At 42.2% G+C, this 71,358-nt stretch overlaps 4 protein-coding genes across 4 annotated transcripts in view; 1 reads left to right on the top strand and 3 right to left on the bottom strand.

The window, feature by feature from the left end:
• The window catches only part of LOC140363371 (chemokine-like protein TAFA-2), a 112,429-nt gene extending 97,577 nt beyond the window's left edge, over positions 1-14,852 (bottom strand). Inside the window, exon 1 of the mRNA XM_072449889.1 lies at positions 14,735-14,852. The gene's annotated coding sequence lies outside the window, so the exon portion shown is untranslated. The remainder of the gene's footprint in view (positions 1-14,734) is intronic.
• An 11,921-nt stretch (positions 14,853-26,773) lies between these two features.
• On the top strand, positions 26,774-38,354 carry LOC140363369 (rho-related GTP-binding protein RhoA-A). The gene is made up of 5 exons (XM_072449887.1): positions 26,774-26,897; positions 34,105-34,260; positions 35,081-35,201; positions 37,068-37,198; positions 37,266-38,354. The coding sequence occupies exons 2-5, from the start codon at positions 34,105-34,107 to the stop codon at positions 37,437-37,439; spliced, it is 582 nt and encodes a 193-aa protein (XP_072305988.1). The 5' UTR covers positions 26,774-26,897; the 3' UTR covers positions 37,440-38,354.
• A 16-nt stretch (positions 38,355-38,370) lies between these two features.
• On the bottom strand, positions 38,371-48,316 carry LOC140363370 (putative helicase mov-10-B.1). Its single transcript, XM_072449888.1, has 23 exons — positions 48,130-48,316; positions 47,519-47,615; positions 47,348-47,373; positions 46,035-46,131; positions 45,837-45,963; positions 43,646-43,862; positions 43,453-43,566; positions 43,159-43,333; positions 42,715-42,845; positions 42,471-42,647; positions 42,268-42,380; positions 41,895-42,091; positions 41,739-41,833; positions 41,564-41,661; positions 41,386-41,484; positions 41,204-41,306; positions 41,014-41,131; positions 39,805-39,963; positions 39,677-39,730; positions 39,517-39,606; positions 39,046-39,134; positions 38,884-38,959; positions 38,371-38,817 (listed from the first exon to the last, which is right to left on the bottom strand). The coding sequence occupies exons 1-22, from the start codon at positions 48,282-48,284 to the stop codon at positions 38,911-38,913; spliced, it is 2,580 nt and encodes an 859-aa protein (XP_072305989.1). The 5' UTR covers positions 48,285-48,316; the 3' UTR covers positions 38,371-38,817; positions 38,884-38,910.
• Positions 48,317-49,648: 1,332 nt separating this feature from the next.
• On the bottom strand, positions 49,649-63,203 carry LOC140363368 (putative helicase mov-10-B.2). Its single transcript, XM_072449885.1, has 23 exons — positions 62,998-63,203; positions 62,809-62,914; positions 62,434-62,621; positions 61,810-61,906; positions 61,588-61,729; positions 59,707-59,956; positions 59,523-59,636; positions 59,276-59,447; positions 59,026-59,168; positions 58,761-58,937; positions 58,488-58,600; positions 57,882-58,078; positions 57,688-57,785; positions 57,525-57,622; positions 57,323-57,421; positions 57,144-57,246; positions 56,921-57,038; positions 51,401-51,592; positions 51,259-51,330; positions 51,065-51,190; positions 50,902-50,990; positions 50,084-50,196; positions 49,649-49,723 (listed from the first exon to the last, which is right to left on the bottom strand). Exons 1-23 carry the CDS (start codon positions 63,129-63,131, stop codon positions 49,662-49,664), a joined length of 3,003 nt encoding a protein of 1,000 aa, XP_072305986.1. The 5' UTR covers positions 63,132-63,203; the 3' UTR covers positions 49,649-49,661.
• Between the last annotated feature and the right edge of the window lie 8,155 nt (positions 63,204-71,358).

Below are 71,358 nucleotides of genomic sequence, written 5' to 3'. Positions count from 1 at the left end.
CGTTTTCATTCTGTAGCTGTGCTCATGTGGACAGCAGTTTCTTCAAATCACAAATGCATTAACGCATGCTCGAAGGCAGGTGATTTTGAATCAAGATTGAATAACTTAAATAGGTTTAATCAATTCATATTTTATTTCTTAGAGCTATCGCACATTATATTATGAAAAGAGATCTCTATGACTCAACACTATTAGTGAGCCCAATGAAAGGTTTTGATTCGCACAGCTCTCATCCGACTCCAGAAATCAAAACACAGACTGAAGCAGACGAAGGGCATGAGACACCAAAGACGCCGAGAGGCACCTCGTCATGAAGACAGAGAGCCAGTGGTGGTTTGTAGGTGGGGGGACGTTGGAAAGCTTTTGTTCTCTCAATACGCCAGCTAAGTGAGGCAGCACTTGGCAGCCGGTTCAAAGCAACAAACTCTGAATCAATCTTTTATGGCTTGTCCAAACAGACTGCTCCAGAGGCATACACAGGAATACAAGCATCCAAGTACTACAGTACAATCACGTATAAAGCGCTAGACAATCCCAGCACTTTGTTGCATGGCTGTGTTGTGTCTCTTCAATAGCTCTTTGTGCTTGTTAAAGGCTTGAAACTGGAGCAGGTCTGGCATGATCCCTAAAGTGTGTGGATGGCCAATGTGTTTCTTTAATGAGCTCAGTTTACACACTCCGTTAATTGGCTGGCACAGAGAAGTTCGGTCCTCTCTTTCTCCCCTCTCTCTCCCGCTAACGCACACATCTCCATTTCAGCATGCTTATTTATTCATGTATTAGTTAGTTTGTTCCACTAGGTTCACTCGCGGGCTGACCGTAGTAATTGCCACTATATTCTCTGCATTGATTTTCACTCCAAGTGCAGCAACACCAAGGGCCCACGCACATACAAAAAGTCACAGCTGAAAAAGCCCACCTTTTAAATGCCCGTGCAAAGGCAAAGTCACGGAAAATTCTGTTGTGTTGTGTCATTAAAAGTTATCTTCTAAAGGCATAATGTTGTGTTCAATTGTGGGGTTTAGGAAAATAAGACTTGTGGGACGTGTTAATGTGGGCCACTTTTGGTTGTACTTAAGTCTTACATTCTGCAAGTTTAAGATGATATTTAGATGTTTTTACGAAAATTGGGCAGGTATAACACTGTTAAAATGTCGATATGTGTAATACAGTGAATTAACAGGCCACACTAACTTAAATGACACAAATCAATAACTGCAGAGTTTGTATTTAGATCTTGATCAGTGTTGGTATCAGTTTAATTCATCAGATAAATGGAAAATGTATGTAAAATATCTCACAAAACTGCAGAAATATCAAATTATATAATCTTCGAATGTCAACAACTAACTTTTTTCCTTTACAATTTTAATCAGCTCTTTTTCATATATCAAATGATAAAACTGATATTCAAATGTTCAATAAATATCAATATTTTTTACAATATAATCCATTTCAATACATTAACCACCACTAACATCCATGCAAAAATCCAATTACCAATGTTGTAAATGTTTGCATGTTATTTTACAAAACAGTAAAATGTAATTTCTCTGTAAAAATCACATCTGCTGTGTTTGCTGCTCAGAGCTTGTTTTTGGTGAGCAATCAGAGCAACGGGAAAAGATTTGTATTTCATCATCCAGAATCCGTGTGCGCGGGCATGCTTCCTGCTGACACGCCGCTGCCGCCGCTGCCGCTGTAGTCCAATGTGATGAAGCCACGCTAAACGTGATTACAGACAGGAATGTGGGTACATGTGTGTGGTTATGTGGGCCAGCAGGACATGAGCTCTGCTGGGAGAGATAAGACTCCAAATCTGTCCTCTCCTCTTCACTCAGAGCTCACAGGCCCAAACCTGCATCCTCCACTCACCTCCAACTCATAGCTTCTCCCAAAGTCCACGGTAACAGCAATAGCGGCTGCGGAAAGTGGAAGTGGGGTGAACAACAAATGCATTAGCAGCTCTGTCCATCGCGGGTTATCATATATTAATGCAGCCAGAATCCATGTTGAAGCTCAAATATGCAACGGCAGGAACACCCACGCTGACGGACAGGGAGACAGTGTTGAACCAGGCTCCATCAAATATTTAGACAGGATGCTTTAAAGTAGAGACTGAATTCGGTTTGGACACAGAAAGAGATTCGGAGTAGAAAGTATTGTGACGTGATTGTGTGTATCATTTGTTTATTTGGTCGGGAAAGTGTTAATGATCATAAGTGTTGTGATCATACATGATAAATATACTGTAAACACACCGGAGTATAGACATGGGCCAAGCTGCATCCGTTGTCCCGCATTCACTGTCACAAACGCACTCTCTTTCGTACAGCTGCATTATGTGGACACTGGAGACAAGCTGAGTGAGGTGTCTTGCTTAAGGACACAACAACAGCGCCACTCTGGCACCCGGCATTCCAGTGTTTTCACAGGCCCATCCCCGCTTCTGTATTTATTTATTCAGAATCTCTGGAAACGTGACAAATGATTCATCTTAGAGGTGAAGTGCATTTTAATTAATTAAATACATTTAAATAATTGCAATTGTGATTAGGTCATATTAGAATAATTGGATTCTGTTCACTTTTAAATGCGACCAGGAGAATTGACATAAAGACTGAAATATGAACTATGTTTTCCAGAACATGTTTGTACATTTTTAAACCACAGGGTTGGCAGTTTTAATGCAGTACAAGACAATATATTTGCTGTTTAAGGGGAACATTAGAGCAATCCAAAAATTGTAGCCTTTGCGATTTGCAAATTGTATCTTTTCACATTCAGATTTTGATTTGATCGCAATTAATCTGGCAGCCCTAATAAATATTAGTATGTTCTGCATCAAGGTCACTGTTTAGATCCTGTAGAATATAGTATATGGCAAAAGTACTACAGCACTTCAAAGGAGCATAATTTTATACATTTCATAAACTGTAGGGAAAAAATGGGTACGTAGTAAACTTTGGGTTAACAGAGCCTGTGCCTAAAACCAATTTAAGTTCTAGTTTAAATGAACTTCAATAACACAAATGCAGTTAATAAGATTCTGTACCATGTCCCAGTGGGTCCCTCCCTGCATTTATCCCTGAACAAGACTGTCTCAGCTCTGAATTCATGTCTGTTTTAGCTTCACAAATCCACAATTACATTGAGAACACATCACGGTTTCACCTTCCTATGTTCCCGTCTCAGGTCTCTGATTTTTATTTTCTCTTTTGGTAACTTGATTTTTTGTCGTGACCTGCTGTCCTTCTCACTCATTGTAGCCCTGAAAAAAACAACTCCATGTCAGATGGATTTTCTCTACAGCGTGGCCTCTACACCTCCAGAGGTGAGAGAGACACATCAGCGTCTCTGGGCTGAGGAGACCAGCTCTGAATGAATGTGTCCTCACTGCAACATGCTGCTGTTTGCTGCAGACCGGGGTCAAAGGGCAGCTAGAGCTCTGACTGTGTGGACACATGGAGGAAGACAATTATGAAGCAGAGTTTACATAAATGTGCCTTTGGAAACATTCAAAATTTCCACTCATTTGTGTAAAGTAACTAGATACTTTGTACTAACTAATCATACATCTGTAAATAAGCATTTACAAATATCTACAATATAAGTCTATTGTAACGCAAAAGCAAATTTAGCCACAAAACCATTTAATGTTGCCAAAATTGCTTCAGCACTATTCCTTACGGAATACCACACAAACAGATGACATGGGACAGGAATTCCCAAAGAGGGGTCCATGGGCCTTCAAGGGCCTCATTAGATCTGTCAGATTTCTGTGAGGATTGCGTGTTTAGATCAGAACTAACCCCAGCTCTGTCTGACACTAATACACCTGTGTGTGACTTACTGCAGTCTCACCTGTGTCTGAACACAAAACATCTATTCCCCTGTTCCTACTCCACTCCTGAGGACAAATCCTCTGGACGATAAATGGATTTGCTCCTCTTTTTTGTCAATGCCACCAAAGGACAGAATAATGAGGGGGATTTACCAATCTATTGTTGTATCATTCCTCTTATTGTCATGGCCTTTTCCTTTTGGAAATAAATTTGGACTGATTTTCAGTAATTAACATATTTATTTGTTTTAATAAGATGCCTTTCCTATAGGTCCTCTGCATTTATTACTAAGCAGCCTAAGCTGTAAATAAGACTGTTATTTTTAAAAACAAATTCTCTTTTTTTTTAATTATTATTATACGTCTGTGCCTAATCTGTTTCTGCACATAATCTGTGTTGCAACACTGACATTTCCCCACTGTGGGACAAATAAAGGTTATCTTATGCTATCTTATCTAATCATTTTGTGACAAGAATATATTTTGTATATATATATACCCACTTCAAAAATAGACTAACTTGCAACAGTAGATTATTGTGAGTATATTCTCACTCAGCCAAAGTAATCCAGCTCCAAGATGTCACAGGCCAGTGCCCATACATGCACCATCCCAAAGATCCCAAAGCCTAGATTAACGATGTGGGTTGTGACAGGAAGCCTTTAATGACAAAGAAATGTGACGTAAATACCAGTACAGTCCACTATGAAGGGAGTGATGAGGGCTTACACTATGAAGCATCTCATTTGCTGCGGCAACCACAGAAAAAAGATTAAAAAAGAAAGATGGAAAAGATCAAAGATAAAAAAAACATTCTTATTCAACTAGCTTTTGTCAAAACTCTTCACTTTTACAACATTTTTTTGGTTTCTTCTCACAAAAACACTACAATAAATTTTGCGCATATTGAGCAGGGATAATTGACAATCCCGCTGGTTGTGACCTGCTCGCCCACAGCTCCGTGCATAACAAATGAGTCTCCTCTTTGTGGCCACTTGCTCGCAGCTGCAACCCGGGAGAAGACACAAGGCCAACTCTGCCTCCATCAGCACGCGCCTGGCGGAATGATAATCACCTCAGATCCACTCCATTTGAAAGCAGTCTTTTGGTAATTCGTGGCTTTAAAATTAAAAGTTTTGTGGCTTTCAGGGCCACCTCCACCGAGCGAGAAGAATGTGGTTTATCTGCAGAAGCTTGAGACGTTCTTCTCCTTCACTAATTGTACAAAAACTGACTATGAAATGTTTTCTAAGAACTGACTTTTTATTGTTGGACACGTTTGATACGAATTCTTTGTGATAACAGTTTAGATTGCTTTTGTTCCCTTATTCCATTTGTTGATTTAATCTTGTTTTTGAAGGTTCTGACACATATCTTTGTCTGCTAAGCCTCCAGGGGCTCGCTGGAGTTCTAAGCAACAAGTCCCAGTAATGAACAACTGTGGGCTGCTGCTGCTGCCAGGAAAATAAAGGACGGTTGTTATCAGTTGGGCAGATGGATTTCAGCAGAAGCGACCTCAGCAGTACTGCAGTTACAGCAAGTGCGAGGTTGCTGTGCGGAACCATGTCAGGCTCGTAGTACTGTAAACTACTCTCTTCAAGTTCTGCATAAAAAACATTTACTTCAGCTCAATTCAAAATAAATCGTATGTCTTGCACAACACCAATAGGATTATTACCACTGAACAGATAAACAAAAACATCTTCTGATGCATTATTTATATGTTTGACTCCTTTACACTTCAGTGCTAGGATCTTAATAGCTTCAGAGTACATGTGTTTTGCTCTGACATGTAACCGAAACATTTAAAAAAAATGTGTCACATTACATTTAGGCTCTGTAGACCCCATGTACATCACGTGGTTCAACACTTTTGCTGGAGGCTTACCACTCACTAATAAGAGAGGCTGTTTAGGAGATGTTAAGGAACTTTTTAGCTTCAGTTGTTGCCATTTTGAAAAGCTGTGCCACCTTTAGACAAAGTCACATGAGGAACTTATTTTCTGAAAATTCATTCAAGAGACACATTGCCGTGTTTAAGTTGATATTGTAGCCTCCTTTTAGAGAAGCTCATTCATTTATAATGTAAGCCAGAATGTTATCAAATTATCACTAACACTTGTTTTGGTACAAAACAACCTGATACATCCCAAAATTATGGGGTAATTCTCCCCCAAGAAAATGTGTAGTAAATCCCAGCATTCTGGTGCTTTATGCTATATTTGGCTGATATTTAGTTACACCTGTTAATTATCACAATATCTTCCCTTCTTTAAAACAACTGAAAGAAGAAGATTATTCTGTTTTGTACAATTTTATTTTAAAGTTATTATCATTAGATGAGTCTTATTCTGTGAGGAATTCGTCTTATGACACTGTCTTTAATGCTCTGTCGCTCTCTGATCTTTTTCACAATACGACTCTTTTAGCAGCCACAATACTGACAGTCATTGATTTGGTAAGGGCCCAATGAAATGTTTGGCTGCTGTTTGTGATACTTGGATGACACAGGGCTGTAACGCGAGCCTGTTTCACTACGGCGCCACGGCTTTGGGCAGATCCAGGATAAAGTCATAACTACACGGCACAATCTGCACATGCGGTTCATAATAAGGACAGAAAGAAAGATGCGTCAGTGGAGCAGCAAACAGCAGCGCTCAAAACACGAGGCATGACACTCCTCTGCTGCAAAAGTATGCGTTGCCCGACTCCAAGCGTGCACACATGGAGGAACATACCCTAAAGCTGGAGTGGGCACAGAGGGGAGAGGCTGGTCGAACGCAGACAGTGTTACTGGCAGAAGCAGCTGTCAACAAACTCTACTCAGCTCAGTCTGCGGTTGGACTGATCGTAGCAGTTCTGATCAGTGAGCGCAGCTGGACATAATCTCTTTTTTTGACCATTTTGCTGCGTATGATAGGTTGTTTCTCAAATTGAGGTACATGTTCCACTTGAGCTCCTTCATGTGGTACTCTAAGTAACTAACAAAGTATTTTGTTTGTTTTATTTTAGTCTTAATTTGGCTAGTTTCTTACTGTTCGTAACTCGTTCATACATCAGAATTTTACTGTGAGGATTCTTTCACTTCTATGATGCCACATGGAGGTATAACAAGATGAAATGTGTTCACACGCCAGATCACGTAATCACACAAAAGCTCAGAAGGTTGGAGTAGCAATGGCTGAGGTAGTACCGAATTTCATGTCGATAGAAGTTTCAAAAGTTGTATTTACCCATATCATCTTGGCTTGGATTGTAAATGTTTTTCATATCTTAATTACCCACAACGCTGAGCTGAAATAACAATTTATGATTATTGTAAACATGTCATAAAAGACGAGCCTGCTGGATTTGTGCTTCCTTGCTTTAGAAGATTACTTCAGCACCACGGACAGCTCCTTCTTGAATATAGTCCCTCTTCTTTATATTGCGTTTAAGCTGCGTGTGTGCCCTGCTTCACCTCCACCGCACTGCATGCATCTGTCCTCTCTGTTGCCTCTCGATGTGCGGGGTAATAGCAGTGTCACAATATTAGTCATATTAGGAGCGGATTAGCGGGCGTCTCATAGGGATGTGGTCCCAGGGAAGAGGCTGCCAGTTTGTGCGTGTTTCTTATATCGATGTCACCCTGTCTCTTACACACAGGGAGCAGAGCCACCCGTGCCTCTTAATGCGATCTGTGGAGAACATGACACATAGGAGCCCCCGAACCTACTATCCCTGCCTACCGCATGCTGTTTTCATCCTGTCTATTGAAGTGCAGGTGTTGGGGAAAAAAAAATATCTCCGGGAAAAACAGCTTTTGGAGGTGACACCTGAGGATTAAGCCCAATACTGCGCAGAGATGGGGGTTTACTAGGGCCCGACCAATATGGATTTTGGGGGGCCGATACAAGGCTATAGGGAAGTTGGAGGTGCCGATAGCCAATATGAATTCTGATTGGGTTTATTAAGGTGACATTTACTTTCATTCTGCCTCTTAACAGTGAAAAGATGTTTGCACAACATTCTTTTTTTACTTAAACTACTGAAGTAAGCTTATGAGCCTAAAGTATAGCCTAATTAATGCATGCACTCCGCAGTAATTAATATGCATACATTCTGACCATTTTATAACTCATTTACATGTCAATGTCAGTCAACATCACCTTACAGTAACCACTGACAGAACAGAGGCAATGTTTACAATGTCGTGATAGGATTTCATGTGCTAAACGCTAACTAAAATGAACAAAAGAAACAAACCATCAAAATTGACACATTTACGCTCACCTCAGATCACAACTCTGCACAGATATGTTTTTTAAATCCAGCGCTGCCTCTGTCAGAGCCGTGAATGGTCAGAGCGCACACAAACAGGAGCGTCACTCTAGAGCTGCATTCAGCTGCACTACAATTCAAATTCAACTAGAAACAGTAAAAAAGAACGAATGAAACAAGATGTGCGATGCGTCGAGCTGGCCCAGTGAACTGCACAGCTGACACCGCGGCGTGAACAACACCAAAGTGGTTCAACTTTTTACAAATGTCTAATGTCATAAACACAACAGAAAGCATCAATAGTTTTTAGCCTATAATGTTTCTAGAGCCTCGATCTGATCTGCAGAAGAGCATTTGTTTTTGTTTGCTGTTGTTACACATTCGAATGGGGGGTATGAGGAACCACTGCTCAGGGCTCCCAAACGGCCCTGAGCTGATTTCACCCAGTGCAGCTAGCGTTCAGGATAGTGAGCAGTAGATTTCTTTCATTTGTGGCTATGCAATGCTGCCGAATCCTACCTGTGTCACCGTTTAAGAAAATTAAATAAATTGCAGGTCGAAGTGAGTAAAGAGCATTAGGTGTGTATCGGTGGTAAAACTGGGGTGCGGTGAAAGTGTCCCAATGAGGATTACTCAAGCATGCATGACTTTAATTACAACTTTGTGTGGGTAAACACGAAGAGGAAACAAACATAATAAGGTAAAAAAGTTCCTAAAAGTTGATTTTGCTTAATAGGGTTTCATTAAAATGGCCAAAAGAAATATAATAGTACAATGCCGCTTTCACAACGTACTTACTTTATGTTATAATTAGCAGAAGGGACTCCAGACAACAATCTTTGCCTAAACCTGGACTCCAATTTAAGGGGTTCAAGGCCGTTGAAAGGTCCACCTCTATTCATTCAAAAATTCAAAACTGAACTTTCATATGTTTTTCTGCAAGAAACTTGACCTGAAATCAACTTAACATTTGTGGCAATATTTGTTATTTTAGTGGTAGAATAATAAAAAAATAGTAAATGATATATGTAACTAATTATGGATAATAACTAGGTACTAATGTGTTTTACTCTGCTAATTATTTACTGTAACATTGTACATGTGGAAAAGGGTTTACAAGGATTATCCCTCTTGTTATAAATAAAGTAATTGCAATATTATCATTTATTGTGACATTTTTCTGTAGCAATATATCATGACAGGTAGAGCTTTGTTGAAAATGTTGCCATTAGCAAATACAAATGCCATTTACTGAACGTTTATGCATGATATCTGAATGTAGAACATTTGCAGCAGAATAAGTGAGCTTTATCTTAATCTCCCCATAACCACACGCACACACTCTTATTGTCTTGGGCCTATGTACATAATGCGTCACAGTGAATACATAATAGCACAATTAGATGTAATTACATGTGCTGTAGGCTTTGCTAACATAATTAGGCAGCCATAAAAGAGCTGCTGGTTACACTTATGAGAACATAATCAAAGTCTGAGAGATAAAAGGGTAAAAACACACAAACAATGGAAAATGGAGTAAGGAAATTCCTGAAGCACAACCAGGATACGGGACAAGAACTAAAACTGGGTTATTGCAGAAAAGTATTGAGAGCAAAAATGTGGGCGGAGCACTTCAACTGAAATATTAACTCCATAAGAGCACCTTTGGCAGATATATTATAACATAAAGGCTTAACAAAAACGAGTATTTTTTAAGTTCTTTAAGAGCCCCTGTGTTGTGCGCGCTCACCTTTATAGCTTCCGTTTTCCTCGGTTTAGGAAACACATTTTGTCAACCTCTAACTGCCAGCACAAGTTACTAAAGTATATTCATTCATTCATTTTCAACCGCTTTTCCCATTAGTGGGTGAATTTGAGCCTTAGAATATCATAGTCAAAATTGTATGATCTGAACATTTGAAATAGATGGCTTTCGTAGATTTTCTTAGAAATTTTGCACGTTTCATTTCATCTTTGCTGTGTGTTTCACCTAATTCAAGTGAGACAATAGGTGATAAATGTTTTATTAGTTTTTTGGTAAGTTTGCCCCATAGAAATAAAAGCTTTCACATGGAAACAACCGAATTGTTGAAAAAAATCTTCCCTTGAAGACGTTCTGTTATTTAGTTTAATCCACTTGCATCCATAGATTTAAATGGGACATTGTAACTTTAAAATTGTTTTCTCCAAATACATTTTCCTTCCATAGGAACCAGTGATGGGAAGATTAACCGATTTGCATTTATACATCGGCGTGCGCATGTGCGATACAATTCACCGATGCAATTCAAGTGATGAAATTACAGTGCATCTTACAGTGCAATATTGTTGTTCATTAAGATTCATCCAAACCTGACGCTGCTAATGCTATCGCTACCGCCCAGAGCAGTTGAAACACAGACTTAAACACTCACGAGGCTCTATACAGCTAAAAACATTATGGTAACACTTTATATTAGGGTACACATATTAACATCTAACTAGATGCTAATTAACATACTAGTAAGTGGTAAATTAGTAGCTTATTGTTGACAGACATAGTGTTTGTTTTGCCTCGTCGTTGTCTTCACTGAGCCATAAAAGTAAAAGATTATGTTCTGTTCACCTGTCGACGCCACAAAATACCAATTAGCCAAAGAAATGCACCTCCATCAAGTCATTGTCTATATAACGCAATGGTAAATAACAGCCTTTCATTCCAAAAGCAACGCAATGTAACAATCCATCTTTGACCCATAGATATACATTTTTCACGCAATTAAACCATTTAAGATGATCTTACAAAGATTCTAAAACAAGCACCGCCCCCATAAAACAGCCCAAATGTGACAGAGACACACAGGACCAGTGCTAATCACTGTTCACAAACAACCGTTCTGATTAGTCCATTACTGTTGTTGACAGGAAACGCTGCAGGAGCCTGGGAGCTTTGTGCTGTTGTATTGACAAACAGCACCGCTCAGCCTTAAGTCATGTGAACCACTTCTGATCGGAATAAAGTGAAGGTCTGCCAACAATAAAGCCACCTACACGTTCATTTATGCAACTGTAGGAAAGACTTGACATTCATACAACCAGAGGACTCTATTGATGACTTAAAACATTTTAGGTAGTAGTATTTTGGACTATTATTATGACTTTGAATGTAATACCGCAATGACATTTATTTTATAGTTCATGTGTTATTTTTTTGATGAATCCACAAAACCCAAAGATCTCGAATAGACACAAAAATGTAATAGTTCAGATTCATTTGACATGGGTTCTTCTATATCAATTAAACACATTTTTCCGCAGTGTTTTACTAAGCACATGGAGTACAGCTTTCATTTCCACAAGATTATACACAGTTTGCACCTTTACTTGCAGTGACAAGTCTAAACACAGTCTTAATATGACATAAACTGACTATGTGTTTGCCTGTTAGCCTCTATAGCCTTGAGTTTGGTATAGTGCAGGTCATTAACAGTGCAAATGAAGAGAAGCGAGTCGACAGGGCCCTGGAGTTACTGATGAGGTGTGATGGATGGATTTCCACTCAAAAACATGGCACCTCATCGCTCAGCTCGGACACAAACACACACTTCTCATTGTACCTTATGTGCTTGATCTTATTCTGTCTCTTATTAATCTTGTACTGCACAACCACTTAGTCTTTTTTTTTCAGAGGCGTTCATTAGACGTAGTATCGCAGTAACATGTGAAACGGCGTTAGCACACATTACAACTCATTATAGGAAGTGCAATGTGCCATGTTCACCTGCTTTTGCCACATTCGCTTCAGGGTAAATTGTTAATATACGTTTCAAGATGTATCACTGAGAAGCAAGCCAATTAAAGCTGAAATAAAAGGGAAGCTAAATGTAAAAAGGAAATCGCAATTGCTTTTAATTGCAACACTACAAATGTTACAACTCCTGTAAATTACGACTGCTAATCGTTTGTGCTTCCACCCATAATTAACCACACGCAGCCGGCAGCAACTTCATCTCTTTGATTGATCATTACTAATGTTGTATTGGACTGAAAGAAAAAAATAAAACCAAAATACATTGAAATTTGTGTTTTTGTGTCATGCTCACACAGGGAAAGGAAAGTGCAAACATTTGTTGAATGATGTATGTAAGTTTTACATCAAATGTTTAATTCACACTGTGACATCTAATTGCTGTGCAGATGGTAGTTTTGTAACCCCCGGCGTTCACATCTCACTGATAACATCATGGTATTTGACTGTAGGATTTATAGCTTGCAGTAATGTTGTGTATCTTTATAACAAACCCCTCTTGTCACAAAAGCACATTGGTATATTGTGCATTTCAAAAGTAATAATCAAAAAGAAAATTAAAAGGTCATTACTTTGGGATTAATGTTCTCCATCATTGAAAAGCAATTGTCATCAAGCAATTCAAATGACCACTACAATATTGTCTATGAAGCTTATCATAAACATTACAAGTGTTGTAATGTGCGAGGGCTTTCATCAGTGTGCTAACAGATACAGTTATTGTTAATCATGGCTAGATAACGTTTGTGAACATTTTTGCACAATCCCAGTAAACTAACTGGCGAGTAAATATGTTTTCAGCCTTACTCTATAAAAACCTAAAGATTGCTCCAGGTATTTTTCTTACACACCAGTTCTTGTGGCGCGCAGAAGCCGAGTAAACACTGGCTTGCCTTCCCCACCTATGTATGACCTATGTAGACTTGTGTAACAGAAGCAGTAATGGAGTTTGTTCAGGCTGTTCCTCTTGCATTCTACCAGGCCTGATGTCGTCGGCTGTCACCACCGCTGTCCCGTTTGGGGAAAGAAGCATCGTGTGCAGGTGTACGTGTATCTTAAGATGAAAACACATACACGGGAAAAAGGAGGCTAGCTAAAAAATATATATATATGTGCTTGGATGGAGAGGGATAAGAACACGGCTGCCAGCGAGGAATGAATTTACGGGGGACGATCTCCCAGAAACAATTTCTTTATCTGAGTTACACACATTCAGAGTGGCTCCTGCTCCCCCCCCCTGAGGCCCCGGCGCACCACGCACTCTGCTGCAAACCGCCAATGAAATCGCCAACACCTTTTATAGGACACCAGATTTTTATTTATTTTTATTTATCCCCAGCAGCTTTCCCTCGTTCTCCTTCACCGTGTGTGTCTGCGACTACACTTCTATACCTCATTTTTTTTTTCATTTTCATCTCGTACAGCTGCAGAGGGAGAAATGCAACACGGCCGATGCGTTTTATTCTATCTTTGTGTTTCCGGCTCACATTATCCATGGGCCAGAGTGGGAAGATGCGGAAGACAAAGCAAAAACAGAGAGCGTTATTAAGAAGATGGTCTATGGAAGCGATGCGATGAATGGATGTGAATTTGGAGCGGCTGATTTTAGGGGAAAGGGTTGCTAGTGCAGGCGTACAGGTTGCTAAGTGACTGTCTTAAGTGTTTTAATAAAGAACATGACTCTGGCTACAACCAAATGAACCTATAGTGCAGCAAGGATGACAAAACAAGTATAAACCCACAATAGTTTACAAAACACTCCATCACACTTAAAACTTGTGGCAGCCAAACAAAGATATGAAAGTTACATTTTCTGACTTTTCATCTCAAGCATCCCATTAAACGTGTCTTATTAGGGTTCCACAACTTGGTAATTTCATAATTCTCTGTCGCATGCATAATTAATGAAACAGTTTCCAACAGTTGGGCACACTTGCTGCTTAATGTGTCAAAGAATGTCGTTTTGAGCTGGAGCATAAACCTCCTCCAGATCAGCCCACTCCTCTCTGCCCCTCATCCTCTCAGTCATGCCCCAGCCTTTGCAGCTTCAGCACAGGAGCGTGACAGAACACAATCACTGCTATAATCCAACACCCTCCAACATCCAACCAGTAGACACTCCTTTAGCGATCTATAGTCACCAACAAGACCTTTGCAGCGGCACAAAAGCCATTATAGAGAGAGCTATTTCTGTTGTGCATACGTCCCAATAAGTTTCCACAAAGGCTGTTAATAATAAGCATGACAGATGAAGCCAAGTGCTGCCCACAAATGTGCACAGAGCATGTTCTCCTTGTTCATTAGTACATGTATTCAGCTCTCCCTGTACACTATATAGACCGCACAATCTGCTGCAACTATTTTAAATGTGATGACAATGACAAGTAGCTGTGCGTCACCGCGATGCGTGTAGAAAGAACTGTGCACAGGATCATTATCACATCCTGCTAGTGGGCTGATCGTGTGAAATCACAACGGGGAGAGAGTGCAGAGATCCCGGGACAAACAGCTTTGTGATTTTGACCGACAGTAGCGCACATAAGCCGCGTGTTGTTGTTTTTTTGTTTTTGTTTTTTGTGGAAGGGAGGAAAAACTGTGTGACATCTATGGCAACCGCGCTCATTCGTCTTTCCCCACTGAATGCAAGTGTTCAAAGTCAAACCACACGTACACATAGTTCGTTTGAGTTGTCAGGGGGAGACAAAATAATAAAAAAAACAACAACCTGTCAGCATAATGTAATCTCTTTGGTGCGTAATGAGATGTTAGGAGCGTCACTGCGCCTTCTTTGCATTGCACATCTGACACCGGGAGAGACCGGAGACGCCGCGGGGGGCACATACCTGTTGGTGCAGTGTGGTGTCGTTCAGCCCAGTCGGTGGAGCTCCCTCGTCATCGCCGCTAAGCTCTCCGGCGCGCAGCACTGCCTGGCATTCCCGTCTCCCAAAAACAAAAAATAAAAAATGTACAACGGCTCTTCTCTCTCGGTTTCCCCCCCCCCCCCCCCAACGCGCGCGCCGCCCGCACTCCGGTTTGTTCTACAGAAGCAGGGAAAAAGTTATTCCATCCCCATCCACCGCGGGTTGTCTTGGACCGCGTATGGATATGATGAACCCCGCGGTGAGATGGGAGCTCCGCGCGCGCGCCGGTTACTCCTAAAGCTCAAAGTTGCGCGTCTCTCCTCCTCCGCCACTCGAGCGCACGGAGCGGAAACTTAAGTTATTGACCCACGGCGAAAAGCGTAAAATATCCGGGGCCCAGACTGATGCGTTTTTAATGTTTGGGTTTCCTGTTTAAAGTGGAGTTCAAGTGGCGGGACCTGGAGGTGTGATGCGGACGGAGAGTCGGGCAGAGTGGAGCGCGCGCCGGTCTGTTCGCCTGATGCGGCTAAACGCGCGTCTCTGAGGTGGAGCAGCGCGCCCTGGCGGTAGGATCGGGATCAGCGCAAGAGGATACACCATTTAAATGATGATACTGTACAGCAGACCTGGGTATTTGGGGCCCCGGCGGCAAGATGTGGCCCTCGGCATGTTTTAATCCGGCCCCAAGAAAGGCCCCAATTTTAGTTCCTTCTATTTTTCATCTGTCTGCACTTGTATCCTTAATAAAGATGACATGAAATGAATTAAATAATAGATTCGATACGCTATGTTTGACAGAAAAGTGATATTTTCTTTGATATTTAATTTTTTTTCACACTAATGATCGCGGGCCGGCTCTCCGCCACTTGCCTGGATTCGAATATGGCCCTCGGAGTAAAATAATTGCTCACCCCTGCTTGTACAGAGAAGAGAAAAAAAGCCCCATTATGTTCTGCACCAGGACAGGACGGGATATCAACGTGTTCTGTCACTTACTCAGAACAAACACGCAATACACAGGTTTCCACACGTGTCAATTGTATTTTAACTTCAAATTCTGTTTAAACCATCAAAATGTGTAGGCTACATTGTATTCAACAGAAACATCAAGATGACTTTATTTTCTTTATTGTCACTGAATGCAAATTACGTGTTCTAAAGTGATCTGCCAGTCGGATAAGAGAAGACACAATGTCATAACTCAACCAATATCCATCTGTCAAAATATCAGTCTGACAAAAACAAAGTGTGAATTTTAAGCAGTAGAAATATGCCATCAGACACTCTGCGCCGGATGTGTCTGCGTAGCCTCTCGTGGGACAGGAGGACAGGAGGAGATAGTCTGAAATGTTTAACACTTGAAGAAGGACAAAACAATACAGACACACACACACACACGCACACACACACACACACGCACACACTCTCTTCCCCTTCCACTGGGCTGTGAAGTTCAAATTAAATTGAACCCACGTTAGCTGTAGCCATTTCCCCACAGACTTCTTCACAAGTAAGAGACGGATGGACACCTTTCTCGACGTGCGTATGTGTCTTCAACTTCCTCACAAGAAAAAAGTCTCTACAAATGATTTGGTTCACAGTAGTTCATTTGAGGAAGCTACCCCACTGGCCCTGTGTCTGTGTGTGTGATGTCAGTGGGCTCGTATCCCCCCTAGTGGCCCAGGTAACAGATGGTCAGCAGAAAGTATTAAGGCCACAGAAGTGAGGCAGTGAGGAAACTTTGTTGTGAAGTCTCTTGCTTAGAGAGAAAGTCAGGCCGGCTGCCGCTGCTGCGCTGTGTGGATAGTGTATTTTTATAAAGCGAGTGTGAGATGTAATCGAGGTGATGATGTATGGTTGCACACATGGCTGACAGGGTAATTGATCCATAGTGGGGGTGTGCGTGGAGACTCGGTGCCAGTCATAGATCATTCTAGCCAGTGAGCTAATCCGTTACGCTGACAAAGAGTTCCCATTACTGAGGTCTCCTCTCAGCCTCCCCGTCCTCTCCTCCTGACACTTTTTTGCCAACTAGCTTGCACTTCCCATTCCTTGTACTTCTAATTCCTCATTGCCCGATCTGTCCACAAACTCTGTGTAATATGCCAATGCTTCATGTTTTTCTGCTTTTTCAGAATCTTTCCAAATGCCATTAATTTTGTAAGTGTGGCATGATTAGAAGATTTTTGGCAAGAGACCTATTTGCTGAGCTTGACATGGTTGACACATTATGTAATTATCTGTTGATGATTACATAATTCAATATGATATGACATAGTATAACTTACTATATATGTATATATGTATTTCTTTAATTCATTGTATTCAATTTGTTTTTTACTCATGAACAAGAACCCAAAATATCTGATCTCCTCCACTTGGGACAAGGATTCCCCACCCACCTGAAGAAGACAAACAACCGTTTTACGGTCAAGAACCATGGACTCCGTGGATGTTGCAGAATCTGCAGTAACAGTCACTACATTGGACTGTTGTGGTGAAGGAGCTGAGTCGAATGGCAAAGCTCTCAATTTACCACTCAATATGTTCCAACTCTTACCTCAGACTGCCTCTGCCTCTGCGACTCAGCCCCAGATTAACTTAACTGTTTAACATATTTTTGTTAACATATTGCATGCATCAAATATTCCATATATATCATATATTTTATCACAATTCTGCATATTTTTCCATCTATTTCTGGTTTTCATGGATAAAACCTCGTAGGATTGGTCCTCTTCCCCATGGCTGGCAGCTCACTCAAACTCTGCATGTGCACGGTTAGATAACAAACAGAGAAACACATGCATGAGCCATCCCAGGGCTGATTGGAAGGCGTCAAAAATCAGTCTAATTCCTGTGGGATCTGTGGCATTTTGCAGACAGCCCACGCGACCTCAGACTGGTGGCCTTCCAGTGCCTCAGCAGATTTGAAATGGTCCAGGCCAAGGCCCCAGTGAATTTCTGTCACAAGAAGATAGAGGGTTCCCCAAGAGAGCAGCTTTGCATGAACGAATGAATGTCCCATTTTTGTAGGGAAATACAGACATTTACACTGCTGTTTGTAAATTACTTTTTGCATGTAGGATAAATGGTACTTCTTTAGTGTCTAGTTGGTCACATACATTTTACTTCTTGAACAATGTTGAAGTAAGAGGTCCTGTTATAATCAAAATTGCCCTCGTTCATATTAGAAAGTATAACAAAAGTTGAGTTTCTCATATTTGAGTAATCAGCTGTATTTATTGCCACATATAGTATATACTGTAGATAATAAGGCGTAGTTTGGTCAAAACATTTTTACAGCGGAAATACTTTCTGAGCACTTGATCTTTCTGCTGAGGATCTGCCACCTACAGCATAAAAGCTATGATAAATATGTTGATGGTTATTGGTTTCAATGGACTAAATGCAGAGTACATAATCTGAAATGGACAGATGAGATGGGAATAAGTGGAGGATCATAAAATAATCCAGGCACATGTGGAGATTGACACGTGGGTCTGTAAATCCTCATAATTATCACTGTAACCATCAGCCAAATGACAGCTGCTCCGACATTTGATATGCAGTCATATTTTTATGGATTAATTTATATTACATACTGATGCTACATGGGACAAAATATACATATATGTGGTCATCAGAGTGCTCGGAGCAGAGCGAGAGCAGATTCCTGGAAACACATCTGACATCTCAGTCCATAAAAGTGCAGGGCAACAGTAGGAACAGCAAATATTATATAATAAGGTCATATTTGGCTCAAAGAAACCTGCATTTTCTGTTTGGCAGACATCATCAGCCAGCATTAGCACATGAAAAACAGCAGCTAGGGTGGACCTGGCTGTGGGCCAATAGCTCTCATAATTCTGTTCACCCTTGATTTACCATGAGATCAAGGGAATACTCTGATAAACTGTGTATCTAACTCTATATCTCTGAATATAATTAAGTCTGCATGGAAATTCAAAAGTTTTCTCCGATTCCAACTGTAAAAAATGCTGAGGAGGCCATTTTGTACTCGAAAAGTTCCTTGCAGGACTTCGAATAACGCAGTACTGTAGATCACTTATCAGAGGCTGTAAGTTGAGTTGAAAGATGGTGCTGCTCTGGGCCAAGAATACTTTATCTGAGGTAGCAGCAGGGTGCGCCCACCCCGCCTCCCTCTCCCTGTCGGTACCACACTTCTTTCATTCACAGATGTAATTGTTCAAACGGACTAAATTCTTCAAAGCTGCGATGAGCATGAAAGCACAGTCTCCACCCTCATTGCTAATTGATGGCCTGGCGTGGATGCAAGAAAGCCCGACGGGGCTGACTTGAGACTCTGATTAGAGTTTAGAGTAGATTACATTTAAATGAGGGACGTCACCGACAGACACACACACTGAACATGAGTCTCCTTTAGTTGGATTCTGCTCTTTAAAAGAAACCAAATCCAAGCACATGTTTAGTCCTGATAAGACTGTACCCAAAATGAATCAGTTCTACCATTCATAAGAGTTAGAAGAGAGACCTCTACACCGAGTTAGAAGAGAGACCTCTACACCGAGTTAGAAGAGAGACCTCTACACCGAGTTAGAAGAGAGACCTCTACACCGAGTTAGAAGAGAGACCTCTACACCGAGTTAGAAGAGAGACCTCTACACCGAGTTAGAAGAGAGACCGAGTTAGAAGAGAGACCTCTACACCGAGTTAGAAGAGAGACCTCTACACCGAGTTAGAAGAGAGACCTCTACACCGAGTTAGAAGAGAGACCTCTACACCGAGTTAGAAGAGAGACCTCTACACCGAGTTGGAAGAGAGACCTCTACACCGAGTTAGAAGAGAGACCTCTACACCGAGTTAGAAGAGAGACCTTTACACCAAGTTAGAAGAGAGACCTCTACACCGAGTTAGAAGAGAGACCTCTACAGCGAGTTAGAAGAGAGACCTCTACACCGAGTTAGAAGAGAGACCTCTACACCAAAGACCCTTCATCAAGCAATGTCGGTAATGAACCAAACATTCCACTGTGGGTAATTTACTTTCATCGTTCCATCGTTACAATAATATTAAATAAGGCTTCATTAACTTACATTTTACAGTAAATAGTTTTCTCTTATATTATATTACAACAGCAATATAATAGTACCTAACCATTAGTAGTTTATCTGAGGTTTTATTTAAAGTGTTTTAATTGACGAATTGACAAAAATAGTAGCCTACGGTGACAGAAGAAAATGTCCTTGTTATAAAATGAATAATGGTTTGAACGATTATGGCAAAAATATTTGTGATTATTATATTTTCTATAATCGAGCAGATGATTGTTTTTGACCGCACCAGAAATTACCTAGTGTGAGGCATTTCCTTCATAATGTTCGTCATTGTGGCACAGAGGAGTCCTCAAATAATGTTGTGTAGTTCTCTATAAATATTTTTCAATCATTTTGGAGAAAAACTATCCTCCTTTTTTCCCACTTTAAAGAAAAACGGAATCTTATGCCATATTTAAGGTTCAGTTAATGGATTAAAATGTATGTTTAGCCTGGATTTTCTATTCCCGTTTTTTTCCAAAATACCATGTCAAAGTGCTCACTATTCACAGGGAAATGCAACTGTTGGAGAAACTGTGGTTGCCAGGAGACACACCATTTCCACGTGCTCTCGGATTGTCCTGTTCTGTACTGAGATTAACTTGTATTTCTATCTCATGTGTTCTTCTCTCTGGTCTTATTTCTTTTCTTGTGTGTGTTTTGAAGCCTACATTTGTCTTACAACATACAAGCAGATTTAATAAAGTGTCATCCTTCAGAAAAGCGCCAATTGTTTTCCTAATCTCAGAACAAAACATGTCCCACATTGTTGTTTAGTTCTAAAAAAAAGTCCTGTCCCTCTTCAGCGGTCCACTCACGCTCCTATAGGTCCAAGGACACGGTGGACAGCTGCTCTCTCTCGCTCGCGCTCTCTGATAAACGCAGCCAGCGCTTGTGTCTTTGTACAGGAAATGAGGAAAAATGTGTCAGCGCGACGTTCACTGCTGCACTCTTCTCCAAATGTCAGGCCTTTATGCCGAGTCCCCGCTTGTCAAGCTCTTCACTAGTGCAGACACAACAAGGATGGCACCCGGGCACCTCTGCTCAAGGCTGCAAAATGAAACAAAACTATTCTTAGACACACAACTGAGACGGTTACACAAGCTTATTCAAATGAACCGGCGTGTGTGCTGGGAAAAGGAGCGCTGTCATTTGAGTCGGAGACATGGGAATGGAAAAGGAAATGGAAAATATTTGGGCAGAACCTAAGAATAAATCTTGATGTTCATGCTTTTACTGTAAATCTGTAAAAAAAATTATAAAAATAAAAATAAAAATAAAAATAAAAATAAAAATAAAAATAAAAATAAAAATACAAATACAAATACAAATACAAATACAAATACAAATACAAATACAAATACAAATACAAATACAAATACAAATACAAATGTACATTAATTAAGAAAGCAAGGAATACTGACAATGTACCTTTTATTTTTATAGGCAATGTGAGTGAATTGTCTTACCCGAAGACACAACATTTTGAGAGCCACAGCCGCCCCACTGTGGCACCAGGTAGTGGTCTCCCCCAAGAACTAACCATGGCCTGCTGATGCTGGATTTTTAATGGTCTCAAGAGTCTCTAAAAGCGCAGTAGGAGGTAGAGCGTTTAACTTCCTAGCTCGTTTAACTTCCTAGCTCCTGTGTTTTGGACTCAGCTCCTGTCTGTATTAAAGAGGCCGACACAGTCTCTTCATTTAAAACCAGGCTTAAAACATTCCTCTTTGAAACAGTTTTGGGTCAGGCCAGTTAACAAACCACCCTCCCACGCAAGAGCAACTATCTTCTGGTTCCTCTTACTTTTCCTATCAAAAATATTCAATATTTCCCTTATACATAGTTCATTGCGGTTCACAAGTTCTCCTACTACTATTTCAGATGTCTGGCTGCTGTTACCGCTCCATTGATGACAAAACAATGGCCCTGGACGCTCCTCACCTCGCGGACGCCCCTCATCTGCCTTGGTGCTCCTCGTCTGTCTGGATGACCTCTCCCTTTATCAGATGAGCTGCTCTCCATCCCATGAGTGTTTCTGGCTCTACAGTCTTTATCTGCAAATGGACATGATCAGTCCTGGACCGTCCACAGCCCGTCCATGGGTGTAGAATCTCTCCTTCACTGTGCTTCTTCTCCAGGTTTTTTCCCATTGGATTTTTTTGTCATTCTTTTCCCTGCCGAGAAGAAAGGTCTGAGGACTGGGGATGCTCTGGTAGAGTTATCCATTTACTTCATTCCTGCGAACATTGGTTAATCTGCTTCTCTATTTGACCAATTGTTCTTATCTTTCTAACTTTTGGTCAGTTTAATAGTTTTGCGGCCCTGCGGGGCCTTTGCTCTTATGGGCTTTACAAAAATGCATTGAATTGCATTGACATTGGATTTGCTGTTGTATATTAATTGAGCAACAAAAAAGTGGAGACAAGACATGTTTGTTCAATGAGATATTGGAGGTATAAGGCTCTCATAACCCAAACCCTTCCATGAAAACATATGAGCCGTAAAAGTGTGGGTTTACCCCGTTTCACTCTGCTGCAGCTTCAAGAACAAGAATCTGCCTCCGCTGCCGCCCGCCCTTTAATCCTCTGACACTTCGGTCTGTCTCCTCACATCCAACACGCTCTTTTGTGTCGGGAAATCTCATAAACAGCTTTGCTTCTTATCACGGTAGGATTAGAAAAGGAAGGATCAATCTGGACAGGAAAAGATGAAAAGCTAACGTTAATTTAATTTTTGTTTTATTTTGTATTTTGCGTCTGAGTATAATTTGGTGTATGGTGATTCATTCCAAGTTTCAGTCATAGATTATATTTCATATTTCACATTCGATTATATGCTTGGTGGACAGTTTCATTTATTAAATTTTTTGTCAAAATAACCGCTATACAAGGCTTAAAATTGGACTAAATCATTGTTGTCTCAAACCAATCTGATTCAAGGGCAATTTTTAATGTCTCTCTTTAAGAGTAGTAGACACAAAAGTCAAGGGATTGAGAGTGTAGGGAACAATAACAGCTTACTCTCTGAAATCCTCCAGACAAAAGTCACCCATCTATGCATGAACTCCTCTGGCTCAGTAGATAAGATGGATTAACACAGACTTTGCATATAATAGAGGCATAAAAGTTTCACTCTCTTGTCGGCCCCTTGTTTCTATGCTAATGCAGTTCTGCACTTACCAGTTTGTTCTAACACAAACTATCTGGGTGTGGAGTCAGATTCATACCGCTCCAAATATCCTTACGCTCTCTCTTGTACACAGATAACCCATTGAGGGACGTGTGTGTGTGTGTGTGTGTGTCTGCCAATGGGACACACTACATTCATTCATTTATCTCCTTTACTCCCTTGTGCTTCTTCCCACCTGCATCTTGTGCTCTCAACTTATCACTTTAACCTCCAAACTCCCCCATGACAACAACGACCGGTGATTAATGGAAATACACACTGTCTGGCTAATGTTTGGGGGGGTCCTACTCACTTTCCTTCTTTTTCCCCGTGGTGCATTTACAAAACACTAGAGGGAGCCAAATATTAAACACTTGGGAAAACCCCTCATAAAATAGCAGCGTTGAAACAGAAGCAGAAACAGGTTTTATTTATATTGCGCTTTTCCACCTTCAAGTCACTCAAAGCGTGGATCACGTGATATGAAGTTGTCTTTTTGTCACCGAAAAAACTGTTGTTGTTGTTGTTGTTGTGGTTGTGATACTTTTAATAATAATTTTAATTATTATTTACTTTGTGTTGTGTTAAATTGCGTTAAATTATTAATAATAATAATAATAAATATAGCCGCAAGCGGCAATGATCGGCCCTCGCCACGCCGCCGCCACGCCGCCGCCACGCCGCAAGAGGAGCCCCAATTGTCCTTTTATTACGCCTACTGCTGAATCTGTGACACTGTCACATCTTCTCCCCTTTGTTTTACCATCAAAAAGCTATTTTATTTTGAATTCTTGGCAAAATGTGCGGCTTTGCCGCACAGACACCGTGACTCTTTGAATGAAAATGTGGATAACTTTTGATGGTCTTGAAGATGAGTCTCACCAAATTTCAGGTTAATAGGGCTGACGCCCTGGGAGGAGTTTGTGAAAGTCTAAAGTGTAAACATGAAAGGTTTCGGTCATCGTTACGGCAACGCCATAACAATTATGACATGAGTCATTGACTTTTTTGATGGGGATGCTAAAATTGAGTTGTGTGTCAAATTTCATATAATTTCGCAAAACTAAACATTTAACCTCCATATAAAATCTGTAGGGGGCGCTGTGGCGCCAAATGAATTTATTTCACTTCAAGTAGGTTTAGGGCAAAGAGTTTAACAACTGATTCTAATTTGACGCAATTCGGACTTTATCTGCGCAAACGGCAGAAATTTTAAATATGGGAGATTTCTGAAATTCTAGCTACAGTTTGCGGCTTCGCCGCTCAGAGACCGTGAGAGGTATCAATGTAATTTGGATAACTTTTGATGTCCCACTCCTCAGTAGCATTTTCACCAAATTTCAGCTTTTTAGGGCCAACGCCCTGGGAGGAGTTCGTAAAAGTACGACGTTTGGAAAAACTCCGAAGTCATGTTTAGCCATTTTTGAAGCAATATGGCCGACATTTGGTTGGGCGGACGGCATTGCCGTAATAATATTTTTTACTTCTCTTGTCACCATCTACCTCTGCGCCAAATTTCATGATTCTACGATCAGATTTTTTTTGGGTCATTTCCCATCTCTCAATGCATTTTTGGTACATTTGGTGGCGCTGACGCGCCAATTTTTTTTATTTTAGAAAAGGGAAATAGCCAGAATGTAGAGAGGCACGATTTTTAGAGGTGTGCAAATTTTTGTGACTTTTCGTCAATGTTCACTGGGTGAAAAATAGGGGGGTTGGTCCCGAGAAGAAGAAAGAAAGAAAGAAAGAAAGAAAGAATAATATTCCGATGCGAAAACAATGTTTCCCATTTTTCAAATATCATAAACTATACATTTTCGGAAAGCGCTCGCGCTTTCCTACCTCATGGTGTGGGTCCCTGGTCACTGACGGGTACTTTCGATAATTTTGAGTGGGCTCCGCCCACTTTGTGTTTTTGGCCCTCTATACAGTAATAATGTTCAATTTTTGCATTACATGCTTATATGCACGGAACATGCAAGAGATGGGGAACGTATTCGTGAGCTACTTAGCGCAAATTAGTGCTTTATATGGGGATGACGACCGCTTCGCGGTCGTCATCTCAATGTAAAGTGCTCGTTTAGTGCGAACTTTTGCACGGGCTTCGCCCGTTTACAACGGTAATGTTCCATTTTCCTACAACTAATTAGTATGCACGGGGCGTGCATGAGTGGAGGAGTGCGTTAGTGAGTGTTTGGAAGTGGGCGAGCGCTTCGCGCTCGATTTCGTGCGCACTATGTGCGCACTTTCGCAGCCGTGCTTCGCACGGCCTTACGAGATTAACAGGCCTCTCGCCAGCTTGTGGCGCTCGGGCCTAATAATCATCATCATCATCATAATCATCATTATTAAGATAAGATAAGATATTCCTTTATTGTTATATAATTATAATAATAGTATATAGTACAATAAGGGGCTCAGAATAAGATGCTATACAGTTAGGCTCTATTATGTCATTTGACAATGTGGCACTGGAGGACAAATTAGACACATTTAAAAAACTGAGATAATCAATATGGGCTTTTGCAAAATAGAATATTGCGATCCCATTACTGAAAATAAATAAATCAAATCAACAATCTCTCCAACTTTACTCACTCTTTTAATTACCGTCTGTGCCTTAAAATATAAATATTATATAATATTATATTATTATATGATATTTCTCAGGAGCAGCAGGAGCAGGTGAAGAGATGACGTAAGTGCACCTTTCTCCATGAAGCGGCTGTTGACGGGTGACTTGTCTTCAGTGCTGCCCTGAGCCTGTTCCTTCCTCTGAATATTGCTTGTGACCTGTGTGGGAGATTGATGTGTAATCCACAACCTGCTTTCGCTTATGATTTTAATAATATAATGGCCCGGAGCTAATTCTGTTGTGAGAGCAAGAAGACGGAATGTTTGTCATTAAAACTACACACAAACCCCACGAACGCCAAAGCCTAATAACATCAAAACTATTTTTACAGGCATATATTTTATCTTTACGAGTCAAAATACAATTGATAAGTAGCACTGTTGGATCACTTCATGTTGGACTGTATGAGGCAGATCAAAGTCCACACAGCTGACTGAAACTACACAGGAAAGTGTCAGTGTGTAATTCTGAAAAATGTCACATGTATATTTAATGACGCTTTATTCCCACAGCACACAAAGCCACATAAGTTGATCTCAAAGCCATGTTTAAACTAAAATAGGCAAAATTATAGGCAAACTCCAAGTATTATTCAGGATATACTGCTATGCTGCATCTCAACATTAAACATGCTTTTAGATCTCATTATGCTACAGATCCATGGCTGCATCTCAGTTAGGCCCTTATAATTTAGGCTTATTTCTAGGTCAAAACTGTCATGTGATGCTCAAATGACATTATGACACCAGTAACACCATATGAAACGTTGTGGCTTTAATTTATCAGCGTGTTTATTTGTATGATATGCATCTCAACCTTTTGCAGTCACTACCTACATAAAAATAAGCTTCCCGCATAAATAAAGGCAAGAAGTGTTATGTTTTATGCTTAGTTAAAGTTACAGAACAGAGGCTCAGATAAAATAGTTTGTTTAGCCAAGGAATAGCTATCTACTTTTACCACTGCATTTGAAAGGTATTACACTTTTAAAAAACAATCCCTCTATCATCTGGGGATCCCCTGGAATAATTTGTCACTGTTATTTATTCAGGCTTATGTATTTTTTAATTTATATTTGTGTATTTTCGTCACCGGTCAATAAACCACGATGTGCGCGATGTGCCGTGTCCGGAGCAGACCGTGAACGCACCGTGGAGGGCGGCTCCCGTGAGTTTCGTCCGCCCTGATTACAGCCGCTTTTCTGTGAAACAAACGGGAGAAAACAGGGAGCTTCTTGGACTTTTGAAAGTACACGTTGTACAAGGTAAGAGGGAACAGATTATATTTCAAGGGTACAGATTATATTTCAAGGGTACAGTTTATATTTCAAGGGTACTGCTTATATTTCAAGACATGTCACGAATACGTCAGATTTCTCAACTGGAAACGACTTTACACGCAACACCACGTCAACCGCGACGATAGTAGTCCACACGAGATGGTTGAGAGTTTGGAAGAGTTAAACACAGTTGATTTACATTTGGCCTACTTTCCGCGAAGTACTTCACTTAAATCCGAGCTAACTTTGGTGTTTTGTGTGCGGTGTTGTGATCTGTTTTGACATTTTGGAACCACAGACTTGCGTGACTCATGCGGACTCGCCGACAACAGACGATCTTCACTCGCCTTCTGCCTTGACCTGTTTGTCCAGTCACTTTACAGACAAGAGACAGTTCTTTTATATTGATCACATTCTCCTTTTGACCGTGAAACATCCAAGAGGTAAATCCACCAATGTTGAGTCTGACCAGTACAAGACAAATCTGCATTTGAACAGTATTTATTTGAGTTGTTCCCATCTGTATTGGCGATTATTGGCCTCTATAGAATGTTGTGACGTCATCTGAAACCCCGCAATAGGAATACATCTGAATTTCCGTGTTTTTTATTGAACTATCGGGACGAGAGGAATGACCGCGTTTACAATATGTTACCACTTTGTTCAACTGTTCCAAATGAATAATAGTTTGTTGGTCTCCAGAGGTGACCTGGGATGTGCCACGCCATCCTCCAGGCCCTTTAGTGCTCTCAGACGGTTCTCACGTGCTTTTCTGGGCTTGGCTCGTTTCCCATTACAACAGACTGATGCTATTTGACTCGTGCCAGACACTAAATGGTTTTCTTCCATGTTCAGAGCTGAGTAATACTCCATGACATTCACTTCAGAAACTTTTACAAGAAATGTTACTTCTTGGAGTCACTTTTTGAGTTCTCTTCCCACTGTGTAAGTCTAAGTGACAAAAGCCTTACTTTGACCTTTTATTTGTGTTTCTTACACTGCTCTGACAGATGTGATTTTAGTTTTTCTCATTCTTGTGTCTATTCTTTTGAAAATACCAGATGTTGTGTATTATTTGATGTTTTGTACTTCAGTTTTCTTACACTTCAGATTATGAACCAGATGTGACATCCAGACACTTACTCGAGTAAGAATAGTTTTGTCAAATACTTTTTGACTCTTGCTTGAGTAATTTCTTGGACAAGTACTCAGTACTTTTACTTGAGTATTACTCTTTTGAAGTAACAGTACTTTTACTTGAGTAAATCTTTTGGCTGTTACACTGGCTTACTGAGAAGCCTGTGCAGCTTCAAGCTGTTTTGTATTAGAGGCTATATTTAAGTCATGTAAAAGTCTTATACAAATGTAATATTTTATCTGTAAAATATGTCTTAACTCGCTAACACAAGTTTAGACTTATGCAAACAGGAAATGCATATTAGTTTAGAAAGTCAGATATATTTTGTGATGCTCCTGTCTGTGAGAGTTGAGATTATTTGCAGTAGTGATGCTCGTCAGGAAACTGCATCTTTATCTATATTTAATGGGAAATCCTTTGCCATTCAAAATATATCCTGACTTGGATTAATTTAGGATGTCAGGTTTTTTGGTATTTGAGCCTATTTTCTTGACACAGTTTTAATAGTTTAATAAAACAAACAGTAATTTGGTCATGTCAATTTTGTTGTATTTAATTAGGCTATTTATTGGGTAGTAACTGTGGCAACTATTGATCATATCTTTATATCAAGTGAAGTAGTTTGTGAAGAAAACTGGGATTACAGAATATGCTTTGGTTGCTTGGTAACTGTTGTAGAATTTGTTGCCAATGTCTAACCGGGAAGTAAAATTATAAACTTCTCCAAATTTGTCAAACAAAAGTAGAGGTAAGAATTTTAGAGACATGTTGAATATAGTGAGTGTGTGTCGCACCTGTGCACTTTACTCACGCTTTGCACAATATGTTCTAAAGTCATGTAAACATAGTACATTTGTAGAGACAAAGTTTGTTCCACATTGCATCCTGGTGCTCTTATAAAATTATGTTTTTCTTGGCCATGGGACCTTCAGTCTGTGGATGAGGAGAGCAGATAATGGACTCAACTCTTACCACATTGAATGGTCGTTCTCTTTTAGATCCCCTTTAGTTTCGTGGAAAACTTGTTATTGTCTTCTATCACTGCAAATTCCCTGGGTAAAAGTCTGGGGAAGCACTTCCTGTTTGTCGTTCCAGGAAGTCCCTATAAGGACACTTTGTGAAGTCTGACATTTTTCCTTGATTACACAAGTAGCAGTACCTTGATCTTGACAAACACTCAGCAGCGAGGTGGCCAAAAGTGTGTGCTTTTGTTCAAATGTTTGTCGGAGGGAAGAAAACTTTAACTTGGAGACAGTTTACTACTGCAGCGAGGCCATTCCTGAAAAACTTGAATCTGCACCCATGTGTTTATACTATTACTATCGAAATATCTTTTTATGTATTTTTTTTTTTTATGTTCGCAAGCATCTGCTGTCATTCCTTGCTCGCTTGAAAAACTGGCCGGGCTATCCTCCAGTGTGTGGGTGACTGACGGCCCGCTGAGCCACTGCTACCACTCTTTTTTTGGATTTGTTCGGAAAGTGACATTCTTTAGTTTGGACACTCAGCAACACAGAACTACCAAAATCAGCTACGTTTTATAATATTTTCCCACAGGCTTTTAAAGTCTGGAGTAAAATCCTGATTAGCTTCTTGCCTAAGCCGCCTCATGACTAATTCATCCTTTTTATTTGGTGAAAGTGTTGTTATATAAATCTTGCTCAAACGCCTCCACACCAGTGTTGAGGATTTGCCGACCCAGTTCTCTGAAACAGGCCAACTCGTCCTTTAACTCGTCCTTTAACTCGTCCTTTAACTCGTCCTTTAACTCGTCCTTTAACTCGTCCTTTAACTCGTCCTGATACCGCAGTTAAAAGTCAGGGAAGAAGAGCAAGATTTCTATGCCAATATTTGTATGTTTTTGTCCTGTGTTTGCTGCTGTAGTGATAATGTGGACCGGTGATGATGTGGACCGGTAGTGATGATGTGGACCGGTGGTGATGGTGTGGACCGGTGGTGATGGTGTGGACCGGTGGTGATGGTGTGGACCGGTGGTGATGGTGTGGACCGGTGGTGATGGTGTGGACCAGTGGAGTCTCTGGCTCTGTCCTATTTCAGGATGCCGTTTGGTTCCTCCTGCTCTGGCCTGCTCTCATTTCAAGTTGGACTCAACCTTGTGAAGTTAATTGTGTGGCCCAAAAGTTAGTTTAATGTTCATTGTACAACTCTTGTTCGTTTGCGTTATACATTACTGTCCGTTCAAGCGTTTAACCTTGCATTTTTGATATATATTTTATAGAAAGTTGTCTTGTGGGAAGTATAAAGTTTGGGTTTATATTTATTATTTAACTAATCAATTCGTCTATTGATTTATTCTTTCAGTTTATCGATCATGTGTGTTGTTTGTGTCAGTCTGCTGTAATTCTTGCTTTGTCTGAGTCATAAAACCTCTTCTCTCAGCACATGGTACGTTTTGGCGTCTGTGTATAGTCCATTAGACAGATATCCAATAGTTGTGATTAATAGATGAACTTGTTTCAGCCTAGTTTTTGTTCCAAAATAACTTGTGCCAATGATACAGCAGTGCAATAATATGCAGTAAACGTTGAAACTATGTAATGCTATGCTTTTTTGATTGTTTTGTTTAAAAAAAAATAATAATAATGGCACAATCTTGAAACATAATGGGGCACACAAAGAAAATGTGAGCGATAAACCCAAAGCTGCTCTTCAAAGAGAAAGAGGACATCATCTCAACATGGCACTACAGTGGTCTACATGTGGAGGAGGAGCCCATGTTTTAAATGTGGCTGAAGCAGGGAGAGGTGTGGGGAGGGGTGAGGAGGTGTGGGGAGGGGTGAGGAGGTGTGGGGAGGGGTGAGGAGGTGTGGGGAGGGGTGAGGAGGTGTGGGGAGGGGTGAGGAGGTGTGGGGAGGGGTGGGGAGGGGTGAGGAGGTGTGGGGAGGGGTGAGGAGGTGTGGGGAGGGGTGGGGAGGGGTGAGGAGGTGTGGGGAGGGGTGAGGAGGTGTGGTGTGGGGTGGGGAGGGGAGGGGAGGGGTGAGGAGGTGTGGGGAGGTGTGGGGAGGGGTGAGGAGGTGGGGAGGAGGTGGGGAGGAGGTGTGGGGAGGTGTGGGGAGGGGTGAGAAGGTGTGGGGTGGGGAGGGGTGAGGAGGGGTGAGGAGGTGTGGGGAGGTGTGGGGAGGTGTGGGGAGGTGTGGGGAGGTGTGGGGAGGTGTGGGGAGGTGTGGGGAGGTGTGGGGAGGTGTGGGGTGGGGAGGGGAGGTGAGGTGTGAGGAGGTGTGGGGAGGTTGGTTCAGAGGGGAGTGTGTTGGTTTTTGAAAGTGGGTGAGACATTCCTCACAGTTTTCACTCGGGGCCACTGCGTTGTGTTTGAGCAACCACTGACTGACTGACTGACTGACTGACTGACTGACTGACTGACTGACTGACTGACTGACTGACTGACTGACTGACTGACTGACTGACTGACTGACTGACTGACTGACTGACTGACTGACTGACTGACTGTGTGTGTGTGTGTGTGTGTGTGTGTGTGTGTGTGTGTGTGTGTGTGTGTGTGTGTGTGTGTGTGTGTGTGTGTGTGTGTGTGTGTGTGTGTGTGTGTGTGTGTGTGTGTGTGTGTGTGTGTGTGTGTGTGTGTGTGTGTGTGTGTGTGTGTGTGTGTGTGTGTGTGTGTGTGTGTGTGTGTGTGTGTGTGTGTGTGTGTGTGTGTGTGTGTGTGTGTGTGTGTGTGTGTGTGTGTGTGTGTGTGTGTGTGTGTGTGTGTGTGTGTGTGTGTGTGTGTGTGTGTGTGTGTGTGTGTGTGTGTGTGTGTGTGTGTGTGTGTGTGTGTGTGTGTGTGTGTGTGTGTGTGTGTGTGTGTGTGTGTGTGTGTGTGTGTGTGTGTGTGTGTGTGTGTGTGTGTGTTACAAACCAGTATTTAAAATCTGAAGCAGTTCATAAGCTCATGTTATTATGCAATAATTAGATTTTATACTGTTCATTCAGTCACTGTCTGTTAGGGCTGGGCCAGAGGGCATATTTCTGTGCACTTTTCTAAATCACCACAAGGGGCCATCGGTTTCCCAATTTCTTTTTGAAGGACGTGCTCGTCCTAGAGCCGTACAGGTCTGCAGCCGATCACCTTCTGAGCAGAGCGCACAAATGCGCTGTAGTCTCTGTTTGTCCCTGGCTGTGGCTCCAGCGTACCACACGGTGATGGAGGAAGTGTGGATGGACTCAATGATTGCCGTGTAGAACTGCACCATCATCTCCACTGGCAGCTTGGCTTTCCTCAGCTGCTGCAGGAAGTACATCCTCTGCCGGGCCATCTTGATGAGGGAGCTAATGCTGAGCTCCCACTTGAGGTCCTGGGTGATGGTGGTGCAGGACACCAGCCGGTCCACCTCCCTCCTGAAGACAGACTCATCCATGTCCGAGATGAGCCTGATGAGGGTGGTGTTGTCCGCAAAAGTGATCAGTTTTACGGAGTCATGGCTGGAGGTGCAGCAGTTTTTGTACAGGGAGAGCAGAGGAGAAAGTACACTGTGTCTGAGACATTCTTCCCTAGCTGCAGGCACTACCTCTGATCCATCAGGGAGTCAGTGCTCCACCTGCAGGTGGAGTCAGGCACGTTGAGCTGGGAGAGCTTGTCCTGGAGCAGAGCAGCGAAGGTGGTGTTGAATGCAGAGCTGAACTCCACAAACAGGATCCTGGCAGAGGTTCCCGGGGAGTCCAGATGCTGCAAGATGAAGTGGCGTCGTCCGCTGGGCCCCCTGCAGTGATTTTCTTTTTTGGATAATTGAATACTTGTCTCTGGAGCGCCAAATAAATAGCCCTTGGGGATAAGTAATGTTTTCTGAATCTAATGGACCCATGCATGGGCCTTTTTCTATTCATGATCAACACACAGCACATTCATCCAGACTCACTTGCTAGTACTCAAGACTACCAACCGTGTTGTTTCCTTTCTATTGTGACAACTTTTTCTGCACACTTCCACTCAGCTCTAACTGGACTGAAGTTTTCTCCCTAAATTTGTTTGAGTTCAAGCCAAGGACATTTCACTAATCTGAACTTGATGTCCTCACTCTGACCACCGTCGTGGAGTAGGGCGTGTTGTTTACAATATAGATTTTAAGGGAAGTTTTCAGTAGTTCAAAGGTTCCCTGAGTCACCACTGCCAGTTCTAGTGCATTGTCTCTTGTGCATGGTTTGGATCTTTTTGGTCAGGCAGATGGTTACATAGTTTTTGTTTAAAATCCTTGTCATACTTTTATTTCGTGCTGTTACAAGTCTGTAAAGAAGTGTATATGTGCAGGTACTGTTGTCAGAGAAGATGAGACGGTAACCTGCGCGTGAACATGTCTCCCACGGTAACAGGCTGTGCAGATCAGAGTGTGAATCTGGGCTCATCTCAAACGTTTTTTTTGCAGTTGAGCATGTCCTAGTATATTTGACCTGTTCAATACCCAAGGCTATCACTAAAGAAGGCGTCTGTGGTGTTTTGGATTTGTGATTGACGGCTCAGTTCACTTGGTTTGTTTCTTTGTTACTACAATTAGTCAGATTGCTCATTATACAACTGAAGGTGTAATATATCCCTGTACCGGGCCTGGGATACACTACAGGGACCTTATTTGGGCTTGTACTAATGGCATACACAAAATTCAAGCAATAGATGCACATTTTCTGTTTATTCAATTGGATAATCGTATGTTTATATCCTTAAAATACTCAAAAATGAACAAGGCAAATTATGGGAAATAACTTCATATAAAATGTGTTTGTTAAGCTATTACTACTGATATAATATAATGTAAACTTATTCACCATGTTCAGATCTGATTGCAACAAACCAGCAATTTAAATTTTCATTTACGAATGCAGATTATTTAGGATTATGGTACATTTTTTATACCAGTACTATTTTTATTTTTGTAAATGTGATTGTGATCAGCAGTCTCTCCACTCATTCCCTTCTTCCTCCACAGCTGTGTTTTACCTCTCTCAGGAGGACACAGGAAAGGGAAGAGGGGGCGACTCCTAAACCCAGCTTTTTCCTCATCTATTGCCATTTTGCCTATTAACCTCTTACATTTGAACCCTGTGTAGATGGCTGCAATCAGGAAGAAGCTGGTGATCGTTGGAGATGGTGCGTGCGGGAAAACGTGTCTGCTCATTGTCTTCAGTAAAGACCAGTTCCCAGAGGTCTACGTTCCCACCGTGTTTGAGAACTACATCGCAGACATCGAAGTGGACGGCAAACAGGTAAACTCTCTGATGATTTGTTTATGAAGCATTTTACCTTTTTTTTTTCCTGCACTTTGTGAACTATGAACTGAACGGTGTTGTAAAATCTGAGGTTGTTTTGTTTTCCCCACAAAAGCTAAAAGTCAACAACAGGAAATGGATTCATGGCAACTTCCAGTATGGAGTTTGAATCCCCCTCTTTGTGCTTCATGACAAATGTCTCATTTCCTGTTTCCTTCACTTTAGCTGATCATTAAATGTTTTTTCTCCATTATGAATGTTGCTATAATTACTAATTAAGCTGGGTTGAAATACAAAGTTTGTTTTTTACACTTAAGTAAAGTCAACAACACATTTTATTATTTAAGTCTTCCAAAAAAGAATGATTAAAACATATAACATTGTTTCAGATCATATCTGTTTCCCTAAACATTTCCACAGCTGTGGCTCTATAAATATTAGATCATGGTCCAATTCCTCACACTTTGATTTAGCTCTAGAGTTAATATAAATCCACACCTCTGGATCATTACTAGTGACCAGTGACCAGCGGTGAGTTAAGAGCCTTTGTATTAGTAAATACTGCTTCAGTAAATGTTGTTTTGTGAGGTATACCTCTGATTACATATTTTTTTATTTTCATAAATAACTGCACAAAGATAGATTACATACGACTGTGTTTCCTATGTCATAAAACACAAATAGAAAAGCATTTAAAGCTAGTTCTTGGCTGACTGACGCCCTCTGAGCCTCTGGTACTTGTACTTTAAGTTCTATTCTGTGTCAGTGTTTCATATTTTGACCAGGTTATCTTTTAAAATCCTTTTGTGTGTGTCAGGTGGAGTTGGCGCTGTGGGACACTGCAGGTCAGGAAGATTACGACCGACTGAGGCCCCTGTCCTACCCCGACACAGACGTCATCCTCATGTGCTTCTCCATCGACAGTCCTGACAGTTTAGGTACACCTGACCTGTGCTTTTACATAATGCGCGTTATAATGACTGCTTTAAAGGTCCCATATCGTGCAAAAACTATTTTTCAGTTCTTCTAACCTTCTTGCAGCGCTATTGGTACCTCTATATACCAGGCTGTTTCAGCCCATCTCCCAGGAAGCACTCTGTACCTGTAACACGCCCCCCTCCCCCCGCTGGAGAGGAACCAAGGCTATTTAGGCACAGTTTGATTCGAACGCTACTCCTTTTGTTCCAACGCTGCTGCTGTGTCATGTGCTGTGTACCGGCGCACGCCTCGGCCTTTGTTTACACACCCACAGTTTCCACGCCAGGCTGCATCATGGGGAGGGCGGGGGAGGCAGATCGCTCTTGGCGAGGGCGGGGGAGGCAGATTGCTCTTGGCGAGGGCGGGGGAGGCAGATCGCTCTTGGCGAGGGCGGGGGAGGCAGATTGCTCTTGGCGAGGGCGGGGGAGGCAGATCGCTCTTGGCGAGAGCGGGGGAGGCAGATCGCTCTTGGCGAGGGCGGGGGAGGCAGATCACTCTTGGCGTGGGTGGGGGAGGCAGATCGCTCTTGGCGAGGGCGGGGGAGGCAGATCGCTCTTGGCGAGGGCGGGGGAGGCAGATCGCTCTTGGCGTGGGCGGGGGAGGCAGATCGCTCTTGGTGAGGGCGGGGGAGGCAGATCGCTCTTGGTGAGGGCGGGGGAGGCAGATCGCTCTTGGCGTGGGCGGGGGAGGCAGATCGCTCTTGGTGAGGGCGGGGGAGGCAGATCGCTCTTGGTGAGGGCGGGGGAGGCAGATCGCTCTTGGCGTGGGTGGGGGAGGCAGATCGCTCTTGGTGAGGGCGGGGGAGGCAGATCGCTCTTGGCGTGGGCGGGGGAGGCAGATCGCTCTTGGTGAGGGCGGGGGAGGCAGATCGCTCTTGGCGTGGGTGGGGGAGGCAGATCGCTCTTGGCGAGGGCGGGGGAGGCAGATCGCTCTTGGCGAGGGCGGGGGAGGCAGATCGCTCTTGGTGAGGGCGGGGGAGGCAGATCGCTCTTGGTGAGGGCGGGGGAGGCAGATCGCTCTTGGCGTGGGCGGGGGAGGCAGATCGCTCTTGGTGAGGGCGGGGGAGGCAGATCGCTCTTGGCGTGGGTGGGGGAGGCAGATCGCTCTTGGTGAGGGCGGGGGAGGCAGATCGCTCTTGGTGAGGGCGGGGGAGGCAGATCGCTCCAAGTTATGGGTGATATTTTATAACTATTATGATATGGGTGATAAATCTTATTCTCAAATATACCCTTGGGGTCGACTACGAAAAAGGAAAAATAGCATGATATGGAACCTTTAAGGGCCAGTACTTTACAAAAATGATTTGACCTTTTTAATAACCACGTTGTGGTGTATCCTCATCAAAAACATTCCTGGAGTGTTTTTTTAATTCACAAATGTTTCAGTAATCCTGGATGTTTAGTCCTTCTCCGGAGCTCTTAACACTGCTCTGCCTCTGACTTATTCTCAATGTCGGTCTTATTTATATAGTTTATGTTCTCATCAAACGTCTGTTCTGATCATTTCTGTGTTCCGTGGACCGGAGTAGGAAGTTCCATGCCATCGCTCTCTATGAATAAAATACTAACAGAAATATCAAGGCTCTTGCTGTAGAAGGTTGTAGGAAAAATGGATACATCGAGAAATGTATGGAGAGATAAAAAGACACCCCACACTGTGGTATTCTGGTCAGGAGAAGCTTTAAGATAAGATAAGATATTCCTTTATTGTCCCACATGGGGAAATTTCATTGGTGCAACGCATTTATTGTCCCTACACTACAGCCTCAACGGAATGTTCATGTATTGGAATACACTTTAATTTGGCATTTTGTGTTTATTTTTAAGAAAACATTCCTGAGAAATGGACACCTGAAGTGAAACACTTTTGCCCAAACGTCCCAATTATTCTGGTGGGAAACAAAAAGGACTTGAGGAATGACGAGCACACTCGACGAGAGCTGCAGAAGATGAAGCAGGTAGTTTGTGGTCAGCATGTGATTGTCCAGTAAAGGAAGACGTGCTAAACCTGTCACTTTTTCATAGGAACCTGTGAAGCCAGACGAGGGCAGGGACATGGCCAACCGCATCAATGCCTTCGGTTACCTCGAGTGCTCGGCCAAGACCAAGGATGGCGTGCGGGAAGTGTTTGAGATGGCCACCAGGGCGGCGCTGCAGGTCCGCAAGCGCAGGCCAAAGAACATCTGTGAGCTACTGTGAAGGAGCTCGCCTCTTTTTTTTTTCACAAGGCCCAGTTTGGATAATTCCGACGCTTCCTGAACTTCCCTAACCACACACACACACACACATGCAGATTTCCCTCAGACTGTCTCACCCGTGGCAAAAAGCCCTTAATCATGTTTCGGCTTGTTTCACCGTCGAGTTTTTGGATTCGACTCACCAGCATTCCTCTGCGCTTGTGTGAAGAGCCTGTTTGAATGTTCCTTTCTATTTATAAGAGTATATTTTATGAGCCCAACGACTGTCACCCCCATTATGCAGACCTGTCACTCTTACTTAGGTTATTATTAGGAATGGGACAAGATCTCACCATTGCTACACGATTGTTCACACACGCAAAAAGTGATTTGAGGAGATTTCATATCTTCATGTTCGCCTCAGATTAAAAAAAGGAAAAAGGGCTAACTTTTTCTTCACTTCAAAATTGCGAACGACACAATTTATACTATAAATTATGTCAAAATCCGATCGCTTGTTTTCGCTGACCCGCTCTTGTGTGTCTCGTCTCATCCAGCAAATGTCATTTTTTTGCAAAGTACTGATGCAGCAAGGGCACTAAGCTTGTTCTTAGACCGTCCGGTTCTTTTCTCTTCAGCAGTAGGAGCCTAAACTGGAGGTCAAGGCCCATTGTGGTCATATCTGCACAGACACGTTGTCTTGGGCCTGCACCTGCCTGTGGTGCATCACTTATTATCAATCTAAATCAGACCAGCTTGTCCTAGTGAACCATGTTTTATATTTTGTTGGTACAGGTCAAAAAGCTCGTCCATGCCAGTGCCTTTATATCTCTTATACTTCTAAGTATATTGTTTAACACAAAAGGGGCAAAACCTGATTGGGATGAGTTGGAAGTAATTGATGATAAAGAATGTAATAAAGTATTTTTGAAATCCCCCACAGAATACACTGCTTCTGTTATGCAAAACAACTTTATGTTAACAGAAAAAAGTGAACATGTAAATACTGTAACTTATTTCAAATGAACACAATTACAATGCAACTGGAACACAATGCCATATTTGAAAAGTTGTCAATTACTTAAGGACATAAACACATCCTGGACACATATAAACATTAATATTTCTGTCAAATACTCAAACTCAGTTGTTAAAGGTAAATATAAACATACTTTTATGGGTTTTTAACCATGTTATGTTTTCTCATGAACTCATTGAAAGTTCGATTTATTCCTGCATGTTTTAAGTAATCCTGCATCGTCCTGTCTTTAACACTTGACTGTTTTTACCTGCTCCTCTGTAGTAGGTCGAAAAACAATCATTTGGATCCAAAAATAATTTTCTACCCCTTCATTTTGTTTCTCCCTTCAGCTGCTGATGAAAAACTCTGGTGGTCTCTCCTGTAATGCAATTTTCATACAGTTCAATTATAAATTGGCACATTTTGAATTTTAAGAAACCGTTACCTGCTGAAAATGTTTGAAAAATGGCATCTAGTCTTTCCGTTTGTAGCCACCTTGTTTATAGCAGTAGGAAATGAAACTAGAAAAATGCAGATGGACAATACATCAGTTCAATTGATAATGGTAAATTAAATGTAATTCCTCTGATACTCTATAGACACATACTGCTCCCATGTAGGATCTGAGCTCAGGTCCTCGGAGTTTCCCACAATGATCAGCAGGGCTTTGGCACGGGTCACAGCCACATTGAACCACTGGAAATGAGAAATGTACAGGTGCATTAGGGCCGTTGGTTTATTTTTAATCAGTTCATTGGTCGATGGTGTTAACAATTTCCTCTTTTCCTTGAGTGGAAAAGCCGCTCATGGACCGTTCTACTTAAGAGTATGTTTCATCTGTTCATTCTCTTCAGTTCAGCTGCACTTGATGCACCACATTCTCTCTCAGCAAATAGTTGTTTCAATAATCAGGATTTTAATAATGATTTTAACCACTTTGATTTTTTCCCTAAGCAAGCTGCCCTGACGCCTTGTTGACTAATCTTTACTTCGAGCATGTCTTTAGACAGAAAATGCTTTCTCGTGCATGTAATTAAATTGGACAGCTACAGCCTTGCAGGAGATGCATCTTCTCTACCTTGTCATTATTGGGAAATGGCCGAAGGTGGACTGTGGACACCAGGATCACTCTCCTCTCCTGACCTTGAAAACACTCCACAGTTCCAACCTGAAGCAGACACGTAAAACACATACAGCACTTGGCCACATGAAACAAGTTATGAAGGGCTTTGTGTTACTTCTAGGCCGCTCCCATCCTTCACTTTCTCAAGTGCCTGGCGAATTTTCTGCACCTGTTATAGGAAAAGTGTATTAGTTTTTTGTTTTGTTTTTTTGGGTCATGTAATCAGATGAGAGCAATTCCGACCTGTTTCCAGTAGGGGGCGATGATGCCTATGTCTTGTGGAGAGACATTGTGCTGCAGTAGGTTCTTCACATAATCCTTCAGCACTTCCACCTCCATGTTGAATTGTTGGTACTTGTTGCTGGACTTAGAGGTCACTTCGTGGAAGATTATTGGGAAATCCTGATAATTATAGATAGCATTAGGGGCTAATGTGCTTTGGATTAAGTTTTTAATACTGGAGACAAAACGCCAAAGGTGGCATAGAAAATATTTGTATAAAGTTGTTAATATTGATATTTAATATATGATATTTAAGTATTTATTAATTAAATACTCCGTCCTCACATCTCTTTTCAGTCATTCCTGTTTTAGCTTCTGTAAAGCCTCCACAGTCAGTTTGAATGTGTCTCTAGACATTAGCATTCACAATTAGCTGCAGTCTCTGTCTGCCTCACCTCACAACTGCCAGAAAATTCAGTTGCAGTGTGCGCAGACTTATACGATGACAGTCCACATTTCATACTGCCTCTAAAGCAATATAAACAATATAAAACAATATATTATGAACAATATGATATGGCCCAGCCCTATGCACACACCACATTCATACTAGACAAGATGCGTAAAGCGTCAAACCTCCAACCTTCAAAAACCCCTCAAAAAAAAAAAAAAAAAATATATATATATATATATATATATATATATATATATCAAAAAAGTCACAAATTTGAGCCACAAATGAAACATCAACTCAGACATTCAGAAGGGGTTGGACACCTATTTCAGAATGAAAATGTCTTACATATAGCAAATTGAGGATTCCAGATTTTCCTGAAGATATACAAATATTTTTGGCACAGCCAACTCTTAATTGAGAAAACAATTATCACATTACCACAATTATATTTATATTTGAGTTATATATTTGCCATTTACATCCAGATTATGAAGTGCAACAACATCCATACAAAATAAATAATTATTTTTTGAATTACCAGACAGGTTGTTATTCATTCCATCCCAAGATTAGCCAAAATTGGTGCACTTCATGGTGAGACATAAATATAAATAAAAATAGTAACTAGAATTGATTAGGTTTGGAAAGTCTCTCTGTGTACAATATATCTTCAAATACTACTCCTAATAGCTTCACGGCTCCCCTTTAAATATGAGTTAAACTTCCTTTTTAGAATGATATTTATCAAATATTGACTGGATGCAGATCGTCACCTTCTGTTTGAGGAGTTCAAAGGAGCAGCAGGAGTTGCGTTGCTTCTCGTTAGCAAAAGCCTTAAGTTCTCCATCGTAGAAGAGTTCATTGGGGACTTTCAAAATGGCAGGATGAGACCTAAAATAACAGATGATTTAGTTTGCCATAAATGTATGTGTCACTTTTAAATTTAATTTCTACAGTTGAAACCTGTAGTTGCGGAGAAGTTTAGTGACAAAGTGATTGTCAAACGTGTCATTGGTTTTCTGATAAAGAGGGAAGTCTGTCATCAAACGCTCCAGCAGGGACAGCCCTGCACACAGTACATTATGTGGTCAATACAAAGCAGGACATTACTGTAGTAATGTCATAACTCATGAGTACTGCCTCACCCATGCCATATTTCAGAGCAAAAGGAGATTTGATAATGGGCCAGAGTTGTTTAGGGTCTCCAGCCAAAACAACCTGCCCAGTCTCTGGATGAAGTAGTTCTGTGTTTTCAGTCATTTAGAACAATGTAAATTTGGAATGACATGATTGAAATATAAAAATGTGATTGTATTTCCACACCTGCTAGTGGCAGTATACACTTCATCTCCTCAGCGTCTCCCGCCTCATCCACAAACACATGAGAGAAAGTGCCTTCGGGAAATTTGTTGGTTACAAATCTGTAGAAAATGTTCTGTTATTGGACTATATCGTTATAATTTAAAGAAGAAAGTATAAATGTAAGGCTTCTTTGAACCTTGGAGATGTTAACAGTGTTGTAATGTTGACTGTCTTCAGATGGTTCGTATTCTCGGGAAATTTGAAACAGTTTCCATCCAAGTTAGAGCAGGCCTAGAAACACCATTTGTTAACTTTGCATGAAGCGAAAACATGTTCTTAGAATGTGAATCACCTTGAGATTCTCAGGGACATCCTCAGGGTCGTGGCTCTTGGCGTATATCCTGAACACTTTAGACTTGTCTACATCCTTCAGCAGACTCTCACAGAGGAGATCCACAGCTCTGTTGGTGGAGGCACAGGCCAGAATGCGTCTCTGGGGATCGCATTTTATTATCTGTTTAATGGCCTCCACCAGGGTCACACTTTTGCCTGGAACAATATTTGATCACATTTAACATTTTTCACATGGGGGAGCCCGTCTGGTCAACACAATGAATGTTACAAAAGCTGTGGGTGATATCGGTGGTGATATGAGGGGTTTATCTTAATCTACATTTCATAGCTCTAATAAGATTCTTAACATGTATTTTCTTGTGTCTAAATACCTGTCCCCGGAGGACCAAACACAAGGTAAGGGGCAGGCTTGGATGAGCCCGCGACAATGTGCTGGACAGCTTGATACTGCTCGGGGTTTTCCTCCAGCTTCCTGTCAAAAAGTCTGTAAAGAAATGTTTTGCTTTTGTTTAAGTTTTTAAATCATGATTGTGTGGTATCATTTACTCAAAGAAAAGTATGAGGAGCGGCCCACTCTAAATCAGGAGGAGTCTTTAGTGGCGCAGGCGAAGTCGGTGCCGCTGGGAACAACACTGGAGCCAATCCACTTCTCAGAGCACGCTCCGCTGCTCTGTGCTGCCTTTTCAGATTCAGCCGATTTGGAGTGAACTCGATATGAAAAGTCATGCTTTCCACAAAGATATCCAGCAGCCTGAAAAATCACACAAATGGCATTTCATTCACAATAATTACCAGTAAAACACAGTGTATGTTCTTACTCTTTGTTAAAGCCCAGTTTGATGGTTTTATGTTTTTTAATAAGGACATAACCACGGTATTTCTTCTTTATTTCTCCAACAGGATAGGCCAGCAGCTGGTCGCCTCGAGTGATCGGGTTTTCAGCGGTAATCTGACGACAAAACCATATGTTTAAAAATTAAATTAAACCTCCACCGCCCGGCGCATCATCTTTATAGAGCTCGGGCCGAACGTCAGAAAGCTAGCATTATCAGCAAAATATACATCGGCCAATACAATACCAAAGAGTAAACCAGAGAGCCTGCTGGGTCACGACTGGTTAATACATTTATCGTTCTATAGTGTCAGAATGACCTTTTAGTTTAGTATTAGCACCTTAAAATCTCCATTGATTTAACATTAGCCTAAAATGTTTTGAGGTGTGACGACACAATAGTCCCAGCAATAATAGACTCTTTCAGTACCTCCAGAACCAGCAGCTCCTTGTTTAAGGGGTCTCTCTTCATCGTCACCCCCTGATGGTTGTGAATGTTGTATTTCCTGATCTTCCTCTCCATGTGATACTCTTCCAGATGCAACAGCAGGTGTAACTTCTCTGCATAGTTGTTGATGCTCAGAGGGGCCTTTAATGTAGCTAGTCTGAAACACATGATGAATAAATCGATGTATTTATCTCAATAAGAGTATTGGTCGTACAAATCTCGGCGGGGAACGGCACGACAAGGCGTGATACGGACTGAATAGCTTTCTGTGTTTACCTTTGATCCCGGTAGTAGTCTGGCCTTTCGAGGGCCAAGATGAGACGTTTCATATCATCTGGTAGTTCATAATCAGCCAGCGGCGCTTGAGCTTTTTGCTTCTTCTCAGTCATGCTAAATAAATAAACAAATCAAAGGAGGGTGAAGCATGTTTAAATATATTAAAACTACCGTATACTGTATCACTTACTACTCAACAATGGTGAGTGGGGTCCATGTAGGAACCCCAAGACCCCGATTATCAGAGACCTGTGTTCCCAGTGTGGTGCCACTCTTGGCCTCAATGAAGCGCACAATGTGAAAAGTGGGAGATCTTTTGAAATTTTTGAATTTGAACTCAAACGCGAGCATCGCTGACTCGACTCCTTTTGCCCAAGCAGTGTATTTGACCTTGACTTTATGAATGTCTCCTGCAACAGAGATGATCAATCATGAAAATGTCTGTTCATGATAAATAGCTGTATAACCTATAAGACAAGATAAGATTAATTTCATTGTCCACAAGTGGGATTTGTTGTGGTTTACACTTAGGGCAGTAAATCGATTGTTGAGTTGTTTAGATCGCGACAGAAACTAAATTGGTGTCATCTCGGGCTCTTCTCTTGGGGCAAGATTTACTTAAACAGTTGCTAAACTGTGAGTAGGCTATTTTATGTGCTATTTTATGGGCGCGTTGCACCTTATTTACCATCAGAAACCACATTTCTATTAGTGCTCACTTCTGATGTGTAAATGAGGGACTGCCCTCTGGGGGCCCCTGTTGATCAAGGGACCTGAAGCAATTGCCTGTTTGGTGCAAATGTTTGGTGCCACTGCTGTTGCTCCTTTGAGAGAACAGACAGATGTAAACATATAATATTAATGACATTGTAGATATTGACTAGTTAGGCCAACAGCATTATTAAAACCATAGGCATGTATAGAGAGTATGTTATATCAACATTTTTAATGAGATTTAAAACTTGGACAATGGGGAAAGACTTTCTATGATTAGTTTTGAAGCAGAATAATCTATCCCGCATTTATCCTGAGTCCAGCCGATGCGCACGGACAGAGGGATGTGTTGGAAACCTGCACACACTTGTCTATAACTAGCAAAAAGATGAATCTGGGGCAGAGGATTGCAAGGATTTTATCACAGCCTTCTCGAAAGCAAAGTTTGAAATGGGATGACGGAACAGCACAGACCCTCTTGTGTCATGTGGTGGCAAAAATCTCTTGATGAGACAAAGAAGCAAGTTGTCTTGTTTCAAAAGTAAACTGTTTAATCTTGTGGTTGAATCGCGTCTGTCTCTTGCCTGCTCCCCAAAATGTGTGTCTCCCCAAGTCCTCCCGTCCCACGTCTATCCCCTTCCCTAAACAGCGCCTTCAACACCATCCAGCTGCTGCTCCTGAGGGACAAGCTGGAGACGGCTGGTGTGGAGTATGACCTGGCAGAGTGGATCCTGGACTACCTCACAGACCGACCCCAGTTTGTGAGAGCCCGGGACTGTGTGTCTGACACTGGGACCTGCAGTGTGGGGGCGCCCCAGGGCACTGTCCTCGCACCCTTTCTCTTCACCCTTTACACTGCAGACTTCAGACATGACACGGACAGCTGTGTCCTGCAGAATTCATGTGCAATTCATGTGCAATTACTGTCGTGATCACATGCAATGGTATTTATTTATTTTTATCTTTATTATTTTTCCCCTCCATCCCTTGTTGGGAAATGGGAGGTTTTGTCAATAGGAGTTTTTGTTTATAAGAGATCTTCTACTGAGTTATCTGTTCTTTTCTTCTGTATCTACCTCTGTATCTACCAGCGTTGCATCAATGAAATTTCCCCATGTGGGACAATAAAGGATTATCTTATCTTATCTTATCTTAAATCCCAGATGGTCGCATGACCACACACACACAGAAGTTCCCGGTCACTGGTCTCTCAGGTACAAAGGAACCAAGGAGCAAATGGGACATCAAAGAAACAGGGGTTTCAGGAAGGAGACAGTACATAACATTTGCATTAATTCAATTCACATGTGTTCACTAGTGTGAAACAGCACGTGGGACTTCCAAGTCACTCCAGGAGGTCCGGACATGTAAATTTCAAGGCCAAGAGGAGTTATATCAGGCTGTTGACTGTGTTAGAACTAAATCCAATTGAAAATAGGATTGAAAGTTAAAAAGCAAAGGGCCAGAATATATTTTTCCACAACAGTCATCAATACTGGTGCACCTCAGTCTTTACGAAGGACATATTAAGCCTATTTTTTATTTTATATTTAATACGGAAAATATACTGGATTTTCAGTTTTTTCCTCCTAAACAACTACTGCAATATTATATACACTTTTCACTTTTACATCCTGCCCTTTTTTACATTTGAAATTAAAATGCCATACCTGGATAGAGCTCCTCAGTCTTCTGCTCAGTCTCCAGTGAAAAGTTTGCAAAGCCGCGCAGAAGAGCATGGTCAGTGAAATACACCGGTTCATTGCCAGCGTTCTCAATATATAGATGCTCAGTGTGCTGTTTGAGACGCAGAGAAACAGTGAATCTCTTTTATAACACAAGGCACCAGTATTATTAAACTACTTTACCTCGCTGTTGCCGTCCACTTTAAAGGTAATCTTCCCGTCCTTGAAGCGATGGTCAGAAGAGTAGATCTCAATCCCGTTTTTATCTGCATAATCAGCCCTAAAGAATATTTAGCATTTTGTATATTAAACACAATCAACTGACATCAACACATGTGTATTTACATTTTTAATCAAGGAGGACATCAGTATTAGTCATGTCTAACCCTCACACCTGACATTAGTTGTAGAAAAACAATTAAAGACTAAGAAAATGGAACTGAGTGAAAGATTTTATGTAGTTACTGCTGTTTTTTCACATTTTTACACGTTGTCAAGTGTCTCTTTGTTACCGAAACGTCATGATAACAGCATTCCTTCAGCCTCCCCCATAGAAGACTGCTCAAGGTTAAGAAGCAGATGGCAGAATTTCAACAACTTTGTTCATGTTGGTTCAATCCTTTTATTTTTGGAAGTTATTCATACACCTTATCATCTTTATATATAATTGATTTATGATGAATGAAAAACAAAGGGTGCAACGTGCTTTTTAAGTTGTTTCACTACGCAGTGCAAGCCTTGAAATAATTATTTTTACGTCCCTGTCAACATGGCAGGTACCGATCATTTGGTACCTGTCATGGCTAATTCTGAATCGGTCACAAGGAAAGGAAAACAGAATAACATAATTAATGAAAAATGAACTTTTATTAACATGTCTCGTTATCATTTACAGGCTGAGAAATAGATTTTCAAAGTTAGAGGCCAGGGGGGCCCCCTACCTAAAAAAGTTAGGGGCCCCCCAGCAATTTCCGGGGCCCACAAGCGCGCGCGGCATCGCGCTCGGATATCACTTGTGGCGCAAAATTAGACCGGGCATTTCCGAGTACAACCGAACGCAGCGGCCAATCAGATGCCCGCTTTCATCGACATTACATCACGGACACCGCTCGGCCAATGAGAAGCGAGAAGACTGCGAAGTGGCATGTCTGTCAAAACGAAACTTAAGTGATTGAAATGTCCACGCACATGCGCACCGCTGCCTTCCTCCGCTGTAGAACTACAGCAATAATCGTGGTCTGTAGTACAGCGCACCCGAGTTTGTGCAGAGGAATCGCTTTGGTCATGTTCACCGCGCTGTTTTTGCCTATTAAAAATGTATATTACGCCGAAAAATTTGCGTCGGTCATTGTGTCCGGAGCCTTGAGTTTGGAGTCGGTCAAAACTGATTTTTGCGCCGGTCATTGACCGTGTCCGGCCCGTTATTTCGAGGCTGGCAGTGTGTGCACAACTTACACACTGAAATGAGCATTATTGTCATTAAGTGTTACAGTTACCTGGAGGGCTGACTCCATTTGTGTATCTGAAAAAATCCACAAATTAAATGTGTTATTCTTTTTTCGTATATGTGGCTGCAGTGGCATTGTTGTGTGTGGATAATAATCACTTATTATCATCAAACATTCAGAAGATTGTGACAGGTTTAATTTATAGAGCTTTTACAATACCTTTTCCAAAAAATATACCCATTCACTGTGTTTCACTCTCACTTCCCCAAAACGAGAAAGACCATAAAGGACAGAGCTAAATGGAAATCCGGCCCTGCTGCAAAAACAAACCAAGACATGCAATGAAAACAGTTTTTGAAATGTTCATTCTGAAGAATAAGTCAGAACGCTCTAATTTAATATTTTACTAATATTCCTAACTTGTACAAATCTCATATTGTTTTATAACTGCACTATAGGCTTAATTCAGAAGTAAAGATATGCAACAGAGCCTATATATATATATATATATATAGGCTCTGTATGTATATATATATATATATATATATATATATATATATATATATATATATATATATATATATATATATATATATATATATATATATATTCTAACTTTGTGTGTGCCATGGACTGTTCAACATATTTTGGGACCCAAAATTGATGTCATCCTAGTCCAGGCCCTTTCACAAGCAGCTGCAATATTTTAAGACATTCACAAGTATCACACAGACTTAATTCATCTTAACCTACTATTGAATGCCCCATATTTGCATTGATTTTAACTTTACTACTGAACTGCATTTGTTTCGTTTTTCGTGTAGACTTACTTGTGTTTGAACTCTTCGTTGTAAATGCTTTTGAGTCTGTCTCTATGGTAGAAGGTGGGACGGGTCTCGTGCCCATTCTTCTCCCAGAACCGGGCCAAGAACACGTAAAACTCCAGTCCAAACTCACGATTTTCCCTGAGAGTCTTTCTGCCCATGATTGAGGCGAGTGTGGCGCTCTCTCACTCAATAGTTGGTCCACTTTGGCGCAGCTCTGACGCTCAGACGATGCAAAGCTGCTCCGCTTTCCTCCGGGGGCGCGGCTCATTATGATGGTGCTTTAGGGCGCGCGCGTTTTGTGGGTTTCAGTTTCGTGTTCTATGCCACCAATCAAAAGATACAATATTTTGTTTGAAATAGTTAATCCTAATTTCTCATTATTCTGAAATCTCTGGGTCAGGTTTATATGCGGTTTTTTTTTTTAATATTGCTCATGTTGATGTTGTCGTACTCCTGTCCAGTTAGAGGGCAATACACCGTTCTCTTTCAGTTATATTGCACTTTCATCAGAAATATCAACAATAAATTAACAAATGTTGAATCTTGTTTTATATTGCAGTGATTTCTAGACAGGAATCTGCGTTTAAACAATATTCATAGCTGAAAGGGGAATAAAAGGTGATGTCCCTGATGCGATGCTACGTAAATGTTTTCCATAAGACGTTTGATTGTTCCAACATGGTCAGCCTAGTAACCTCTGTCCTGTGCCCTGGCCAGTCGACACTTGCCAGAGCGAAGGATCGGGGCCAGAGCGAAGGATAGGGGCCAAAGCAAAGGATAGGGGCCCCTGCCATAAAGATGTTATCAACGTGTGTGGGGCACATTTATGGCAGAGCTGGTGGACATCCTTGGGAGAGCAGCCTGATAACCCATGACCCAAGGATGCGACTCGTACCTTTAACATTCAGTACATTCCTACATTATGTTCCAACTCATTTTGTGCATATGTGGCACCTGCTCTGCCTTTATAAGCTGGACTCGTCTTTATTCGAGAGCGGAACCGAGGGAGAGAAGACTCTGTCAGGGAAAGCATTTTGTCTGAGCACGGCTAAAATAAAGATTCACGTTTGAAGACAACTTGGTTCTACTCTGCCTTATTTCTCTGTCACTGTCAACAGTATTTTCTACAACTCTCATAGGCTATTAAGTATTACTTTCTTATCACGAATGGCCAATGTTGTTATGTTATCGGAAAAGCAGCAATACAGGCCTAATAACTACCCGGATAGTTTCCAGAAAAGTGCTTTTATTCAAAAGTACAACAGATTAAATAAAATAGACAAATCCAGTTTAAAAGTCAGGCCTATCTTTGTATGTTGGAAAAACACACTATACATCATTAGTTTTATCTAAATGCAGCAAAATCTGATGGTACTCTTTTTAAAAAATCTCTTGTCAATGAATTAGTTAAATTTGATGAAATAAGAAGATGGATGGAGAGATTGATAGGGAAATGAATAGTGATCAGTAAAATCCATAAATATGGAACATCTTGAACGCATCTTAATAAATGGAGCCTTAAACACATTTGGTCCTCACAACTCATTTCTCCATTCTGGGTCTAGATGTTGTTGTACAACACTCTCTTCCGTTTCCACTGTGAAAAAACAAAAACATACATTTGTATTTAACAAATTCAAGATATTCTATTTCAGTTCATATACTATGTATGTCTGCACCGTACACACATGTGTTGAGAATGAACTCTTACATTTCATATTTATAGTGAATGAATCATTTTAAATAATAAATATGTTCATGTATTTACTCTGTGTGTAATAACTTGATATTATGTATGATATTATGAGTATTTATGCCCAATATACTGCCCCAGCCTCTCACACATGGCATGGCCAATCAGATTGAAATGCTCCAGTGGGCGGAGCAAAATAACCAGCAGGTTAGCCCAGAATCACATGACTTAGACACAAACGTAGGCCAAGAGGCGGGTAGATACCTTCCACTGTCATGTCGAGGAACAAAGATGCATATCTTTCCACGGTATCATCAGCATTTTCAGTTTGGACGTAACCTCTGTAGCCTCCTTTGTCTTGGCAATACTGGATAAAACTGTAATTACAGTCAAAGAAACACACACCAATTGATATGCAATCCATCAAAAATGTGCTCAAATGTGCCAGTAAATGTTTGAGGCGTGAATATTGCATAAATGTGAATAAGCTGTCAATAAAAACATTATACCCTTTTTAGAAGATCACATTACAGTCAGGTGAGGCTATTGTAATATTGCATAACTCCAAGAAAACATTTTTGATATATCTCCCACTGTGTATTTCCTTGTACTTCACCATACAGTACATTATATATGGAACTTGATAGAATACATGTCCTTTTCCATGCTATTATTATTCATTGTAGTATGTTGTATGTTGCCAAAACAAGTTCTTATGTTTGTGAATTTTGTTCACTGACGATGGAAAAAACCCTTTTTTTTTTAGTTGACAAAAAATAGGTTTTGATTGTGCAGAGCAACAAAAATGTATTTTCATGTTCACCAAGCCTTTGATATTTGAATGCAATTGCCCTGTGAATAATTCACTATTTTAGCCATAGTCAGCAGGTTAATAAATGTATAAATATACAATTCATGATGAATGTTTGTTGTTTAATAGTATCACAATACACATCTCTGTATAATGCTCCTATTAAGTCCCGCAGTCGTCATAATATTGATATTTTGCGCACAGCCCTATCTCCCATCTCAAGAATGACATTAGTGTAATATAATCATGATCATGATTATGAGAAACTTACCGTGCCCAAGTCGAGTCTGATCTCAGCACCACGGGGTTTCCCACGATGATCAGCAGGGCTTTGGCACGAGTTACAGCCACATTGAACCTCTGGTTAAAGCAAAAGCATGTCATAACACGCTTTTAACACAAAGATTTAATTGCAGTATAATTTAAACACCGACTTTGTCATTCTTGACAAATCCCAGATTGAACTCCTTGTCAAACTCTGCGTAATCAGGGCTGCTGCGGACGGTGGACACCAGGATCACTCTCCTCTCCTGACCCTGAAACTCCTCCACTGAACCCACCTGACGGACACACATCAAACTGACACTCTCTGACAAGTATTATTCATTTAAAAAGGATTAGTACTCACCTTTAGCTGATCAAAGACCTTAAAGTCATAGTCCTTCTCAACTTTGTTAAGTGCTTTACGGATTTTCTGCACCTGTAATGAGATTTCTATTGTTAATGCAATAACAAATTCTGTCATGTTTTCCGCTGTGAGTTGTTCTGACCTGTTTCCTGTAGGGAGCGATGATGCCTATGTCTCGTGTAGAGAGCTTAGAGTGACCTTTCTTTCCACATGTGTCCAGCAGTTTCCTCACATAATCTATGAGCACTTCCACCTCTGCAGTGTTGAAGAACGAGGGACTGCTGGACTCACGGGTGTCCAAACCAGTCACTCCATGGAAGATTATTGGGAAACCCTGATCATTATAGTCAACAGAAACATTAAGTCAATATGAACATGGATTATCTTTTGTTGTAGTAGTGTAGCACAGCCCGTAATAAAATGTAATATAATCAACAAAGATAATAACTGATAAGCAAATTTAACCTAAGATGGTGGATTTAATATAAGGTAAGATAAGATAAGATAAGATAAGCCTTTATTTGTCCACGCAGTGGGGAAATTCCAGTGTTACAACGCAAAGTAGGTACAGAAGTGAAAGAACAGATAACTTATAGAAGACTTTTAAAAAAGACTCTTAATAATAGAAAAGCTCTTATAAAAAAACACTTTTATATTCTAAATAAAAGGCAAAAAAGAAAAGAAAATAGTAATTTGAAAGCTTGAATTAAAGGGGTTCTTTTTCTAACGTCGTTCAGTGTTTCACTATGGGAATCGCCTTGGGCGTGACCAACCACGGAAGCTCCAATGGCACCACGTCTGTTCCTAACAGACAGGATGACTGTATACCGGGCTCCACCCACTCTCATCATACAGTCATAGCTCCAATATTTCCTCATTCTCGCTTTCTTCCCCGTGAAGATCACAACTTGAAACTCCTTCAGCGTTTTTTGAGCCTTACTGCCAGCTTCTGTTTAACCGTTCATAGACGAACCGTCAAGGATATCGTTGACGAGCGCAGTTGCCGGTTTCTGGTTCTCACGAACTTACTCTACTGTTTTAAGACAACTACCGCGTCAAGGCGAGTTGTTCTTTTTGCAGTAGTCTTTTCTTTTCGCGGGGTTTGTAGACTTTAGTGCCGATCTTCCCTGCGAGTAGCATAAGTTATTAAAACTAGCGTTTGTGTTTTAGCATCAAGTTGCTAATCAGTGTTATATCGGGGTTATCGCGTCAAGGCGGCCCTTTTCTGACCGGTTAACATTAATTTGTTGATGGGTCAGACGCAGTGTGTGGTTCTGCTAACGTGTAACAACGAGCAGCCCCCATCAGAACCAACTAGTTTGGCTTAAACTCCGAACGTTGGTTCATACGGTCTAACAACTTATACTGCACTCACACTGATTGTCCTCTTCTCTCAGGCATAATGTCAGCTCCAGCTCCCACCAAAGAGCCGGACCTGAAGTCCAAAGAGGGTTCTTCCCGGGCTTGTCCCGGGCTTGTCCCGGGTTGTGCGGTGTCGCCATTTCGGGCAGAGACACTCATCCGATGTGCATTTCATGTATGGGCACTAAACATGCTCAATCGTGGCTGGCTGACCGTCAGTTCCGTAACCACTGTGCATCTATGCCCGAGAAAATTTTGGAGAGGAGACTCGCGGTGGCGGGCTCCCGGGACCCAAGTCTTGTGGAGGCCACCGATAAACCCACAGCCAGCGCACACCAGGCGCAGCCTAGCACGAGCTGGGCGGACATCATGGACAATGAGTCCCCTGACATGCCTCCACAGTTCGAGGGCCTCCACGACATGGAGCCAGGTGAAGAGGACGCGGACGGCGATGACGCCGGTTCCGACTTCCTCGAGGCTGTGGATATGGACGATGCGGAAGAAGATTCCACATTTCCATCATTCCAGTCCAGACCCCCCAGTGCGTCCGGGGCTACATCCCCTGTGGACAGTGACCTGTACAAAGTGTGTGAACGCGCTGCTGCCAGGCTCAACATAACCTGGCCGGCAGCGGCGGACACGGGCGGGGGGGAGAGGGACATTTATGATGGCAAACGGCTCCCGCCTGCTCAACCACCTCCCAAGCAGCTCCTTCCTGCTATTCCTGCGTGCATGAAGGAGATGAGGTGGTTCTGGGCTATCCCGCTCAGGAGCAAGCTCCCAGTTCAAGGCTACTCTAAACTGGAGGTACATGGGATGAAAGAGCTGGGACTGGCTGAACCCCCAGCGGTGGAACCCTCTGTGGCATATCACCTCCACCACAACCGCCGTGCCGTCTCTGCCTGAAGTAACGTTCCCCTTCCTGGTAAAATGGAGAGGGTCACATCCTCTTTTTCCAACGCACTTACAAATATGCAGCACAGTCTGCATGTGTGCTGAGCATGGTGACTTTGCTGTCCGCTTACCAGGGGGAAATACTTGAGGAGATGGGTCAACAGCTGGAAACCCGGTCCTCTGGGATGAAATCTGTCTGGTGAATGACCTCCCCCTACGCTCCGCGCGTGGAGCTGTCCAGGGCTGCGGCCGAGTGATGTGACTCGCGGTTGCAGGCGAGAGGGGTCTATGGCTTAACTATGCAGGTTTAACTGACACACAGAAGGCAGAGGTCATGGATGCTGCTTATGACCCCACCAAAGGTGTGTTTGGGCCAGCACTGGAGAAAACGAAGGAGACCAGCACCCTCAGAAAACAGGGGGGTGAAGCCTTCAATTTATGCCTACTTCGGAAGCAGCCTTCCCAAAAAAGAGCTCAGTGGCACTGCGTCCTATTCTGGACTTGCGTGTTTTAAACAAACACTTGAGGAAATATAAATTCAGAATGTTGACACACAAAGTACTCTAGTACGCAAAGAGGATTGGTTTACCATAATCGATCTTTCGGATGCGTATTTTTTCATTTCCGTCAAGAAATTCCTCCGTTTTGCATACGGGGAGACAGTATACGAGTACCAAGTGATGCCCTTCGGGCTGCCCCTCGCATCAAGAGTATTCAGCAAATGCGCGGAGGCAGCACTGGCTCCGCTGCGTGCCAGGGGGATCAGAATATTATCGTACATAGACGATTAACTGGTGTGTTCCGACTCACGGGAACGTGCAGTGAGGGACTCTTTGACAGTGACAAACATCTCACTGCTCTGGGTTTCAAAATAAACCGTACGAAAAGCCGGTTAGAGCCCAGGCAACACACAGAGTATCTGGGAGTTTGCATAAACTCCATCACACTCCAAGTTACTCTGACAACAGAAAGGTTACGCTCTCTCACGCAATGCCTTGCTCTATTTTTTTCAGGGGGCGAGTGTGACGTTCAGAACGTGCCTTTGCCTCGCTGGTCTAATGGCGTCAGTAATCTCTGTAGTTCATCTGGGTTTACTGATGATGAGGGATTTTCAATGCTGGATTGTAGCATTGCACCTGTGCCCCAAACAACACCTTCACTGCAGGGTGAAAGTGGACTCACAGTGTGTCACAGGCGTTCCACCAGTGGCACAATACCCACGGTGTTGCAGCGGGAGTCCCGTTGGGAGCGGTGTCAAGGAGACTGACACTGACAACGGACGACTCATTGTCGGGGTGGGGGGCCACCCTTTCGGCATGACGGTGAACGGTACATGGGGTCCACAATTTTCCCTATTGCACATCAACGTGCTGGAACTTTGGGCAGTGTTTCTGGCCCTGAAACACTTTGTGCAGTTTATCCAGGGCCAACATGTTCTTGTGAAAACGGAAAAATATGACAGTTGTTGCATACATCAATCGTCAGGGGGGCACACGCTGCCTGAAACTACACAAATTAGCGCAGAGGCTAATTTTGTGGAGCAGTACCAGACGTCTGTCCCTGTCGGGCAACTCATGTTCCAGGGGCCCTCAACAGAGGAGCCGATCTGCTGTCTCGAGGGAACCCTCTGTATGGAGAGTGGGTTCTCCACCCACAGGTGGTGGAGCTGCTGTGGCAGAGATACGGTCAAGCGACCGTAGATCTCTTCGCCTCGCAGGAAAACGCAAAGTGTCCGCTGTTCTTCTCCTTGGCGGACGTGAACGCACCCCTCGGGGTGGACGCTCTTGCTCATCCGTGGCCAGACGTCCTGCTCTATGCGTTCCCACCAATAAGTCTAATCCCACCTCACCCATGTTTCCTGATTTACCACCCCTACCCGGACCGAGTGGCACTTTGGGCCTGGCCCGTGAGAGGTGGAACTTGAATGCTGCCGGTCTCCCTGCACACGTTATTGATACTATTCAATGTGCTAGGGCTACTTCCACTCGTTCTCTATACAATTGTAAGTGGCGTGTGTTTGAGGAGTGGTGTGAGGCCAAACAGATAATTTCTTTTCAATGTTCTGTGGCTGACGTTTTGTGCTTTTTGCAACAATTAGTGGACAGGTTAAAGCTTTCTCTACTATCAACGTTTATTTGGCTGCTATATCGGCCTGTCATGTGGGTTTTGGAGACAAAACAGTCGATTTATGAAGGGCGCACGTTGTAAACTTCCAGTGGTCAAACCCATGGTTCCCCTATGGTATTTGTCGATTGTGCTGGATGCTCTTTGCCATCACCCTTTTGAGCCTTTGGAGGCTGTAACCTTGAAATAATATGTTTCTTTGAAAACAGTTTTGCTCCTTGCTTTGGCATCTGCAAAGCGTGTGAGTGAATTACAGGCCTTATCTGTGAACCCGACATGTATGCAGTTTGCTCCCGGGTTGTCTAAGGTGCGTTTGCGCCCCAATCCAGCCTTTATGCCAAAGGTGGATTCGGCCTATAACTGCGCCGCTTTAGAGCTTACGGCTTTTCATCCTCGCCTCTTCGGAGGATCAACGGCTTCACTCCTTATGTCCTGTTTGGGCATTACGAGCGTTCGGGCATTACAAGCCTTAGGAAGGCTGACCAGTTGTTTGTGTCCTAGGCTTCTTCTCATATGGGTAAGCCAGTATCCAGTCAGAGACTTTCTCACTGGATTGTTGAAGCCATAAATCTGTCTTATACCTGCAGGGACAAGGCACCCCCGCAGGGATTAAGGGCACACTCCACCAGGGGTGTAGCTACTTCCTGGGCCCTTTTTAGGGGCATCTCTGTACAGGACATATGTGCTGCGTCCAGTTGGGCTTCACCGCATACCTTTGTACGGTTCTATAGACTGGATGTCTCTGGCCCGTCGTTGGCTCAGGTGGTTCTTGAACCAAAAGCATCTGGCCCTGTTTGAGGCCACGGTTTGGCGCGACTGTGACCTTCTACTTCAGGAGATTGCCTTGCAATTAGGGAGTGGGCCATATCTCTCATAGTGAAACACCGAACGACGTTAGAAAAATAACTCAAGGTTACTTGACGTAACCCCGGTTCTTTGATAACAGAGTGAGGTGTTTCACCTTCATTGCCCTCCTTGCAAAGTGGTGAAGAAATTACTTTAGAATGAGGAAATATTGGAGGTATGACTGTATGATGAGAGTGGGCGGAGCCTGGTATACAGTCATCCTGTCTGTTAGGAACAGGATGACTGTATACCATGGTGCCATTGGAGCTTCCGTGGTTGGTCACGCCCAAGGCGATTCCCATAGTGAAACACCACACTCTGTTATCAAAGAACCGGGGTTACGTCAAGTAACCTTTAGTTTCAGACACACTTCTTTAAAGTCTATGGGTCATGCTGGCATGGCCAAACACAAGTGTATCATTTTGGAAATGTTTACCATTTTTGGAAGGTGTTCCCAGTTGCAATACATGTCGCGTTGATATTCATCAGCACAAGCCAGCAGTTCTCTGTCATAGAAGAGCTCATTCGGAATGTCTAAAATGGCAGGATTAGACCTGAAACAACAGATGATTTAGTTTGTGATGTTATAGTTGTATTATTATTATTTCTATTATTATTATTATTATTATTATTATTATTTCTATTTAAATTGTTGAAACCTGTAGTTGCGGAGAAGTTTAGTGACAAAGCGATTGTCAAACGTGTCATTGGTTTTCTGATAAAGAGGGAAGTCTGTCATCAAACGCTCCAGCAGGGACAGCCCTGCACACAGTACATTATGTGGTCAATACAAAGGACATTACTGTAGTAATGTCATAACTCATGAGTACTGCCTCACCCATGCCATATTTCAGAGCAAAAGGAGATCTGATAATGGGCCCGAGTTGTTTAGGGTCTCCAGCCAAAACAACCTGCCCAGTCTCTGGATCAAGTAGTCCTGTGTTTTCAGTCATTTAGAACAAAATCAAATGTGAAATCAGTTCCTTACATGAAATAAATGCAAATACTTTTTAACTTTAAGCTGCATTTTTTTGCTTTACCTGCTAATGGCACGATACACTCAGTTTCCACCGCGTGCCCTGCTTCATCCACAAACACATGAGTGAAGTGGCCCATGGGAATGTTTCCTGAGACCAGCCTGCAGCATATCATTTCTGTTATTATACATTCTAAATGCTAGTACATTGTTAAGGACTTGTGTACCTTCCAGCAGTTATCAATGTGGTGACCACAATTTTATACTCCATAAGCTCCTCTTTTGCAGGAAAATTATAACATTCCCCAACTAGATTAGAGCAAGCCTGTGTAGGAACAGAACAGGTGCAATTTAAATAAACAGTACATCCAAATTAATATATCACATTAAAAAATTAACAAAGGCAGATAACACAGCTGACCTTGAGCTCCAGTGGCACCAGCTTTGGGTCACGGCTGCTGGCGTACATCCTGAACACCACAGCCGTATCTACATGATCTTGTATCTTTATGCAGAGGAGATCAGCAGCGCTGTTGGAAGGGGCACAGGCCAGGATGTGACAGTTGGCATTGCATTTCTCTATCTGTTTGATGGCCTCCACCACTGTCACAGTTTTACCTATAAAAGTATTGAAATGACATTAAAAACTTGGGAGGTGCTAGTATTGTACCTGTTTTATGAACCTTTAAACTTTGGTTAATGGCCAAACACCAAAGAGCTCATGTCTGTGACATGACAAAATAAATTTAACTTTTCCTCAAATGACTCCTTGACTCACCATTCCTTCAGTCCTTGAAGGAAAGACACTTTATGCATCGATCGTACTTTCAGAGTGTATGAATGATGTGGATGAAGGTGTGCATGTCATTATGTGTGTCGGTTATTGAATCAAAGTCATCAGAGTGAAAACATAATGATTAAAATGCAAAGCCTGTGAAACGTCATCAGTGATGCTGGACTCTGGTGAGACACACATTCCACTGTAAACTACATTTGATATGAGGCAGGGGTGCACATTCAGTAGTACCTGTCCCAGGAGGACCAAACACAAGGTAAGGGGCAGGCTTAGATGAACCTGCAACAATGTGCTGTACAGCTTGATACTGCTCAGGGTTTTCCTCCAGCTTCCTGTCAAAAAGTCTGTAAAGTGAAGCAAGTAAAGGTTACTGCGTTAGCATTCAAGATATAGCCACATATATTGAATATGCAGGATGTGATTTGGCATGACTTTTGATTAAGACAGTTATATTATTATACAGCTGGATTTGATCAGACAGAACCAATTTTCAAAGTTGCCCACTTAAGGTCAGGAAGAGTCTGTTGTGGAGCAGGTGAAGGAGGTGCTGCTGGGAACAGCACTGGGCCCAGTTCATTTCTCACAGCAAACTCTGCAGCTCTGTGCTGGATTCTCAGAATAACACGATTTATGCTGAACTCGATGTTAAACTTCATGCCTTTTATAAAGATCTTCAATAGCCTGATGAATAATCACACAAAGCATTTCATTTATAGTATAATATAATGAAAAAGGAAGCAATAACTTTACAAGTAAATGTAAGTCTTACTCTGAGCTAAAGCCCAGTTTGACATTGTTCAGTTCCACAGAGTGGACATAACCACGATATTTCTTCTTAGTCTCTGTAACGGGATAGACCAGCAGCTGGTCGCCTCTCAGCACAGACGGGCGATTCTCTGCCACACCTTGAACCTAACAAACAAATGGTAAATAAATCACTTTAATTCTTAACAATCTGTAGGAAAGTCTGTTATTTGGATCCCCATTAGCTGTGATTCATTCTACAGACAGTACCGTACCTTGAGAACCAGAAGGTTTTTTTCTCTTTCCATTGTTGCCACCGGTTGGTCGTCATTGGGTATGTTGTATCTCCGGATATCCACCTCCATCTGAAGCTCTTCCAGGTAAATCATCAGCTTAAACTTTTCTGCATAGTTCTCCCAGTTCAGAGGCGCTTCTAATATTCCTTTCCTTAAATTATTACATTAAACCATTTATTAAATACTGTCTAATTTGATTTGATTTGATGTATTGCCATGTGGTTACCTTTTATCACTGTAGTATGCATTATCTTTGAGTGCTCTAAGGAGTGGGTTCATGAAGTCTGGGATTAGATATTTTTTCAGTGCCACTTCATTTTTCATCTTCATCAGAGACATGCTGCGATGTGAAAAGTGACAATGAGAATCATGACAACCAATAACAGCTCATTTAGTGGATGAATTTGTACCCTTCAGGAGGCTGCCCGTCCACAATGGGGACCTCAGTTGGAGGGGTCCATGCGGGGAGTGAGCGGGGCTTGTAGGGGGCAGCAGGGGCCAACTCTTTGCCCAGGCTGGTCATACACTGTGCCTCAATAAAGCGCACAATGTGAAAAGAAGTGGACGATTTCAGGTCTGGTTTGAACTCAAATGCAAGTGTCACAGGGTGGAAACCAATCGCACTGCCATTGAACTTGACCTTGATTTCATAGTGCTCTCCTACAACAAAAGATTGCCATGGTAAGTTCCACAGGTATCAGATTGTAATAAGTAGGACTACTAGAGCCAGAGTCGGCTCTGCCTCCTGAGGAGACTCAGGTCTTTTGGAGTGACAGGGCCACTCCTGAAGACCTTCTACGACTCTGTGGTGGCATCAGCTCCTGTACGGTGTGGCCTGCTGGAGCAGCAGCATCACAGAGAGGGAGAGGAAGAGGCTGGACAGAGTCATCAAGAAGTCCAGCTCTGTCCTGGGCTGTGCTCTGGACTCGGTGCAGGAGGTGGGGGACAGAAGGGTCCTGGCTAAATTCACATCTATGCTGGACCATGAGTCTCACCCCCTGCAGGACACTGTCCACTCTGGAGAGCAGCTTCAGTGACAGACTGATCCACCCTCGCTGTGTGAAGGAGACGTTTCACAGATCTTTCCTTCTGCTGCTGTCAGACTTTATAACAAACACTGCTAGCCTTGAACATGTGCAATACTGACCTAATCATGTGCAATACCATCATATTCATGTGCAATTACAGTCGTACTCACACCCAATAATGTCACATTCATGTGCATAACTGATGTAAATAGAGTGTTTATTTTACCATCATTATTAGTATTATTTTGTCTTACACTACCTTATTAAGAAATGAAAGGTTCTATCTATAACAGTTTAGTTTATAAGAGTTTTTGTTTATAAGAGTTTTGTTTATAAGAGTTCTTCTATTAAGAGTGTTTTTTAAACTTCCTATATGTTATCTGTCCTTTTCCTCTGTATCTACCTGCGTTGCAACAACGAAATTTCCCCATGTGTGGACAATAAAGGAATATCTTATCTTATATCTTATCTTATCTTATCCTGCCTGTACAGCAACATTGTAGCTTGGTTTACAACACCATAAACAGATTATAAGTGGAAAAAGTGCTGGACTGACTGGACAAAATTGATGAAAAGAGGACAATTGTAATTGAATATGCAAAGTAAAAAAGAGTTAATTCATGATTTGTAATAAATACATAAAATGTTCTGTTTATTAGGTTACATTTATTAGTCTCGTATATATCATGTTTTTGCAGCAGCTTTAAAGGTGGTAATGGACGATTTTTTTCAGCAATTTTTTTTATCATAATATTTCCTCGTGGCGTGGATAAATCATTTGTCCTGCCACGTATCAATCATAAAACGCACCTACCGCTCACCTGCAGCCGCGTGCGGTTCGTCCCCACGTTTCCGCGTGCCTAAGCGCATGGATCTATCATAATATAGTTCCCTCAGTGTACGGGGCAAAATGAAGAAGGAGAAAGACAGTTCGAGCTGACGCAGAAGTGGACAGAAATCTACGGGAGACGAGAGATGCGATGCGCTCCGTTGCGCTAATAAACAAACGCACGTGTGTGTTGTATCAGTCTGCACGGGGGAGTGCGCATGCGCACTTCCGCCTGCGTTCTCAAATCGCCGAAAAATCGTCCATACCGCCTTTAACAGTCATACATTTCTTACTATTAAATAATAAATTATGAATTGGATCTATTGTTATATTGTGGGACAGTGGACATGCTCTGGGACTTTCAAAAAGACTAAATAAATGGACATAGTTGTGCAAAGAGAAACTTTTTGACAGTATATTCACATGACACTTACCTGGATTGAGCGCCTTGGGGTTCGTCTTGGTCACTTTGCACTCATCCTCGAGAGAGAAGACCTGGAGCCAGTGCAGAGCAGTGTAGTAGGTGAAGTGTATTGTTTGGTTGCTGGTGTTTTCAATGTTCAGGGACACAATATGCTGCAAACAAACCAATAGACAATTATACTTTTTATTTTTTAACGTAAACTTCTTATCATTATCTTTTGTGCATATAATACCTCACTCAGACTTTCCACACACAGACTCATTTTTCCATCTGTGAACAGCGCCTCAGAAGTGATCTTAATGCCATGTTTGTCAGAAATGAACTCAGCCCTGTTCATGCAAAACACCATGCAATTTAGATTTACTAAAAATGAGTTAGTTGCAGCGTTATTATTTTGATTTTACCATTCATTGTTAGTAGTGTCGCCATGTTACATGTGATCTTACAGTATATTTGTATTGATAGGTTATGTGTGCAATGAAAATCTATTTACTCTATAACAAACGCAATGAGAAAAGTACAGGTACAAGTCATCCTGTCAAAATAAATTCAAATTTGTATAAAAAATGGACTGGGACCAGATTGGGACTATCAGGACTCAGAAACTCATTTTAAATGTGAAGTACAATTACATGGTAGAATTAAACTAAATTACAAGTAGAAGTACAGGTCACTCAAAAAAGTACAATTACAAATCACAAATAATAATGTATGTGTAGTTACTTTTGTAGAAATAACTATTATCAACTACATGTTACAACACGGATACTGGCAGAACTGCCACATTACATATAAAGAGACCAGAAGGAGATAAGAAAGAACAAACAGGGAAATGTTTAGGCTTGTTGCTTGTTACCTCTGTATCTTGAGTTTTTTCAGTAGGTCACAGGCCAGTTTCCTGCGGGCTCGAACCCCACACTCGGCCTGCTCTGGGGGGGAGTATTCCTGCTCAGAGGGGCCTCTGGCTGCTGCAGCCTCCTCTCTTTGGTCTGGAGGGGGCCTTCTTCTGCCTGAACTCCATTGGTCCTCATACAAAGCCTGTACCTGCAATCGAGATCACGGGACTTTTCATAACCACTTTAGGCCAAAACGTCAATAAGGATAAAATCATAATTTCAGTGTATTCATTTTGTTATTGATACTTCAATTGATGCTGGCAACGCATAATCTGTATATGTAAAGTTGTTGGTGTTAGGCATTTAAAGCACAAGTGAATTCAACATAGACTTACTTCTGGATGGAAACGAACATGTCCTCTTTTTGAAATTCCCAACAGATCAAAATGTCTTAGGGCATACAGCACTGAACCAAAGTTTGGTTCACTGTCACCGGAAGTCCTTAAAACGTGAATATCCATCAGTTAATAGGTTATAGAGTAAATGCTCACTTTGTCCCCCAGTTTTACCTGTGTTTTACTTACCTGTTTCTGAACTCGGTGTTGTAAATCCCTTTAAGTTTTTCTTTTTGCGTAATTGAAGTTCGATTTGTCTCTTTTAAATACTCATAGAAGTCTAATCCAATCTGACGTTTCTGCTTTAATGTTTTTCTAACCATCGTGAATAAGTCTCCTTTCAGCAGGATGCAGTGTCACTCTAGTCCCGATCCAGTAATGCCAGTGTTATATAGTGATCCAGTATCAGTGTCATGTAGTCGGACAAGGAAACACAAGTGTTTCGCTTTCCTCACAGGAGGAGTCACAGTATCTGAGTCAGTGCTCAGTCAGCTGATCATCTCTAGCTTCTGTAGAATTGAAACTTAAGTGCACGTAAACAAGTTTCTCTTCAGCCGACAGCTGTAAAGCCTGGAGTCATCCAAAACACACCTTAGATTCATTTCTGCAGAAGAAACACCTAGAACACACACCTTGGCCATGATAATGCAGATAAAATATAGTCTATGAACTGTCTGCTGTCTATGGTTTATGCTTTTATCCCTTCTCATCACAAGGTGGCAGCAATGGATCATTAAATGCTCTTGCCTAATGGACCTATTTATTTAAAACATCTTTATTAGACCTTATTAGAAAAACTGTTGTTGCAATTTAGACCTTATGATATGAATAAGAATATGTAGCCGACCTCTTTAGTGTCAGAAGGTGAACTCGTGCTTAGGAACAGTATAATGGAAATATTCAATAATAGACTGTGACAAATGCAAGAGCAACATCAGGTGTTTTCATTCCATCTTCCTCACCAAACAACCTGTCCATAGTATTGCACCCTGTGGGGCACGTTGTCAGTTTTATTAATAACTTACTAAATAATGTAGGAATTATTTATTCTGGTATCTCAAAATTCAAGTTTTGATATACATTTCTTGAATTATTGTAATATAAAATAATTCGATATCATGCCGGTATCGTAACAGTTTTTATGTTAAAATGGGATGGGATTAAATATGTAACGAAACTGAATCCCATCCAGCTCATTTGCTGTTTGTGGCGCTGCCCTCTGGGAGGCGCTGTCGGACAATAAAGAACCATTCTGCAAGACTCACCAAACTGTCTGTGTTCATGTGCAATCAATGTATGTGTTCTCCGTTTTGTTTTCCACACCAACAACCCATCAAACTAACTCTGAAAAAATAATAATACATCAAATTTAGTTAATTTTGTTTTGTATGAGTGACAGTCCAGTTTTGGTTGATGAAGCTGAGAGGAGGAGAGACAGAGGGAGCTGAGAGGAGGAGAGACAGAGGGAGCTGAGAGGAGGAGAGACAGAGAGAGATGAGAGGAGGAGAGACAGAGAGAGATGAGAGGAGGAGAGACTGATGAAGCTGAGAGGAGGAGAGACAGAGGGAGATGAGAGGAGGAGAGACAGATGGAGCTGAGAGGAGGAGAGACAGAGAGAGATGAGAGCAGGAGAGACAGAGAGAGCTGAGAGCAGGAGAGACTGATGAAGCTGAGTGGAGGAGAGACAGAGGGAGCTGAGAGGAGGAGAGACAGAGAGAGATGAGAGGAGGAGAGACAGAGAGAGATGAGAGGAGGAGAGACTGATGAAGCTGAGAGGAGGAGAGACAGAGGGAGCTGAGAGGAGGAGAGACAGAGAGAGCTGAGAGCAGGAGAGACTGATGAAGCTGAGAGGAGGAGAGACAGAGGGAGATGAGAGGAGGAGAGACAGATGGAGATGAGAGGAGGAGAGACAGATGGAGCTGAGAGGAGAGACAGAGGGAGCTGAGAGGAGGAGAGACAGAGAGAGCTGAGAGGAGGAGAGACAGAGAGAGCTAAGAGGAGGAGAGACAGAGAGAGCTGAGAGGAGGAGAGACAGATGGAGCTGAGAGGAGGAGAGACAGAGGGAGATGAGAGGAGGAGAGACAGATGGAGCTGAGAGGAGGAGAGAAAGAGGGAGCTGAGAGGAGGAGAGACAGATGGAGCTGAGAGGAGGAGAGAAAGAGGGAGCTGAGAGGAGGAGAGACAGAGGGAGCTGAGAGGAGGAGAGACAGAGAGAGATGAGAGGAGGAGAGACTGATGAAGCTGAGAGGAGGAGAGACAGATGGAGCTGAGAGGAGGAGAGAAAGAGGGAGCTGAGAGGAGGAGAGACAGAGGGAGCTGAGAGGAGGAGAGACAGAGAGAGATGAGAGGAGGAGAGACAGATGGAGCTGAGAGGAGGAGAGAAAGAGGGAGCTGAGAGGAGGAGAGACAGAGGGAGCTGAGAGGAGGAGAGACAGAGGGAGACTGAGAGGAGGAGTGACAGAGGGAGATGAGAGGAGGAGAGACAGATAGAGCTGAGAGGAGGAGAGACAGAGGGAGCTGAGAGGACGAGAGACAGAGGGAGCTGAGAGGAGGAGAGACATATGGAGCAGAGAGGAGGAGAGACAGAGGGAGCTGAGAGGAGGAGAGACAGAGGGAGCTGAGAGGAGAGACAGGGGGAGCTGAGAGGAGGAGAGACAGATGGAGCTGAGAGGAGGAGAGACAGATGGAGCTGAGAGGAGGAGAGACAGATGGAGCTGAGAGGAGGAGAGACCGAGGGAGCTGAGAGGAGGAGAGACAGAGAGAGATGAGAGCAGGAGAGACAGAGAGAGCTGAGAGGAGGAGAGACAGGGGGAGCTGAGAGGAGGAGAGACTGATGAAGCTGAGAGGAGGAGAGACAGGGGGAGCTGAGAGGAGGAGAGACAGGGGGAGCTGAGAGGAGGAGAGACAGAGGGAGCTGAGAGGACGAGATGAGGAGAGAGACAGATGGATTATATTTGGAAAAATTCATCCTGTCTTATTTTTTTAAAATCAAATGTCACTTTTCTTCTAATCAGACATGTATGAATATAAGTGATAACTCCTGACATGTTTTGGGCAGGACTTCCTTCTGCCTTTGCAGGAGGTGCCACGTGGTGTTGCCACAACAGTAGGAACACAAATACAAAAGAGGCTACAGAAGCGGGGCAATGGACCAAGAGACGAAGGAGCGTTTAATTTGGCTATAATATAATAACATCTGATGAAAGACACTGGTATTTCAGGTTAATTGAGGTCAAAAATACTGGGCAGAACCCTCAAACTCCCTGGCTTCTGGTAAAGGACCCGAGCTCAGAGAAAAGAGAGGGTGAGAAGTAAATGTACATATATATTTCTGCTAATATGTCTCGAGGGTGTGAGGGGGCATGGCTATTTGTTTCTCACACCAGAAAAGGTTTGAGAAGCAGTGCTGTCTAAAATCAAGGTGTGAAAGTTCAAGATTTCATTAAATCATTCATTTTCTACCACTTGTTCCCGTTAGGAGTCACCTATCCCAGTGACTTAGGGCCTTAGGCGTGGTATTATCAAGAAACAAAACAAAGTTACGATTATTATAACCCTTTGACTGAAATCTTTACTAAGGCATATGCATTAGAACTTTCAAGGGGAATAATATCTAAAGTATATAATTAATCAATGACCTGGACAAACAATCTACTAAACACTTTACAATTAAATGAGAAAAAGAGGGTCATTTAGTTTTGCCGGACGAGGAATGGGAAAATGTGCACTGCCCATGACGCCATGTGAAAGTGCCCACTACTCACAGGGCGGGGCTGAGTGATGGAGAAGCTGTGGTTGCCAGGAGACTAACCATCATGTGTTTTGGGACCGTCATGTTTCACATAAATATAACAAGGCACTGCAGTCTGACACCACCATCCCACTTCAGAACTATGAACCTGGGCCTCAAAACCCCTGCCATGGACAACATAGATGGATACCTTTGGTATGGAACGACCCAGGACTGGACTGACATCATAATTAACACACAGACTCAACCTGGAAAAGACAAATTTAAAAGAATCTGGACTAAATGGAACAATTATTTGGAAGCTTTTATGCCTTTCTTTTCATAAGATGCCATTTTTTATATTATTATTATTTTTGTCCACTCTAAAATGTGATAAAAAAATTCAGTCTGTTCTTTTGTCTCTTGTATGTTTATGTTTGTCATATGTATGTTCTTTTTTTTTTCAATTTGAAAATAAATAATAAATAGTTTAAAATAGTAAGATGAACGAAGAAGGAAGAAAGTCCAAGAGTACATTATAAGTATTCATTGTCTCTCAGGAGTACAGTAAGAGCAAGAGCAGAGTGGGATCATGTGATCACATTTTGCCGTTTCCGCCATGTTTTATTGTAACGTTAATGACAAAATGTGATGAAAATTACAAAATCAATAATAAAGGCCAAATTCTATTCCATTTTCAATAATCCTAACAAAATACATGTGATGCTACTGACTGATGCTTCAATGAAGACAGTTTGAGTATTGAAATGAATGATCAAAAAATGGCCTGAAAAACACAGTATCAAACTTCCGGGTTTCAAAACTTTATAAGGAACACACACAAATTCTGCCATTTAGAAAATATTAACCAAGTAAAAATGTTTCAGGTAATTGTTAGTTAGCCGCTGGCTAATGCTAATTTACATTTATTCATAAAATTGTTTATTATTATGTTTATTATAACTATGCTAATTAATGTTAGCCTACTTGCAGACAGTTTTAATAATCCTAATTTCCTACTGTCCGGGTGTTATATTTTAGGATCAGACACAAAGTCCATGCTCTTGAAGCTTTGAGGGCTTGTCCAGTGCAGAGGGCGTGTCCAGTACAGAGGGCGTGTCCAGTGCAGAGGGCGTGTCCAGTACAGAGGGCGTGTCCAGTACAGAGGGCGTGTCCAGTGCAGAGGGCGTGTCCAGTACAGAGGGCGTGTCCAGTACAGAGGGCGTGTCCAGTGCAGAGGGCTTGTCCAGTGCAGAGGCTTGTCCAGTACAGAGGGCTTGTCCAGTACAGAGGGCTTGCCCAGTGTAGAGGGCTTGTCCAGTGTAGAGGGCTTGTCCAGTGCAGAGGCTTGTCCAGTACAGAGGGCTTGTCCAGTACAGAGGGCTTGTCCAGTGTAGAGGGCTTGTCCAGTACAGAGGGCTTGTCCAGTGCAGAGGGCTTGTCCAGTGTAGAGGGCTTGTTCAGTGCAGAGGGCTTGTCCAGTGTAGAGGGCTTGTCCAGTGCAGAGGGCTTGTCCAGTGCAGAGGGTTTGTCCAGTGCAGAGGGCGTGTCCAGTACAGAGGGCTTGTCCAGTGCAGAGGGCTTGTCCAGTGCAGAGGGCTTGTCCAGTGTAGAGGGCTTGTCCAGTGCAGAGGGCTTGTCCAGTGCAGAGGGTTTGTCCAGTGCAGAGGGCGTGTCCAGTACAGAGGGCTTGCCCAGTGTAGAGGGCTTGTCCAGTGCAGAGGGCTTGTCCAGTGCAGAGGGCTTGTCCAGTGTAGAGGGCTTGTCCAGTGTAGAGGGCTTGTCCAGTGCAGAGGGCTTGTCCAGTGCAGAGGGCGTGTCCAGTACAGAGGGCTTGTCCAGTGCAGAGGGCGTGTCCAGTGCAGAGGGCTTGTCCAGTGCAGAGGGCTTGTCCAGTGTAGAGGGCTTGTCCAGTGCAGAGGGCTTGTCCAGTGCAGAGGACTTGTCCAGTGCAGAGGACTTGTCCAGTGCAGAGGGCTTGTCCAGTGCAGAGGGCTTGTCCAGTGCAGAGGGCTTGTCCAGTGCAGAGGGCTTGTCCAGTGCAGAGGCTTGTCCAGTGCAGAGGCTTGTCCAGTGCAGAGGGCTTGTCCAGTGCAGAGGGCTTGTGGACGAGGAAGCTTGGATGGAAATGTCCACAAAGGTTTGTTGTGGCAAGTTGTCAATGCTTTTGAGTGTCAGTGACTCGCTGCTGTAGATAAGGATCAAAGCCCATCACTTCTGTCTTCTTGGTGTATCAACCCTTTTCATTTTAAAATGTAAGTCTATCTAACAGTGGAGAGGCAACAGCAGGTGGTGACGTCTTCAACATGTTGACTAAAACCCATGCATACGACAGAGTGATGAGAAAACAACACGTATCATCGTAACATCTTTTTTTGAAGAAAATCTATAACAAAATCACAGTGTAAATTTGCATATGTAAAATGTAGGATATTGATTTATTTTTCTTTTATGGAATTGATCAAAACTGGAAATGTTTTTGGCATGCCATTGAAGTAAATAATAATAACATAATCATGTGTTTTTATGTGTTTTTTTAGCCTGTACGTGAGCACTTGCTGAAATGTGACAACGTGCCCGAACCCCCAGGAGTGATGTCTATCGTAGAGTACATGACCACACTCCTGAATCAGTGGCATCAGTGTTTATGAAAGGGTCTGAAACACTGCAGACTATTGCGTGACTCTGTCCACCTGCAGCCCAAGGAATCTGGCATTAAGTTTGGTCCAATTTGTTTTTATCTTGAGTGTAAAGAATCAGTCAAAATCCATTATTTGGGGCTCACTTGGGGGCTGTTACAGAGTGGTCCAGCCTGAGTTGTGCCCACTGAGGGGAATAGATGGCTATCTGGGGCCACAAGGGCAATATTGCGGCGTTTTTGGCAGCTGCACATGTTGTAATGGGGTCTTCCTGTTGGTCTGACGCACAGAGGCATTAACCACATGAGGATATGTCTCTCCCTGTGAGTTCAGTTCACGGTGACCTTTTAATAACATTCTGATCATTATTTAACCCTTGACATAATCAACAGCACCTTTCTACAACAAATGTGTATATTGTTTGCACACGCAAGTACACACCACCACCAGCAACATTAGATAAAGTGTTACATTGATTATAGTTACTCTGTAGGGTAAATTAATGAACAGTAAATACTTTCACTGTAGATTATTCAAATTTGGCTCACACATTTTGAAGCACATACTGTCAGTCTTTCCTCTTTCCAAGCTTGGGAAAAACATTAACTAAATATATCTCATTGTGGGTGAATTTAAAGTTTGCTTGACATATCCATAAAGGTTTTACAGCTGTGTTTAGGAGGAACCGTGTCTTGAGTTTTAGCATCCGTACATGAACAGTGCATCACCTGCTCCTTATTAACTGTGTCCAGGTTGCAGTACTCTTTAAATGTGTATTGGCTAGTCCAAATCAAAGTCATTGAAAAAGCTGGAAGCGCACAGAGCCTGTTGGCGCTGCTGGCTGGGGAAGAAAAAGTGTTGTCAGGATACAGAGAGCTGTTGATTTATGCTGCACTGAGGCCTGGATCGGGGGCAGAAATGGAGAGCGCCTAATTCGGACCAGTCTTGGGCTATGCAAAGTGAGAGCTTGGTGGTCTGTGCCAGTGTCCTGTGTTGATGTGTGTGCACTGGGGACAGGGTGTGTCACGTGCCTCAGGAGTAAGATACTGTCTGTGCTGTGCATCAGAGCAGCAGTTAGACTTGTGAGTTATGAAACATTCAAGTTCAGCAAGTGCCTCTAAGAAATGGCTTCGGAGGTAAGTCACCACCAAGAGTAAAGAAGTAAAGAGTGAAAAAAGACCTGCTATAGTTCTTTGAGAGGTTTATTTAAATATATATATATATATATATATATATATATATATATATATATATATATATATATATATAAATAAATATAAATAATACCGCCGTACTTGTAGGAGGTATTTGGCTGTTTGGCTTGTTTTCCTGTTATCATGCCATTTGCCTGTGGAAGGTGTCTATCTATCCATGTATCTATATATCTGTCTATTCATCCATCTATATGGCTCATCTATATCTATATATCTATATAGATGTTTATACATCTATATATATGAAGATAGATAGATAGATGGATAGAGATATAGAAAGATAGATAAATACCTTCCACAGGCAAATGGCATGGTAACAGGAACAACGGCAACAGCCAAATACCTCTTAAAAGTAAGGTAAGAACTAAAGCTACGCCCTGCCAGTGATCACATATCTTGCATAAATAAAAGTTGCCCTAAGGATGCGATACAGACCACAGACGTTAATACACAAAAGCTCCTCATCTGGAGTATCCTGAGACTGTACACAAGCTACTGGACTAGTGAGTGTGAGAGCCACTATCCAGGAAGTACATCAAGGACAAAGCTTCTACAGATGATGTGCTCTGTGAATGGTGCTGGAGGAGGAACCATCATGGGAGGACAAGCCCCTACATAGGATGTACCACCAGAACATATCTGAAGTGGCTGAAATCAAGAAATCCTACCAATAGAGAGCAGCCCTGACTGAATGACTGAATCTGCACAGGTACAGACCCTGAGCACCGGAGCAATAGAAGTCCAGATCTACCTCACCAGACAAGACCCAAGGTGTAGGCTGTGCAAAGAGGCCCCTGAGACAATCCAGCACATTAACTGCAGGGTATTAGATGCTACAGGGAAAGCATAACCAAGTGGCTGGCATAGTGTATATAATGTGCGGAGTATGGACTGGAAACCCCAAGGTCAAAGTGGGAAACACCTCTAAAGGTGAGAATCCTCTAACAGACTGAATGATTGTGGTGGT

This window comes from Eucyclogobius newberryi, unplaced genomic scaffold (assembly GCF_026437365.1).
Source record: "Eucyclogobius newberryi isolate DKJ021-1_F unplaced genomic scaffold, fEucNew1.0.hap1 SCAF_17, whole genome shotgun sequence".
In the NCBI taxonomy this organism is placed as follows: Eukaryota; Metazoa; Chordata; class Actinopteri; order Gobiiformes; family Gobiidae; genus Eucyclogobius; species Eucyclogobius newberryi.
This window is presented reverse-complemented; position numbering and strand designations above follow the sequence as displayed.

Bases quoted from the DNA above. Each gene is read 5' to 3' on its own strand.
- LOC140363369 (XM_072449887.1), top strand. From the start codon at position 34,105: ATGGCTGCAATCAGGAAGAAGCTGGTGATCGTTGGAGATGGTGCGTGC. The intron at 34,261-35,080 runs GTAAACTCTCTG...TGTGTGTGTCAG, and splicing joins TCGAAGTGGACGGCAAACAG to GTGGAGTTGGCGCTGTGGGA. The intron at 35,202-37,067 runs GTACACCTGACC...TTTATTTTTAAG, and splicing joins CGACAGTCCTGACAGTTTAG to AAAACATTCCTGAGAAATGG.
- LOC140363370 (XM_072449888.1), bottom strand. From the start codon at position 48,284: ATGGGCAGAAAGACTCTCAGGGAAAATCGTGAGTTTGGACTGGAGTTT. The intron at 42,381-42,470 runs GTGGGCCGCTCC...ATTTCTTTACAG, and splicing joins AAGACTCCTCCTGATTTAGA to ACTTTTTGACAGGAAGCTGG. The intron at 41,485-41,563 runs GTGTGGAAATAC...CTGAAAACACAG, and splicing joins GTGTATACTGCCACTAGCAG to AACTACTTCATCCAGAGACT.
- LOC140363368 (XM_072449885.1), bottom strand. From the start codon at position 63,131: ATGGTTAGAAAAACATTAAAGCAGAAACGTCAGATTGGATTAGACTTC. The intron at 58,938-59,025 runs GTAAGACTTACA...ATTATTCATCAG, and splicing joins AAACTGGGCTTTAGCTCAGA to GCTATTGAAGATCTTTATAA. The intron at 50,197-50,901 runs GTAAGTTTCTCA...CTGTAATTACAG, and splicing joins TCAGACTCGACTTGGGCACG to TTTTATCCAGTATTGCCAAG.